This window comes from Chenopodium quinoa, unplaced genomic scaffold (assembly GCF_001683475.1).
Source record: "Chenopodium quinoa cultivar QQ74 unplaced genomic scaffold, ASM168347v1, whole genome shotgun sequence".
Classification (NCBI taxonomy): Eukaryota; Viridiplantae; Streptophyta; class Magnoliopsida; order Caryophyllales; family Amaranthaceae; genus Chenopodium; species Chenopodium quinoa.
In genome coordinates this window covers 21,420-93,508 of record NW_018745448.1, presented here as the reverse complement: position 1 = coordinate 93,508, position 72,089 = coordinate 21,420, and the positions used below count along the sequence as shown (strand labels likewise).

Sequence of the window (72,089 nt, the reverse complement as noted above, 5' to 3'; positions counted from 1 at the left end):
TATCGGTGGATTTTTCTTCAACCATAGAAAACCACCAAATTCCTTTGTCGGCTTTCCTCAAGCATGTAAAGCATTATCGGTGGAGTTCTTCAAGCATAGAAAAACGCCAAAATCATATGTCGACTTTCCTCAGGCATGGAAAGTATCATCCGGTAGGCTTCTTCAAGCTTAGAAAGCTACCAAATTCCTCAGTCGGCTTTCCTCAGGCATGGAAAGCGTTTCAACAAACGTCATCCGGTGGATTCCTTCAAGCATAGGAAGCTACCAAACTCATTTGTCACCGATACACTGGTGTCAGATAAGCATTCCATTCCTTTACTCTTTTATATGTGGAACTAACATTTTTCTGCAGGTATCGGCGTATACAGAGTGATTTAGGATCGCAGAACATCTTAAATCATTCTCCGTCCCTATCGACTACTTTGACTATCGTTTTCGAAACTGACGTTTCTGCAAACTCAGTCAAAGTGGGGGCTTCTGTAGACACCTAAAAATGTCTCCCCAAAACCAAACCCGATGATGAACAACCTTTCACCGCCACTATTGGTCGGATTCAGTATTTAATCCCGAGAGTACTTAAAAAAATCGTATTTAATTAAATTCAATTTCTGAATAGTCCATGGATCAATCTTAATGTTTGGTCAAAACATAGTTTTAATTTAAGCCCAAACTTATTTTACTGTTTTATTATTTAGCCCAAACCTTTTTTATTTTATTGTTTTATTATTTATTTTTGGCCCAAAATTTTTATTTATTTATTTTATTTATTTTAGTCCAAATAATAATAAAAACAGAAAATGGCCCGAAATTATCAATCGGCACGTAAAATGCTGAACGAAATTAGGGTTAAAAAAGAATTTAAACGGAAAAGCGGACTGAAAAATTCCCGCGTCAAGGCACAATCCACCGTGTCACGGGAAACTTTCCCGTCTGAAGGTGGGGTTACCCATGACACGGGACACCTGCTGTGACACGGGGGTTTTCGTGCCCTTTCCGCGTAAACCCTAACACGTTTTCTCTCCCGTTCAACAAATATTTCCCGCGTCACACAAAAGTACACCGTGAAACGTGAATGTTTCCCGTCAGACGGTGGGATTTCCCGTGTCACGGTACACTTTGCCGTGTCGCGGTATACTTTTTTAGGGTTTTTATCATTTTAGGGTTCCGTGTGTTCCCTCAGCACATTTTTTCTATAAATATCCCCTCATTTCTGATGTACGGGGGATGAATTAATTCTCTATTTTTCTCTCTTCTATGCTCTAGCCTAAACACTAGCCTACCTTTATTCTTTCAAAATTCCTTCTTCAAGCACTCCCAGGAGTCCACACTTTACTCGTGGTTCTATCCTTAAGCCAAGGCGTGAAAGGTAGAACTTTTTGAGGATTTGGCCCCAAATCAACTCTAATTTAATTTAATTTAATTCAATTATTGTTTTATTATTATTTCCTTGAAATTACTAACTCGTTTATTATTTTGTAGTTGTAAGCAAACAGAATCAAAGTAAGAATTATGTTTCTTTTATTTATATTACTTTTCTAGCGATTTTATATTGTTGGAATTATGGTTAAATTGCTTCCAATATTAATGTTTATTCTATTATTTATGATCACCATATTGCATGTTTAAAGGGAATATGTAATTAAAAATCACGCCTAATAAGATAATTTGGACAACCGGTTTAGGTTCCTTTTTAATCTTGTTATTAAATCAAGTGATCACTAATATTTTAGAATTATATGTTGCATTAATATTAAACCAATTTAGCTTAATAATAGTTTGGAGCGAATTGAATATTTTATTTGTATGCCTTTGAGATTGCATGAATCACTTTTCACTATAAGAATCGAGTAGAGACCAGTAAGGGCGAATGTGACTCCATGACTCACTTCGTACCATCATCCCCGATCCTCCTTTTGTGGTTTCGAACCATATGGAGTTAGTAATCTCATGGATTATGAATGGGGTGTAACCTTCACGGGTCAATCGTTGTTGCCTTCATTGTCCCTTAATCATGGTTTCCTTTTATGATCCGTGAATGGTTTACAAGTTCCTTAAAAACTTGTTGGCGGCTCCCTACTTTCCTTGTCCCTAATCGTATATGTCAATTCCCACTTCCTATGAGTGCCAAGCATATTCACAACATGCTTTAACGTAGGCGCACTTCGAACGATGCCTATAGTTAGTCAAAGAGGGTCCATGGTTATGAGTCCGAATTCCGCCTTACCTTTGGAAGGGTTGGCGCATGTGGATGGGACCCCGCGAGTTAAACTCGCTTCCATGGTTTGGTGAATTCAACATTCTCGGATGTACCCTTTGTTTCTTAGAGCGTTCAATCAGTTAGATGGAGCATGAATTCCCAGAGGTTTATGTCCATATGTAGAACACATATGGGTTTCAGAAAAGTTAGAAAAAACTCAATCAGGAAGTAGAATCGAGCCAACAGTGCTAGAACTGGTCGAAACAAGAACGCAAATTTCTGGCTCGGTATTGGAAGAACGCAGCGCCAGCCAACAGGGACTGTCGCCGAGATATGAGCCCTGTCGCCTGGCGAAAAAATTGTCGCTCGGTGATTAGACCAAATCTTTGGCGACACGCTCTATTTTCTAGACACCAGTTCCTACATGTCTCAGCAGCTGTCTGTGTTCTTAGGATTTTCTTGTTTTTTCGCAGCATTATTTCAATTCTAGTTGTGAAAGATATTCCTTAAATTTCCTACGTGTAAAATTCCTATGTTTTTGACTCATTACGAATGGTTTTTCCAATGAGAACTTTTTTTATGCATATAACAATAATGTTAATCAAAATTACGCACATGAAATACTTAGAACTTTTCGAGTCTCATCCACTCAATCTAAATCATTGCCAAAATAAATTTCAGGAATTAAAATAGAAATCTACTCCAGTGGAGTCGCCAAAAAACTGTAGGGAATATTCCAAGCATTACCCCAAACTTGAACCCCACTATGATCATACACTTAAGCATGGTGGCGTCCAAAGGGAAAGACGCTAGAGCAAAAGAGTCGCCAACAAGTTTTAGAAACTTGTAAACTGTTCACAGGATGAAGGTTTCACCCCTTAACGATCCATGAGATGGTTAACTCCAATAGGTCTGGAACCAAGACTGAACGTTCGGGGATGAAGGAACAAATTCAATCTAAAAGAGAAAGAACCTAATAATAAGCCTCTACTTTATTCTTCTCGTATTCATGTGCGCTTTTTGACTAACATGCAATCAATAAGTTTACCCTAAACCTTTTAATCTATGTTGGTTGAATATTAATGCACAAACAATACTATTATTGGCGATCACTTGAATTATAATCAAATTAACCCTAAACAAGATTATTAATTATCTTATTAAGCGTGATTACAAGTACAAATTCCTTTTAAACAATGCATAAACGGCGTGATCAAGCAATAACAATAAATATAGCATCAACAACATAATAATCATAACAACAATCATGACAATAATTATAACAATTATGAAAATAACAGTCATAATTAAAATAATCATGACAATCATGTTAAAAATAAAATCATAATAATAACAAGATCCTAGGCATGATACTAATAAGATTAATAAAAATTCCTAGCATGTCACTAAACAATAAAAATCAAAGCTTTAACCCTAACATGATACTAACAAGATATTAGGAAAGAAAATAGGAAGCATCCTTTTAATCATACTTGATATTAGGAATTTTTAGTTGTTACCCTAAACATGATACTAGGAAGCAATAAAGCATCCTAACATGATACTAGGAATAAAATAACAACCTAAGCATGATTTTTATATCATAATATCAATAAACAATTAAAGAACTTACTTGGATGCCTTGTACCTCTTTCTAATAACAAAATACACACGTTAGTAACTTCAAGGAAATCAATAAAACAAAAAAATTAAATTAAATAATTGAAATAGAGATTTGGGACCAAACCCTTAGAAATATCAAACCTTTCACGTCTAGGGCGAAGGCAACTTCAAACTTGGCTAGGTGTGTCTAGTGTTAATGTATGAGGAATTGTGTTTGTAAAAAGTTGGTTTAGAAAGAGAGAGAAAATATCAATAATTTCTTGATGAGAGTTGGTGATTAAAAACATAGGTCTAAGGACGCTATTTATCATGAAAATAGTCCGGATATGATAAAAAAAAAAAGAATCAGAGTTTGCAAAGGAATAAAACCCGCCTTTGTCGCCACAACAGCCCCTGTCGTCCGGCGCTGCAAGACATTTTTACAGATTTTGTTTTTATCAAATCTTTTGATCCAGAAGTCTAAATAAGTCATGTAATATGTCGTTGGAAAGCTATTGAAGTCTACTTTCCAACCCAATTAGAATCTGATTAAAATTTGTATATAAAAAGATATGACCGAAATAGTGGAAGGGTGTCAGTTTTGAATAGAGTTTCATATTCTATTCATATCTTTTTCGTTATAGTTTGGATTTAATATTATAATATATCATTGGAAAAATAATTTCAAGATCTATCCAACCATATAAGATTTGGATAAATATTATTGATCGCGGGTAAAAATAGGTCATTCGGACTACTAACCCTAACCAAATTAGAAATTTATAATACCTAAACTTACACTAAACTAGTTAGTGGCAAGTAAAGTGTCGAACCCAAAAGGACTAAGTGTATTAATTTGTGCCAACTAGACTACTAGGAAAGGTCGTGAGATAGAGAGAGGTTAAACTAAACACGACTAAGAACAAATAACTTAAACTAGGGAAAGTGGAATCCAATTACATCAATGTATTAAACAACATCATACAAATAGATGAAGATGACCTCGATTAGGAACATCAACACATTTAACTCACTCTCGCACAATTAAGCATGTTAATTATTCTACTAAACTAATTCACTCTCGTGCAACTAGCCTATCAAAGGTATGGAAGAATTTAGGGCTCTCAACAAACTCACTCTCGCACAATTGATTGAAAGCACAATTAAGAGCATAGAATCGATTAGCTAGAAAGATTCTAATCCATAAAAGCATCACCCATACACAATAATCAAGAAACAATTTCATACTAATCACAATCAATCATTCAATTCATTAATATAACCTTCATCCAATTCCCTAGAACAAGACCTAAGCTAACATAATGAAGAAAGACATGGAAAACAAGGTAAAATAAGAATAAAAACAAGATTAAACAAACAAACTAATTAATCTACTCAAATCAACAAACAAAAAGCAAAAACTAAGAATAAAGCAAAGAAATAAAGATGAGAGAAAGTTAGAAAATGTTCATTGAATAGATGAGAAGAAGTTCCACAAAGTTGATTCTTCAACCTCTCAAAAACTCCATGGAAATCCAAGCTTTCTCCCTCTACAACTACTCCTAATCTAACCCTAAGAGAGAGAAAATAAAAAATAGGCTAAACAAATCTAATCTAGGTAATAAAAATGTTGCTTGAAAGTTAAGAGAGTATTAACCCAAAAAGGGGTATTTATAATACAAGGAAAATAAAAGACAAATAAAAAGAAAACTAACTAAACTAATTAAATGAAAAAACTAAGAATAAAAAGGAAGGAAAGGAAAAAGAAACTAAAAAGGGGAAAAAACAGACAAATCCCACCAAAAACAATCAGACCCCCAATTCTCCTTTCTTGTGGTTGCTCTGATTTTCATCATCAATTCCATCGCACGCATCTTCACCCTTCATCGACATCAATCAGCAAAATCTTCATCAAGCATAACTAAATCGCGGCCGTCCGATTTTCAATAAGAGTCACGCGCGAAGCTCGTGAAATGGTTCGGTCGAACCATGGGTTGGTGCGGCCGAACTACGGGGTTGGTTCGGTCGAACCATGGGTGTGTTCGACCACACCTCTTCAAATTACAAAACCTCAAAAGTTTCTGACTCGTACTTCAACCGAACTCCTATTCAGTTTGCTCGAACCCAAATGAACTTGAATTGCTCTGAATTTGGGTGATGCTTGTGCGAATTGATGGGGTTGATTTGGGTTTGCGGTGGCCGGGAATCGCAGGGAAGAGGTGCGGTTAATTGCCGTGGTTTTGGTGGACTGATGTGTATGGTACGGTGGTGTTGCAGTGCGCGAAGGAGCAGGGGATTGTGATGGTTGTTGCGGTGGTGATTGGTGATTGATTGGTGTGGGTTTGCAGGTGGTTGCGCGGAGTTGAGTGAGGGAGCAGAGGATTGGTTGGTGATGGTGGTTCAGGTGCGGCTGGGTTGGTAATTGGTGGTGATATGCGTGGTTTTGATGAGGAAGTTGGGTGGTTGTTACGAGGGTGATTGGTGATTGGGTTAATTGGTGGGCTGATTTGGTTGGTGGTTGCGTGGCTGGTGAGAGTGGTTGATGTGAGGGATGTTGCGGGGTGTTGGTGGCTCAGGTGGTTTGGGTGGCTGTTGTGGCTGCGTGGTGGTTGATTGCGCTGAGTTGATGGTGTTGTGTTCGTTGCTGTTGCTGTTGCTGTTGGTGTTGTTGGGGGAAAGCAGGGAGCAGGGCAGTGTGGTGATTGCAGCTAGGACAGCTTGGAGCATGTTGTTTGACTCAATTCTCGGACCTTGAACCCGATCGACCAAGGACCCGAAAACACCTACAATCAAAAAAAACACGAGGGGATTATCAAAAGATAAAATAAAATAAGATAAATAAAGTAAAATAAAATAAGATAAATAAAGTAAAATTAAAATGCTAAAACTAAAGAAATAAAAAAAATTAAATGAAATAAAAAAAATAAAATAAAACAAGCTAGAAACTAAAAGAAAATAAATAAAACGAGAGAAGAGGGAAATTATTAACTAAAACTACGAAAATAAACTAAAACTAATCAAATAAAGATACTAAACACAAAAGCACTAAAAATTACCAAAACACTCAAATAAAAGACAAAAGACAAGAATAAGAAAACAATAGAAATAAAGGATAAAAAGAGTTAAATTATTGGAAAATAAACCGAAAAGCGACTCAATAAACACCCTAAAAGTGACATAAAAGTCACTTATCAATTATGAGACACGAAAATAATATCTGAATATATTCCATTTCGTACAAAACAAGGATTCTCAAAAGGAGTAGTTTTATTCTATTTCAAAATCTTTGAAACATAATTATCAATCCTAACTCTATTAGGATTTAAGAGAACCTTCTAGAGTATTCTTGAAGACTATAATCAATCCTAATAGCTTTAGGAATGATAATTAATAATAGGTCCTCCTCTAGATCATTGGGCCGTATGTAAGAACCAAACCGGACCCAGTTTAGTAGTTTGGCCATAATTTCCTCATTATTCATCCGAATTGGGCTTATAATATATCGTTTGAAAGGTCTTTTCAAGACCCATCCAACTACATCATTATTGGACCCTTAACATGGACCAAAGTAAACTGGAATGCACGTTTTCCATAAATAGGGTAAGAAAAGAAATATTTTCAAAAACAGAAAGAAGACATATTTTAATAAAAACATCCTCATCACTAGACTTTTCATACTTTCATCTCGTTCGATAATCAAATGACATAAAAGGTATTCATCACTGGGTTTGGTTTTGGGGAGACACATTTGGGTGTCTACCGTAAGTAATTTACATATTTTTTTAGCATTACTTTTCTCGATTTCTTCGACCTTTTATCTCTATAAGTTATTAAAAAATCATAAAAAGATTGAACTTTAATGACTATTCTACAAAGTTTGTCCATAAGATTGAATTTAACCCAATGCATCGACCCGAATATGACCCGACCCAAAATTGACCCGAAATTGGACCCGAAGATTAACCCGACCAGAACTGACTCAACCCGAAAATTGACCCGACCCAAACCGACCCAACCCAAACTAAACCCGACCCGAACTCGACCTAAAATGTTGATCCGAAAACCAACCTGACCAGATTACCAGATGACCCGACCCGACCTGAACTTGATCCGATAACTTTTTGACCGGAATTTGACCCGACCCAAAATGACCCTACCCATACCCGACTCGAATGACCTATTTGACAAGTCTACATATTATCAACAATTAATATAAAAAAATCACTTTTTTTTAAACAAAAAAAAACACCCTTATTATATCAAAACAAATATAAAGTTGAAAAATATAAATTTCAAGGAAAACAATTTATTCTTTATTTGATATATGAAAAAGAAAATTTTGCAAACTTTTGTAACGAATCATTTTTTTGGAAAATAATCATTTTAGTTATTATTTCATATAACTAAAATTTCTTGTAAAATTAAGTTTGATATTATGACTTTATATAATCATTTTAGTTATTATTTTATATAATCACATGTCGATTGATTTTATGAAAAATATATTATTATTTTTTCTTATATATATATATAAAAAAAAAAAAAAAAAAACCAAACTAGTTAATACAAAATAGCTACTTTTATAATAAAATGTTGAAACATCATGTGGATGTCTATACACAAGAATTCTTGTTTGAATTTGTATTTTTCTTGTACTAAACTTAATTCATATTTGCTGAACTTAATTAATTTAACTTTATTTAATTAAAGTTAATATTATTAAACTTAAATTTAAGTATTTTCACGGAATATCACTTCCTTGGTAATGAATTATTTTCGTAGAATCTTGTTAAATTTGATTCAATGTATATTTTTAGGACATCAACATTTTACTCCCTTTATTTACTTTTAAATACAGCTGTTCACATTATACACGTGTTAATATTCCAATTAATAATTCTTTCATATGTAAATATTATTGAAAAAATTATATTAATTAAGTACTACCTCCGTTTTTTTTTTTAGTTGGCTCATTTTGACTTTAGCACTATTCACACACTTTCCTTTGACCATGTTTTGTGATTTATATATAATCAAAAAAATATAGTGATGTGGGATCTAATTAGAATTGTCACAATATATATTTTCAAAATATCAAATTTTTATAATTTTTGCGTATTGAAAATTAAAGATATAAATGGTTGAATTTGTGCATTGACAAACATGACGTGTCAACTAAAAAGAACAGAGGAAGTATTAATCAAGGCGAATCTAAAAAATCCACATGACTATATTTTCCGTGACTATAAATCATCAAGACAGGTTAAAGTGAAGTATACAAATACTGTATTTTAAATAGGCAAATGTCATAGCCAATATGTTTTATTTAATTTTTTTTCAAAGCCAATATGTTTTTAGATGAAGAGAACATGGCACACCGAGCTACTCTACTTCACATTCTTTGTCATAAATGTGACCAGAAAAATTAGTCCATCTCATAGTTTAAGTTCTATGGCCAGAAGCCTAAAGTTGGACCAACTAACCAACTTCGAAGACAAGCCCACAAGGATCACACATGGCCATGTAGTCAATAGGGCCGGATCCTATCATCGTTTGTCACGTTTACCTATGTCCCATGTCTTTAGTTTACACTTTTTGGCTAGGGTCAGTTACTTAGAAAATGCTCAAACATGGGTACTAAAATCCCAAATTGTTCCTACGAATTCACCGATTTACGGTTAGGGATGGCAGTGGGTCGGGTTAAATGGGATACCCGCTCCATTAACCCGCCATGGGTGATGGGGCGGGAATGGATTTTAGAGTAGACACGCCCCATATCCGCCCCACCCCGTATCCGTCTTATATCCGCCCATATTTCTTTTAGAAGAGTTGAGAATTTATGAAACTTGATACCCCCTAAAACCCAATAAGCTTGATTAGTGAAAGTCCCAATTTTCTTAACCTAATTTGATATAATCGTTATTAATGTGATACAATAGAGCATCATGGCAAAGGGTTTGGGATGATTTTGGGGCGGGTATGAGGTGGGTATAAATATCCAAGTGGGTGATAGGGTAGGGATGGATCCTATTTTGTACCTGGTGGGGCAGGTATGGATGTGGATATTGTACCCGCCATGGGTGGTGGGGCGGGGATGGGTATAAGTTTTTAGGCGGGTATGGGTATGGAGGTACCATCATCCGCATCCGACCCGCCCATTGCCATCCCTATTTACGGTACATAAATGGAAACTTAATCAGGATCGGATTCAAGGTTACAAAATTGTACAATCCTTCTTAGATAATAATTATGAAGGGAGGATCCTACAATCAATTTCTACATTTAAATAAATTTGAGAAGTTAATCTATTTTAACACTATAGATATATATATATATATATTTTTTTTTTAATTAAGGGTTTGTTCACTTCATCTTAATTTCAGTTCAGTTTAGCTCTAATCGGTTCAGTTTAGCTCCTAATTTCCTTCTCTCTTGAAATATTAATTTCAGTTCTATTAAGTTCAGTTTAGTTCAGTTCAGCTCCAATCAGTTCATTTCATTTCAGCTAAGTTTAGTAAATGTGAACATGCCCTAATTACTCTATTGTTCATATGCAGATTTGTTTAAAATATTCAAATCATAGTTACTAAATAAACACATACAATTCAAAGAGATTTACATAATTTTTCAATCGTTTACTTGACATTAATCATAATTAAAACCTTATTTTGACTACAGTGAACATAATGTATCATTTATTATTGCAGCTAAATGAATATTAAACCTATTGGAGCTTTGTAATTGTTTTTAGTGTTAAAATAAATTGAAATACAATTCTATCATTTCGATCATGCCACCCTCAAAATCCCAGTTAAGACCCCGATTCAAATAACCTTGTACTCAAAGATATCAAAACTTCTTTATTAAGCATCATTTTTCGAAGTTTCTCAATCTACCCGTACACATAAGCAAAAACCATTGACGTTTTTAGGAGTATAGAACTGCTAATTAGCAATTAATAAAGGTAAAATCACTAATTAAATCAAGGGTTTTACCTAGTAGTATAAAATCACTAAATCAATTAATAGTTGTAATGTAAACCAAAATAAAATAAATAAAATAAAATAAAAGACATGTGGGCAATTCATATAAAAATCGTATTCAATAAAAATAATTTTATTTCATTATAAATAAATAACAACAACCATTAAAGTGAATGAAAGTTAGTCCTAAAGAACAGGCATAATAATCACACTATTGCATTTGAAATTGTGAAAAATCCTAATGGGACAAATAAATACTCCCTCTTTTTCTTTATTTTTGCCCAGTGTTATTTTTGGTCAAATTTTGAAAATTTTAACTATAAATTACCATTAATCATTAGAAATAATATAGTTTGTAAGATCTTATTTGTTTCGTTTCATTGTATATTTTATTAATATATTATTTTTTTTATATAATTTTACGTCTATGTAAATAAAATGGGGCAAAAAAATAGAGACATATATAGAAAGTAGTAAAATGCAAGGAGTAGTCCAAAACTAACTTTAGTCACTAAAGACCCATTCTAGGGACATTGTTATTGTTTACTTAACAAGATCATGTCTCTAAGCTTCTTTAGGCTCTGTTTTTTTATACAAAAGTAAGTAAATTGAACTGAAATAAAGCAATAAACAAAACTAAGATGAACGGAAAATAAAGAAAATTTGCAAATTACTGTCATTTAAAGTTCGTATTTTGTAAATTGCATCCATTTAAAAATTATTTTACAAATTACAGCCCAAAAGTTCGTATAAATTGTAAATTGTAGCCTGATTTAACTTTTTTATCGGTTTACATGTCGAAAAATCTTCGATTAAGGTTTTATGGGCTATTTTAGTCCTTAGGGATCCGAATTGAGCTCAGAATTAGCAAAAAAAAAAAACGCAAGTGCCTCGTTTTGCATACCAAAAATGTATAGATTTGTGGAAAACTGTAAAAATGCGACACTTACATTATTTTTTTTGCTAATTTCGAGCTCAATTTGTACCCCAAGGGACCAGAATGACCCCTAAAACCTTAATCGAAAATATTTCGACATGTAAACCGATGAAAAAGTTGAATCGGACTGCAATTTACAATTTATACGAACTTTTGGGCTGCAATTTGCAATTTTTTTTAAAAGGCTGCAATTTGCGAAATATGAACTTTAAATGGCTGCAATTTGCAAATTTTTCGGAAAATAATTCTAAAAGAACAGGACTTAAAGAATGCAATTTCTTGAAACTAATAACAATATTATAGAAAGAAAAGTTAAAAGAGAAAGGGTCGAACATAAAGATTAAAGAACAATATTTTGGTCTATAAGCCACCAATTTTTTTGAATCCTAAAGAGAAAATAAAAAGGAGTGAGAAGTGTTAGAGATATGTGATATAGGAAAATATATGTGTGATATATTTTCCGTAGATAGCATCAAAGGAATAATATACAAGGTTTATTTTTTGTTAATATAAATTTAGACAGTGGCGGGGCTGGCCAGTGCAGGGTGGGCGACAACTCAGGGCCCCCAAAAAACAAGGGTCCCAAAAATTATTATATATACAATTTGTTTCACAAAAAAATACTAGTTGGATCAGTGGTTAGCTTATATTTATGATACGCTCAAGACTAGGTTTCAGAAGCCATAGGAGTCTCTTTTGCTTTTAACCATTATACCTATTATTATGGGCCCAATATATAAAACTTGAAACTTGAACAGGGCCCCAAAATTGTAAGGCATTTCTAGCCCCGCCCCTGTATTTAGAGAATATATCTTTAGGATTTATGATTATGGAAGTATATCTGTTAGGAATATTATTTCCAATCTTATATTCGTAGGTTTTGTATAACTATACCTATCGATGAATAATAAACAAGTCATTCTATTCTATTTCCTCTCTAATTTGTCATGGTATCAAGAGCAGGTTAGATCTTGAGAGGGTTTCACAAAAATTTCCTCCCTGCCGATGGGTTAGAAAATTAAACCACCAGTGGGATAAAACTTTAGCCAAATCTCTAACTTTTTTTTCTCAATACTAAAGAATCATGTGTGAAGGAAGTTTTTTGTTGAGTTTGTTGACGAAGTGAAACCAAGGGTCTGAGCTTTGACCCATGATTTTATTAAAAAAAATGGCTCTCTTGTGTCGTGAGACAAGATATATTGGTTCTTCTTGTGCCCTGAGACAAGTTTCATGTGTTGGTTCTCCTTGTGCCGTGAGACAAGGATTTTAAATGTTTTGAGTGTGGTTTACTTTTAAAAAAACAATAAGAGATTTGAGTGTGGTTTACTTTGAAAAACCAATAAAATATTTGAGTGTGGCTTACTCTGAAAGACCAATAAGAAATTTGAGTGTGGTTACTCTCAAAAACCAGTATTTGATTGGAGCTCGGTTTTGCCCTGGAAAAACCAAAAATTGTTATATTTGCAGGTTCGAAAAGAATGGCGTTTTTGTTTGATTGATGAGTGATGAGTTCGAAAAGATGAACGTTCTCGTCATTGAAGGAAAAAAATTGAAGGCGACATTACAAGAGTGTGCATCTCGGCTTAAACAATTTGAAGAATTTCCAATCACAACGGTTGTGTTACTGCCGTTATGATTGCGGGAGGGTGTTAGAGGTATGTGATATCGGAAAATATATGTGTGATATATTTTCCGTAGATATCATCAAAGGAATAATATATTTAGGTTTATTTTATGTTTAGATATATTTAAAGAATATGTCTTTAGGATTTGTGATTATGGTAGTAAATCTTTTAGGAATATTATTTCTTATCTTATGTTCGTAGGTTTTGTATAAATACTCTACCTATTGATGAATAATGATCAAGCTATTCATTCTCTCTTCACCCCTAATTTGTGAAGAAGAGAAGAGGCAGTTATGATTTTGTTTATAGCTTAAGCAGTCGTCTTTAAGAATGGAAGTTGTAGTAAGTTTCGATTGCCTAAATGTTGTACTCCATCTGTTTAAAATGTTTGTCACTTTTGGTATATCTAAAAGATTTCAATGTGTTAAATTTTGAACTAATATGAAATGGGCCTGGACAACCTGAACAAGGAGGAGGAGAGTTTGGTCCACAAACTAGGCTTTGGAGCTTCCATACTAAAACCAATTGGCAATAGTAGGAGTAACTCTTCTACCTTATAAAGTGGAACTATCTCTCTTATTTCTCCAATGTGGGACACTCACAAGTGGGCTACAATGGATTTCAACACAATGCAATTTATAATTAATATTTCTCAAACTACACATTACACAAAGTTATAAAAATTGCATATTTGAACATTAAAAATCAAGACGGATATAACAAAAATTCATATCACTATGTTTTGAAGCATAAAAAAACTATTAAATTATTAATGGTTTATTAAATTTCCATGAAAACCCTTCATGATTACAATTAAAACAATGATGAATCACATTAATATAGGATTTATAGGCATGTTTATGCTAAGTTTATAGTTGTTTTTTAGGCCTTTTAGTCTCTTTTTAGGTCATAATTGCATAAGTTGTCCTTTTTGTGCACTATTACACTTCATTTGTGTTTTCTTAACTTTTCATGTAGTTTCTATAACTATTTGGACGCTTTCGGAGTAATTTTGGAAAAATTGGACAATGAAAGGATGAAAAGTCGATGAATCGAGGTCACTCAACGAAAGAATTGTGTTTTTGGAAGCTTCGGTTGATATTTATATGCATGAGAGATGATCATAGCATCCACAAGGGTCGTTATGCATCTTTCGGAAATAAATTTGAGTTAGAAACGAGGAAAAACGATGGTTTACAAAGTATCAAAACTGACATTTTTCCACTCTTTTGATCATAACTTGAGTTCTACACATTGGATTGAAGTGATTCAAGTTGCGTTGGAAACTAGACTTGAAGAGATTTCTAATGGTAGGTCATACGCCCCAAGAAGATTTCTAGAACAAAAGTTATGGCCGTTTTAATCCGAGATTTAAAGCCTGTGACCATACCCCGCGCCCAATCGAGGCTATGTAGCTACTGCCAGGGCGCGGGCTGACCTGCGGCCGCAGGATATGGCGAGTACACGACCAGCCCAAGCAGCCCACGAGGATTCATCGCTACACGTCCTTCACTCGTCCCTCGATTCCGTCAATCTTATTCGTGACACATCACCGTCTATCGTCCAATAAAAATACAACTTATGTAATTTATATTGGAAAATTTGTAATTATTAATCCCAACTTTGGGCGATTTACTTTCATTAATCCCAACTATCGATTTTCTTAAATAATCCCAACTTAGGGGGCGTCTTATTTTATCAGGTCAAAAAAATGGTGACCTGTTTAAAAGGTTTTTTTTTTTCCTTAAATGCCACATGCCACAATTTCATTGGTAAAAAAAATTAGAAAAAAAAAACTCAAACCAAAACCCCTCCCAATTCCGGCTACCAGCGAAATCCCAAAAAACCACCCAAAACCACCAGCCGCACCAACCGCAACCCCTAAAACCACCCAAAACCACCAGCCGCACCAACGACAACCCTTAAAACCACCCAAAACCACCAACCGCGACCCATAAAACCACCTAAAACCACCAGCTGCACCAACCGCGACCTCGACCCCCATTACCAACAACAGCGCGAATCCCCCTCCCCCTTTCGCCGCTGATTCCCCATCCCCTTTGCGTCGGTGATTCCCCCTCCCCTTTCGCCGCTGATTCCCCCTCCCCCTCCCTCCGTTTCTCGCGATTTGGGGTTTCGAAAGCTGCAATTTTGGGGTTTCGGTGGCTGGGTTTTGGGGTTTCGGTGGTTTTCGGTGGGGTTCGGCTGGGTTTCGGTGGTTTTCGGCTGGGTTCGATGGTTTTCGGTGGGGAGTTGGTGGTTTTCAGGTGGCTACTAGGGAGGAGGTGGTGGGGCTGCGTGGGATGAAGGGAGGATTTTTTTTTTGATTTTTTTTAAAATTTGTTTTTTTTGGACAAATTAAGTGTTGACACGTGTCTAATAACCTGATATAACAAGTGATTGACTTTCATTGACCGGTTTTGGCCTGATAAAAAAAGACGCCCCCCCCCCCCCCAAAGTTGGGATTATTTAAGAATAATCGATAGTTGGGATTAATGAAAGTAAATCGCCCAAAGTTGGGATTAATAATTATAATTTTCCATTTATATTTTCTTTATTTATTTTTGGATTAGAATTTAGGAAGTTTATAAATACTCAAGGGATTATTATTTTCCCTTAGGACTTTTTATACTTTTTATTTTACGTTCGTTTTCTTAGCCCTAGTTTTCTCATGGGCAACTCCATGGATTCTCCATGGATTGTTCTTGAGTTTATTAGTTTTATTCATTGAGGTAATTTTATTTCTTTATTTTAATTATGCTTTCTTTATTAGATTTAGCTTTAATTATTTATTTCATGTTTGAGTAGTTCAATTTCTAGGGTTTGAGAATCCATGTTTATACTTTAATTCTTGATTGATATTATTTATGATTTGATTATTGATATCTCTAATTGATAGTGTTTTTCTTATTAATCTTGCAACAGGATCAATTGTTTGATTAATTCTTGTTAATAAGAGTTTGAATCGAAAGATCTTACTTCTAGAGGTTTGCCTACAATTAGCAATTCTGGTTATGTTAGCGACCGAACTAGATATGTTGAATTGAGAGCGTTAAGACCCGACCATAGGTTTAGCAATTGCTCTAGTTAATTAATTGATTGAATTGTTATTTATATTTGATAAATTTAGAACTATAAACATGGTGAACCATAACCCTAGGTCTTTTTATTAATTATTTTATCCCTCTTTTAATTTAGACTATATTTTTATCCCAATTTCGTGACATAGTTTAGTTTCTCCATACCTTGAAAGCTAGATTGAATAGTCATCTCTCTGTGGATTCGACCCTACTTGCCTTACTACATTGTTAGTTGATTTTGCTAGGAATTTATTTTTGACAGGTGCACGACAACCTATCAAACAAACAAAAGAGAACGGAGGGAATAACGTACTAAAAAATTTGACAATTTGTTTTTCATAATCTTGATTTTATCTTTTATATAAGACAAATCTTGATTTTATTTTCTATTTTACTAAGCTTGTATCTTGTAAGTGATGGAAACATTGTGAAAGATAATAATGTTGGAATTTTAATAATAGTCATTATCTTATGAATTGCGTAAGTGTTTAACCTTAAAGGTTTTGATCAATGGCGGATCTTGACAATTTTTCTTAGAGGGGCCAAATTACCTTAATATTATTAATTACACAATATACATATACAGATACACATATACATACATACATACATACATACATACATACATACACACATACATACACACACATACACACATATATATATATATATATAAAACTGAGATCATGTGAGAACTAGGAACTCTTATACACCGTTGATTGCGTTTCATCGCACGGTGCAGATTTCACCCGCTTCATTAAGGGTATTTCCGTAAATATGCTTTATGAATGACTTCTGCTCTAATTTTTTTCGCTGCTTCTCTCCTTTGTCTCTCTTCTTATGAATTTCTCTCTCTACCTTCTAATTCTCTGAACGACGAATTTGTTCTTTGATTTTGCCAATCTATTTCTTTGATTTTGCTGACGAATTCTTCAATTTTATTCGTCATGTTGTTGAATTTGGTGTGATTTGATCATTTTTGCAGAGGTAATTCTTCCGACTTGGGTTTTTTCTTTTTATTTTTTTGAGTTAATTATATTATTAGGGTTTTTCGCATATTAAATTCGTTTATTTATTCTTGGATATTCGTTGTTGGCTAATTATGAGCAAGTAAGTTAATTGGTTTAATTTGGGAGGAGTTTAAGATGATTCTAGCCTTGTCTTATACTTTATAGATTGGATCGTTTACTTTAAATAATTTTCTATTTACTTTTAAGTAATATTGATTTACTACAAATGTAATGTTTAATCAACCAATGATGGGAAGATAAGTGTGGGAATGGAGGTTCATAATTGCTTCAAATTATTGAATTGCATAGTCAGTTGTTCGTGGATGTGTTTGGTTCAATTTTTTGTTTCGAGTTTTTGGGTTTTTATTGCTTTAATTTGTTGCACGCTAAGTGTTCGATGAAATGCATGACCTAATGGAATGAGTGTTATCTTTGCTAATGTTGTCTTTGCTCATTTGGTTATTGTCAATTGCCCAGGTGCAACTTTGTCCATAAGATTTCACTAAATACACTGCAGATATTGTCTTGTTGTTGATTCTAGTTTTATATTTCTTCTCCGACTGCAATACAGGTTATTGCTTAGCAAGGTACTTATCTAGCTAGCTGTTTTAATCTTATGGAAGAGAGTGAAACACAAGTTGTTTTGCGACTTCAACACACAGGTTGTTGCTCAGCAAGGCCCTATTAAAATCATATGAGAAGGTCAACATTGGTTCAAATCTTTCAGTTATGAAATTCCTGCACATCTTCTGAGTTTTATTATTTAGTTTTGTGAAATTCATGGAGGAATTTTATTATTTAGTTTTATTTACTTTTGAGTTAATGGTAGTTATTGTTGAGTTAATGGTAGCTACTTTTGAGTTGATGTTAGTGACTGAGTTTGGTATATAATTGTGTGCATGGATTATTTAGTAACAAACTACACTTTTCAATATGAAGCAGGTGACTTCCAACCTACAAAGGCAACAGACCTTTGCCTATTATATGTTGCCTCTTACACTGATAGCGACACACACACACACACACACAACCCAAAATTCAATATGTTAATTGCTTGCACTGCTATTTTTTTTTTTTATCATGGAACAGATTTGAGTAGATAAACTTGTTCTTCTTGGCTAACACCATCTAAATGTTGACCCAGAGCTTACACTATTGTCATGTCACAACGAATTGCACTTGTTAGATATGTGGGGCTTCAAGTGAATATTTCATTCATGCCTTGTTCCAATGTCGGGATGCAAAATTGATTTGGGACATGGGAGCATAGTAATTATGTGGAGATGTTGAATGATACGCCTACAAGCTCCTTTGTTGAGCGTCTATAGTGGCTTGCACATAAGGTGGAGAAAAAAGAACTAAGTTTGATCTGTGTTCTGACTTGGGTTGCTTGGTTTTGCAGGGATGAGAGTATTTTTATAGAGAGTACTCTATGCAAGTAATCAAGTCTGCTGTGACAAATAAGGCTGCCCTGAATGCAAGTTGGTGTGCACCAGCAGCCGGGGGTTATGAAAGTTAACACTGATGCGCATCTCTGTGCTGCTAATCAGGTTGGAATTGGTGTGCACCAGCAAGGCTTGGCATCATGTACTGTATAAATTTTTAAATTTACTTTTAAAAGATTTTTATTTACTTTTGAATTTTTTTTTTACTTTGAATGTTTAATATATATACTAGCCTACTAGCTCAACAGGTAGAGCATTGTGCACATGCACAAAAGATGTGGGTTCGAATCCCACGTAGGTCTATTTATTGATAACCTGGAATATTTGGAATGGTAGTTGCTCACTTTGACTGGGATTTGAGCATATACTCTGTAAATTTTTGTTGTTTATTACTTTTGATGTACTTTGGTTTACTTTTGAATAATATTTATTTACTTTTAATTAATTTTTCCTTATAGTGAATGCTTTAATGTACACTAGCCAGCTCAATAGGAAGAGCATTGTGCAAGTGCACATAAGATGTGGGGTCGAACCCCACGTAGGTTCTACTTGCACTTCGAACAATTAGATTATATATATTATTTTTAATATTTAATTTTGAGTTTTTCTAATTTACTTTGAGTAAATTATTTACTTTAATGTTGATATTATTCACTTGTATTTACTTTTTTGATATTTTGATTTACTTTTTAGCATTTTGTATTTACTTTTGATTAATTATGATTTAATTTTTACATATGTTGCTCTACTTTTGATTTCTTTTCACAGTTATTTTGATTTAGTTTAGAGATAAATTAATGTACTTTTTCAGATTTTCTATTTACTTTTGAGATTTTTTTTAACTTTATCATATTGATCTATCAAACTGAGTGACAGGAATGAGAGCAGGTGTGTCCAATATAGGATCGAGTTAACCTCAAGTTACAAAGATAATACAAAAAACCTCTTTTGCATTGTTTGTATACATTCTAGATAATTTGATACTAACAAGATTAATAACAAACCCTAGCATGTCACTAAGCAATAAAAATCAAATCTCTAACCCTAACATGATACTAACAATCATAAATATTAGGAAGAACATAGGAAGCATCATACTTTTAATCATACTTGATATTAAAGTTACCCTAGACATGATACTAGGAATCAAAATAACAATCTAAGCATGATTTTTACATCATAGCATCAATAAAAACCATTAGAGTACTTACTTGGATGCCTCGTACCTCTTTCTATTAACAAAATACACACGTTAGTAACTTCAAGGAAAATAATAAACAAAACAATTAAATTAAATAATGGAAAGAGAGATTTGGGACCAAACCCTCAGAAATTAAACCTTTCACGTCTAGGGCGAAGGCAACTTCGAATATGGCTAGGTGTTTCTAGGTCTAATGAATGCGGAATTTCGTATGTAAAAGCTAGTTTAGAGAAAGAGAGAGAGAAAGTGAATGATTAAAGAAAATGAAAGAGAATTGAAAACTGGTTGTACGTGAATAAAAACGGAGTTTTTAATAAGTTATTTATAGAGAAAATCAGCCAAAAAGATAAAATATCAAAACAGAGTTCTGGCGCACAGAAAAACAAACCAGCGCCAACGTTGGCTGTTGACGCCAAGCGCCAACGCTGGCGCCAGGCGCCAAGCGTAGCGCCAGGCGCTACAGCTGGCGTTTGGCGCTGATTTCAGAAATTCACGCGTTTTCTAAAATCAGATAAAAATTGCCGTACAGGAGGATAAAATCGTATTTTCCTAAAAAATGCTCTTTGATTTTAATTAAAACTCTGAAACGTCAACAAAATTCAATTTATCAATGCTAATTGAATTGGGAATGAAAAGAACCTTCTAGAAGAATCTAGAAGACTAAAACAATTCTTAATTGCATTAGGAATGATAAATCATATTAGGTCCTCCCCTAGATCATTGGGCCGCATATAAGGCTCAAACCGGACCCAGTTTAGTAAATTAGTCATAACTTCCTCAATATTCATCGGAATTGGGCTTATAATATATCGTTGGAAAGCTCTTGCCAAACCCCATCCAACTACACTATTATTGGACCCATATCATGGACCAACCAAACCGAATTGGCTGTTTTCTTAAAATAAGTTTTCAAAAACAGAGAGAAAAGAAAATAAATTAAAACTATCCGTAACACTAGACTTTCCACACTTTCGCTTCATTCAATTATGATTCGACGTGAAAGGTACTCATCACTGGGTTTGGTTTTGGGGAGACACAAATGGGTGTCTACAGAAGCCCCCACTTTGATTGAGTTTGGAGAAACGCAAGTTTTGAAAACAAAAGTCAAAGTATCGATAGGGACGGAGAATGATTCAGAACGTTCTGCGATCCTAAATCATTCTTGTAACGCCGATACCTGCAAACTAGCGTTAGTTAAACAGATAAAAGAGTTAAGAAACGCGTATCTTGCACCGTCGAGTACACGACTCTGAAAGTAACCGATTTGTTGCCGCTTTACTGTTGTTTTGATGACCTCCTGCAAGCTAGAGAATGCCATCCCGCTTGAAAATCGCTACGCCTGTAACTGCTTCCAAATTAGAAGATTGATTCGCCTGAAACGATCCTCCTTCGCTATCATAATATTCCACGTCCAAGGGAATACCATCGAAGATTGCTTCTCTTGAAACAATCCTCAGTTGTTTGTGACAACTCTCCACAATCTAGGGAACGCCACCTTTCTGTTTCGATGTTCACTCGTCTCTGAACAAAGAGCTTCTTTTTTATATGTTCACGCGTCTTTGACCAAAGAACTTCTTTTTGATATGTTCAATTTCCGCTGTGATAGTCTTCGAAAAGATCACTGCTTTTTAATCTTTAATGATGCCATGCCAGTACGTCGCCGCTTTGCTGCTTGTGAACCAGTATGTCGACAATCCTCTTTTATTTGGGAATATTTGCCAACACAACTCTTGTATGATGTATGACAATCCGATTTAGGGAAAGTTGTCAATGCCACGTAACAATCCATCCTTGGAAATGTTGCCACGATGAAGCGACAATCCGTACCTTGAAAATTTTGCCAAAATCCAATTTTTGGAAAAGTTGCCAATGCTTCGTAACAATCTTTCATAAGAACTTTGCTACGATTGACAATCCACATCTTGGAATATAACTCTTGAAAGCAATCCACCTTGGAAATTTTCCATTGTTATGCGACAATCCTTTTGGGAAAATATTGCCACTATTGACAATCCGCGTCTTGGAACATTTGCAAAAAAGAGTCGACCGACAATCCACTTCGGGAAAATTTGCCACTTACTGAAATGAATGACAATCCACGTTGAGGAACTTTTGCCGAAATTTATGATGAATAGAGACCTACAACAATCCTTTGGGAAATTTTTCCATAGGGAAATGGGTGTATGACAATCAATCTCGGAAAACTTGCCAATGAGTCGATGAATGTATGACAATCCGAACTTGGAAAAACTTGCCAAACAAAGAAGGAGCACGACAATCCACGCTTGGAAACTTTGCTAGAGATGACAATCCAATCTTGGAAAAATTGTCGTTGAAGAAGATGCACGACAATCCATATTTGGAAATATTGTCGTTTAAGTGCTTGCTTTTGAACCGATAGTAATGAGCTAGTGTTTTAGGCGCTTAAGCTAAGTGAGACGATCTTTTGTCAGGTCGATCACTTATTGCAATTGTAATCAAACCAACTACTTAATCATGTCAAATTGCTTATAGGGGCTAACTGGCGTACCAAGAAACCCGAAATTGTTATATGAGGTCAAAATCACCTTACTGAGAGGCTTTGAGCTTTTTCGTTGCTGAAAAGATTTAGCGCCAGGCACTGGAGTAGGGTCTTCCCTGTTCTGTTGCACCTGTATTTATTTTGACTATAGAACTTTGCCAATTTCTTTAATTATCTTAGGGTTGACCTAAGGTTTAGCATTGCTTGACTCATTGACTCGACACGACTCAAGGCATAAACTTGACTCGCTGTGATTGACTCGAGGTTGACTCAAAAATGTAGAAAAGCAAAAATTTTCCGTCATATTTGTGGAGGGTACCAACTTTCTCCCGAAAAAGAAAGACGCAAAAAAATAATCAAAGTGTGAAGATGCATGTTGAATGAGCTTAGTCAAATGTCATTTGATACTATCTCTCAAGGTGCAAGGATTAACCCATCCTAGGCAATCTCAACTGTTGAATCCATGATGAAAGTATTTGGGTAACTTAGGCACGGAGGCTAAGCACTTCATATTTCATGATGCAATGACAATTATGAGTGATGAGCGATGTGACAAGGCATGCTTCATCGTTATGTTAAGATTTCATGACAAAGGGTTCCTAAGGGAAGTATATTTGGTCATGTATCTGTGATGTGTGTGAAAGTGACACTAAAGTTAGGACGCAAGGGCTAAGTGTGTGGAGAAAATATTATTTTTAGAAGAGTCAAATGATGGTGACTCTTAGGTTAGGTAAGCTAATGATATAGGGATCAAGCCCCCAAGTCTAGCTCTACATGAAAAGGGATGAGCATAGTAAATCCCTTGATATGATCATGGTGTAAGTGTGTGAATATGAATATGAATGCATTTTTAATACGGCCGCACCTCGATGGGAGGTTGCCTACGTATCCGATAGGAATCAGGCCGAACGTAGCTCTAGCCGAACCTCGCACAAGTATGTGTATACCTCAAAAAAGGTCTTTTTAAGGGTTGTAACGTGGTTAGGCTAAAGGTTATAGAAGAAAGGGATAAAAGGCTCAAGACCCTCGATAAGCCCCCTAAGGTGTGTAACCTTGCTTTTGAATCTTTGTATTTTCATGCTCGAGTTTCTACTCTTTTTTAGCTCTTTTTTTTTTGCTTTAGCATTTATTTTATTTTTATAAGTGTGGGCAATCCTGATCATGCGGTCTATCGCCCACTTGGCATTCATATTTCTCAGGCACGATACCGAGCACTCAATAAGGGACGCAATCTGAGACGTGTTCATATCAAAGATATTTTCATATCAAAGACATTGGGACACTTACCCTTTTGTACACTTTTATTATTTTTGCTATTTTAATCTTTTGAATTCACTCAAGCCTTTTTTAGAATTGCATAAGTTGCACACTATCCTATCCCAAGGTTAGGTAGATGTAGGTTGAAAAAAGAAGGGTCTATCGTTAGACGAGGCTCAAAGTGGTTTATGAAGAAAGGATTATAAATTTGAAGGGTGAAATGAATATGATGTGGCTACAAGGGATGCCTTAAATCATTGGTATACCTTGTGCTTAGTTCGACATGGATTTTTTTTTAACACAATATAATGAAATGATCATATGCAAGAAAATAAATGCTCATTTTATTAAAAAAGGGAAAAGAAAGAATCTACAAAATTAATCTAAGGGAAAAGAAAAGGTGCATATGCTAGACTTATTGGGGAAAGAGTAAATAAAAAAGAAATAGAAAAAAGAGGTCACGAAATCTTGTCGTTGAAGCTCGCCTCTTGTCTTGTGTCATTCGCTTCATCATCACCCAGTCTTCTCGCTAGCTAGAGGCAATGGGATCTTATTTGCCTCTATGAGATCTTGAATGAGGTTTTGAAACCTATAGCATTCATCAGTGGTATGACCGTTTCCTCGATGGTACTTGCAATAGGAGTTTGGATTCCATCTCGAAGACCGATTTTCTGGTGTTGGATCCTCGGTAGGGCCAATAGGTTTGATTAATCCTCGATCATAGAGACGATCGAAAGCAGCATCGTAGGACATTCCAATGGGTGTGAACTTTCGCCTGGGTTTCCTTTTAGATCCTTGATTGTCCATGGCTACGACACCATTATGGTCAAAGGTACTAACATTATTACTAGAGTGGGCGTTCGGAAGAAGTAGGATTGTCGTTCTTTTTCCTTTCCAGCCACCGTGGTTACTATTGTTAGTAGCTTTTTGCTTTGCGAGGTCGTCTTCGATCTCGATACCTATGTCATAGACGGCTCTGAAAGTATTCAAGTTGTGTTGATATTTTAAGTGCTTTGAATACTTTTCTTGGAGATTCTTGATAAACATCCTCACAGACTCCTTTTCGGTGGGGACCTTAATCATCTTGGCGGAAGTTTCCCTCCATTTATTAAAGAAAGAAGTAAAGCCTTCATTCTCTTTTTGTCTTAGCATCTCAAGTTGTCTATGGTCGGTTTCAACTTGAATATTGCACTTGTACCTATCAACGAAAGCGTTTACTATCGATTCCCAGGTAGAGGTTTTCTCCTTGTCAAGGGAGAAGAACCATTGTTGGCAAACGGTTTCAAGAGATAGTGGGAGCAGAGAGGGGAAAATCTTCTTATCGATACCCTTAATGCTCATTATGGTTTCGAAAGCTCTTAGATGAAAATAAGGATTATCTGTTGCCTTGAATTTAGGGATGTCAATGGCGTTGAACTTATGCGGAAGAAGTTCCTTGTCCAGCGAGACCCCTTGTGAACTAAAGCCCTGAAATTTATAGTCATTAGATTGCTTGCTCAAGCTTTCTTGCATGAGGTTCATTTGTTGTTGCTTCACAGGGTCATCGATCTTGAGTGTGAGTAGCTTCAGTGTCTCAGTCACGGTAACCAATTGGTTCCTAAGCTCATTGACTTCTTCTTGACTTGCCATTATCTTTTTAGCCTTCTTCTTTTGACGAATTGGTTTATAAAAAAGTGAAACTTGAATAAAGAGGTTGTCCTTGATTAATCGCCCTTCTCTCCTCGACCAAGTACTGTGGAAAAGGAATTTGGGGATATTCATTGTTAATTATTTGACTCAAACTTTATTCAACATGCAATGGATGGAGGAGGTGAAGAAATATTGGAATAGAATGTGAAGAAAAATGATGGAGATGGAGGGATATGAAGAATTAGGAATAGAATGTACCCTCCAACTCAAATGACGGAAAAGACCGACTCATGCATGAACCTAAGACATGGTCATGGTGACATATACTCAAAGTGTGCGCTAGGACTAATGACTGTAGGTGACATGTTAAGACTCGTGTCATGACCATGTGGCTAGACTATGTGACTAGACTCAATTAACGATTTGACAAAGTATTATTGACAGCGAAAATTAACCGAATTAATTATCAAACTGGTTAGTTAGACACTAGATGATGACTCGACCAATAATCCGAACTGTCGACCAAACGACAGGACTGGCGCCGCACTGTGTAGTGTAGCGCCAGACGACAGAGCTGTCTCCAGGCGCCACACTCCACAGAGTGGCACTACAGTCCAGACTTTGGCGCCAATACTGGAGCTTCAATCTGGGACTGTTTTCGGTGTTATTAATCAACAGGGGCATGCCTAAAGTCGTACTAGGTCGATTCTGATAAAAATATTACATTATTAACTCAAATTAATTAATTAATTAATTAGGCAAAGTTCTTTAAGTCATTAATTTATTTAATCTCAACACAAGTCAAACAAACGGTTAAGAGAAACATATAATATATGCACAACAAATAATAATGCACAATTAGTCAAGTAGGCACAATATGATGCAATGAGTTTGCAACCTAACCATGGCTCTATTTCTCTAAAGTTCGGGATATGGTTTAGTCAATAGAGGGTCCATGGTTAATTGTCCGGATGCACTGCCCGGAAGCCTAACCGTGAAGGGTTGGCGCGAGTGGATGGGACACCGCGAATTTTAGAAAAAACTCGCTTCCATGGTTTGGTGAATTCAACATTCTCAGATGTACCCTTTGTTGCACAGAGCGTTCAATCAGGTAGATGGAGCATGAATTCCCAGGGGGTTATGTCCATATGTAGAGCACATATGGGTTTCTGAAAAGTGAGAAAAAATTCAATCAGGAAGTAGGATCGAGCAAACAATACGAAAAACCGGTCGAAATTAGACCGCATATTTCTGGCTCGGTATTGGGGGAAGTTGGCGCCAGCAAACAGAGACTGGCACCAGATTTTAGCTGTAGCGCCTGGCGCCAATGCTGGCGTCTGGCGCTACAGTTAAAATCATGGCGCCAACGCTCTGGCCCTGGCGCTACTTCCCACTTGCCTCAGCAGCTTTCTATGCTCGATAAAATTTTCCAGTTTCGCGCGGTGTTATTTCGGTCCTAGTTGTGAAAGATATTTCTCAAATTTCCTACGTGTAAAATCCTATGTTTTTAACTCATTATGGATGGTCTTTCCAATGAGATCTTTTTTATGCATATGACAATAATATTAATCAAAATTACGCACATGAAATACTTAGAACGTTTCGAGTCTCATCCACTCATTCTAAATCATTGCGGAAACAAATTCAGGAATTAAAATAGAAATCCTCCCCAGTGGAGTCGCCAAAAATTGTAGGGAATATTTTCAAGCGTTAATCCTCTTGCTTGAACTCCACTGTGATCATACACTAAAGTACGGTGGCGTCCAAAAGGGAAGAAGATAGAGAAAAAGAGTCGCCAACAAATTTTAGGAACTTGTAAACCGTTCACAGGGTGAAGGTTACACCCCTTAACGATCTAAGAGATCGTCAACTCCATAAGGTCTTGAACCAAATAAGGGTTCGGGGATGAAGGTACAAATCCAACCTAAAAGAGATTGAACCTGCCCTAATAATAGGCCTCTACTTTATTCTAATCGTATTCATGTGCGCTTTCTGACTAACATGCAATCAATAGGTTTAACCCTAAACCTGTTTATCTATGTTGGTTGAATATAATGCACAAATAAAACTATTATTGGCGATCACTTGAATTATAATCATATTAACCCTAACAAGATTATTAATTATCTTATTAAGCGTGATTACAAGTACAAATTCCCTTTAAACATGCATAAAAGGTGTGATCAAGCAATAACAATAAATAAGCATCAAGCAACATAATCATAAAATAATAACAATTATATTCATCAAAACAATAATCATAATAATAATCATCATAATAATCAATAATTATAATAATCATAATAATAATCAAAACAATAATCATCATAATAATAATTATAATAATCATGATAATTAAAATAATCATGTTAAAGCATAAAAAGATCCTAGGCATGATACTAACAAGATTAATAACAAACCCTAGCATGTCACTAAGCAATAAAAATCAAATCTCTAACCCTAACATGATACTAACAATCATAAATATTAGGAAGAACATTGGAAGCATCATATTTTTAATCATACTTGATATTAAAGTTACCCTAGACATGATACTAGGAATCAAAATAACAATCTAAGCATGATTTTTACATCATAGTATCAATAAAAACCATTAGAGTACTTACTTGGATGCCTCGTACCTCTTTCTAATAACAAAATACACACGTTAGTAACTTCAAGGAAAATAATAAACAAAACAATTAAATTAAATAATGGAAAGAGAGATTTGGGACCAAACCCTCAGAAATTAAACCTTTCACGTCTAGGGCGAAGGCAACTTCGAATATGGCTAGGTGTTTCTAGGTCTAATGAATGCGGAATTTCGTATGTAAAAGCTAGTTTAGAGAAAGAGAGAGAGAAAGTGAATGATTAAAGAAAATGAAAGAGAATTGAAAACTGGTTGTACGTGAATAAGTTATTTATAGAGAAAATCAGCCAAAAAGATAAAATATCAAAACAGAGTTCTGGCGCACAGAAAAACAAACCAGCGCCAACGCTGGCTGTTGGCGCCAGGCACACAGCTGGCGTTTGGCGCTAATTTCATAAATTCACACGTTTTCTAAAATCAAATAAAAATTGCCGTACAGGGGGATAAAATCGTTTTTTCCTCAAAAATGCTTTTTGATTTTAATTAAAACTCTAAAAAGTCAACAAAAGTCAATTTATTCAATGCTAATTGAATTAGTAATGAAAAGAACCTTCTAGAAGAATCTAAAAGACTAAAACCATTCATAATGCAATTAGGAATGATAAATCATATTAGGCCCTCCCCTAGATCATTGGGCCGCATATAAGGCTCAAACCAGGCCTAGTTTAGTAAATTGGCCGTAACTTACTCAATATTCATCGGAATTGGGCTTATAATATATCGTTGGAAAGCTCTTGTCAAGCCCCATCCAACTACACTACTATTGGACCCATATCATGGACCAACCAAACTGGATTGTCTGTTTTCTTAAAATAAGTTTTCAAAAATAGAGAGAAAAGAAAAGAAATTAAAACTATCCGCAACACTAGACTTTCCACAATTTCGCTTCATTCGATTATGATTTGACGTGAAAGGTACTCATCACTGGTTTTGGTTTTGGGGAGACACAAATGGGTGTCTACACTAAGAATAGAAAACAAAAAAAAGTTTGTGATGCAACAAAGGATTGTTTTTTACAAAGGTACTTCATGGCCACATTATTAACAGATTACTACACATAGATTGAAGTATTTACTATGAACAAGCAGAGCACTTTGGGAAGATTGTATAGGCTGAACACATTGAAAAGCTAGGTTAGATTTTATCAGGACATATATAGTTGAACTGATAATTAGGCTCATCATACCCACACTGCCCACCAGATTCTAAGCAGGCAGTACAAATATAAGCTTTCTAGTGCAACAAAACTCCCCTTCGAAGCATATCCACAACTTTGGCTTTAGTCAGACCCTCATCAATATAAGGCACTTCTATTACAACTCCATTACACTTTTCCTCCAAATTCTGCAATTTAAAGTCATTCTTATACACTGCCAAACTCCCATATTTCACTCTTTTATCTATGTATTCTTTCAAAACTTTCTTAGGACAATCAGGAAACACATATCCATAACCATGATTCATTGAGAACTTCAACAGATCGCTCTGTATTGACATATTATGAAGCGAATGGAAACAACCCCAGCTACTTGAAGCATCTTCAACAAGAGCTAAGTTTATGACTTGAAAATTTTGATTGCAATATGTATAGATAGTTTTACATTTTTAATTTAATTTAAAAAAGAATTAGTTTACTTCTATTTGGATTTTATCTACCATTGAAATAAATAGTAGGAAACATTAATCTTTCAATTTAAAATTTAAGCACAATATGTAAGCAAGCAACACTAGCTTAGGTTCAACTTCAATTCTAATAACTAAATTATACAGAGCAATTATGGCTAACAAGCAGGTAACTATTTAAAATAATCGCAGTTTTTGCAGTAAAAAATTAAACAACACATAATTCACAATCATATATCGCCATTATACCTATTTTGAACTCAATTTGCATCTCGAGTGAATAATTGTTGGTCGTTGCAGAAGTTATACGAACAAAATTCATCAAATTCAACGAGCATACTTCAAATTTTAGCAAGATCTTGATGAATTTACAACAAATTGCTCTAATTTTGCTATGTAATTTTCAGAATTTGAAGAACCGTAAGTCGACTATACTGGATGTAAAAGAAATGAAATTAAAATCGGTGTTCTACAAAATAAATATCTTATCTTAGAGAGAAACTACTTCAATTGAATATAGAAAGCTAAGAAGCGCTTCAATGGAGTAGTGAAAGCATGAAACTCCCTTTAATGTAGTAGAGAAAGCTCAAAGGTCGTTGTAATAGAGGAGAGAGAAAATGCTAGAGGAGAGAGAAAGGATAGAAAGTGCGCTTATTTTGGGGGATTGAATTAAATGAGTCTGAACACATCTGGGTCGTTAGATCACGCGTTTTTTGTGTTAAATCTGACGGTCCAGATTAGTTCCTAGCTCCTATTATAGGATTGGTTCTCATTATAATCTCGCATATATATATATATATATATATATATATATATATATATATATATATATATATATATGTATATATATATATATATATATATATATATATATATATATATATATAATATGTATACGCGTTTGCCAATGTACAAATTAAACCATTAATATCTTTAATTGACAATAATTTAAAAAAATATAAAAAGTTGATATTTTGAAAATAGACATTGGACGAATCTTATAAGATCCCATTTGACTATATTTTAATTTACATATAAATCACAAAATAGGGTCAAAGGGAGATGTGTGAATAGTGCTAAAGTCAAAACGTGTCAACTAATATAAAACAGAGGTAGTATATATAATAGTTGACAGTTTTCTGTTATCACGCTTGCCAACGCATGTTTTAAATGCTTAATAACTCTAATTATCTAAATTGTAAAACTATAAAAATTGGATATTAATAAAAATATACATCGAGAATATTCAAACAAAATCCTACATGACTATATTTTATCGTATCTAAAGATCACAAAAACGAGTCAAAGTGTAATATGTGAATAGTGTAAAAGCCAAACAGTGTCAACTAAAAATAAATAGAGGAAGTATTACTAATTATTATACAAATACCATAAAAATAAAATAATCATTTATATTATCCTATTTCAATAAGTAATTAACATTTGACATTACTTCCGTAACTCATAATTTCAAAAGGGTGGATGAAGGTACTCCGTATTATTTATTACGAATAATAAATGCAAGTCAGATTATAGCTAAGTTCATTAGCCAAGACTTAATAAAAAAATTGAAGAGGAAATAATAATTCAAGGCATTTGGAATTTTTGATAAAAATAATCCATAGATAGAATCATAGAATAACAAACAGAGAAAACTAAAAGGGTAATATTGTAATTTTGTGTAGTCTAATTTGCAGCTAGCTAGTAGTGATTAGTGATTTCACGTGTGTGTTCATTTGCTTTGGAGTTTGGGATTTGTGCAAAAAAGACAAACTGAATACTCCTAGTAAGCTTGGATGCTTGGTCCAACTTCTTTTGGTAATTTTTGGGCTTTTTACTAGATGTAAAATATAAAAATTTTGGGCCAAAATTTTAAAGGGGGGGGCAGCCCTTGCCCGCCCCTTTAAAAATCCACCCCTGGTTTTGATGATGATGAACACAAAAAGAGCAAACTTCATCTAATATGTATTTTCAAAGTGTTGGAATTAGAATAGGTTAATAGACTTGGAAAGTGGAAAAAAACTTGTCTAATGAAGACTAAGGAAAGTTAAAGTAACTAGAAGAAGAGTTCCACTCTGGAACTAACTGAGTTCCCTATCAGGAACATGAAGACAACAAGTTAAGAAGACTAACTTGGTCTGCGTTGAGGACAGCAAGTTCCACAAGAACTTGGCCTGCGAAGTTTCAGCCAAGAGCTGGAAGAACAAAAGACATCGAGAACTAAGTTCAATTCTGAACTGCGTGAAGCCCAAGCATCCTTACCATACTGCGTTTCACGAAATAATCTAGGTTATGTTAAGTTTATATTATTAAGGATTATTGTATATATGTGGTTAGATTATGCATGAAATTTATTAGAAGCGTGGCAAAGCTTGGCAAGCTTACAAACTAGAAAGTTTATAAAAGATAAGTTTAAGTTTATGAAAAAATTTTCTAAAAGATTTTATTTGATAAAATCCGGTTTAAAAGACCTTATTCTTTTCATGTTTTTATCTTTGTTAAGTTTTCTAAAAAAAAATTCTTCATAAAGGATTTACTTATACTACAACAAAATTAAGCAAAGGAAACACTGAAAAACCATTGCCTAATATAAAAAAAGTGTTTCATTGTAGCTAAGGCAACACATATGAGGTGTAGTTTATGCCCCCGTTGTCTATTCATAAGGAAACACATTTTTATTCAAAGGCAACCGTTTTTAAAGCCAAGGTAAAATGATAGCTAAGGAAACAATTGTACAAAGACAACAAGTAAAAAATGTTGCAACTTTAGGAAACAATTTAAAACTATCTCCTTATGTTATAATATACAACAACCTTTCACTTGTTATATTCGTTAGTAATAATACAAATGCGTTGCCAAATATATTAAAGAGTAACATTGTGAAAATTAAAATGAATCAACATGTGACAGTGGCAGATCCAGGATTTAGAGATTGGGGGTACGGAATTAAGTTAAAAAATTTTTTTACAAAATGTGGAGCGTAATAATTTCGCTTACGTATTAGTATTTGCGTACACTATACAAGAAGGCTTATAATTGAGTAACTAAATATGTTTGGAGTATTCCCTTGAAAAAAAATATATTTTTTTGGAGTAAAAAAAGAGATTATCTAAGAGAACTGTTATTTGTAACAATAGGTCTCTTTGATCAAAAGTATTAATTTGTCACGGAAAAAATAAACAATATCCCCTAAGAGACCTGTTTTTGTAACATTAGGTCTATTTGATCAAAAGTAGTAGTTTGGAGTGAAAAATAATAAAACCCACCTAAGAGCTAGACCACCTTTTCAAATAGGTGGTCTTTTAAAATTTTACACAAATAAGGCGGGCCATTTTTACAGGCGGTCTCTTTTATTCTCAGTTTTTTTTCTTCTGCGGAATGGGGTTACATCTGTAACTCTATGTACCCCTCGGATCCGCCACTGACATGTGAACTCAACAAATTAGTCTAAAGGAAAGTCGAATATCAATATAGATGTGAATTGATTTTATAACATAATGCATGTAAACTCATCAAAATCTCAAAAACAATAATATTTAATGAAAAATCACTACATAATGTATCTATACCCTTAAGATCCTAAATAGATTCACAATTAATACATTATTAATACTACTAATTGTTTATATCTAATTTAGTACAGGAGGACGGGATTGTAACGTCCAAAAATAGAAAATATATATGAAGCTCTAATATAAAGCAACTCTTTGTCTCTTTCTTCAATATATATGTCACTTCCATGTAACTAAAAGAATTCAACATATATTTACCTGAGTTAAGCTAGATTTTAAATTACTCCAATATGCTGCAGCTTTTGGCTAGAGATTGCCATGATGGCTTTTTCATGCTAAGCAATTGCTATAGCAGGCCGGTGGTGCATGTAGGACTTTAGATACTAATAAGCGGAATTGCATGAATCATATTCATAAAGCATTTAAACACCAAGATCAATGCATAACACATAAAGAACAAATAATAATACCTTTAAAGCGTGAATCTACATGCAATCGAGCAAGAATAACGGGAGATATAGAACCCCTAATGTGATTTTTTAACTTAGTTCACATGCATAGATCAAACCTCTACTAATGCTAATTAGTTGTGATTAAACCATTTAATCAACCTTCAACGGAGAAGTGAGACACGAACTAACCACGATCCACCACCACGAACCATTTTAGGGGTTGCCGGCCGTACGGATAGGGAGAGAAAGCGGAGGGCCATGTGAGAGAGAGGGATTAGGGTTTAGGACTTGGTTGCTTGAATTAGAATTAACTAACTTGTGAATTCTTATTTGTAGATCTTATATATAGATCATATCTCTAAATAAGAGTCCATGTCAAGCCCAAACTCCTAGTCCTAATCAAACTACTCTAGCCCAAAACTCCATATGGTATGTCATGATCTCATGAAGTCATGAGGCCTCTTACTTGTTTGACCCAATAACTTTGTTGTGTGACCTTATAGGTACCGTTCTATAGGGATTTGGACTATTTAACTATCCCAAAGATCATTTTCCATATCTAATACAAGACAATGACGACCCTATTGAATGAACTAATTATCTCCATAATAGTGATCCTTGATATATCTACTAATTGCACTTATCAAAGACATAATTCCTTCAATCTCCCACTTGTGTGAGACAAGTGCGCAATATTCAAATTCCTCAAGTCAATGTGCGTCGACTTGATAATATGATTGCATCTCAAGTCGAGATCATATTAATCTACAAATCTTTTCTTGAAATCTGGGTTAGAATTACTAAACAAATTATTACTATGTAATCTATTTGAGCATGGTCTAGCATTTTCTGAATTCTCCCTCTTCAAGGGGAAAAGACACATTCCTAATTAAATAGGTAAATTCAATCCAATCTTGTGAAACCAAAGCTTGTTGCAAAATTACAAAAATGTCATTAGTGAGGGCGGGTGAAACGTAAGCCGTTAGATAGAGTGCGATCAAAGGCTGAGATTGGTTCTTAGTTCTCATTATTCACCTAGGTTCTTATATATTTATATATATGAGTTTTCTGGAATTATTGTGTCGTTTGTTCCACTGTTGCTAACACAACTCTTTTTTAAATTCTTCTTAGCTTTTATTTTGACACTAGTTTTGTGCCCGTTCGATGCCCATGTTGTTTAATAAATTTTAAATAAAATTTTTTATCTAAAATATACTTTATGTGTTTTTATTTGACACTAGTTTTGTGCCCGTTCTACAATATAATCTCTATTGCATGAGATTTGTAGGATTATTGTGTTGTTGTTTGTTCCACTTTTGCTAACACAACTCTTTTTTAACTTCTTCTTAACTTTTATTTGACACTAGTTTTGTGCCCGTTTGATGCCGAGTTGTATTATTCTGACACATATGATACCCAATAAGTAAATTTGGATATTTTTTTTAATTAAGATAAAAATATTGTATAGAGTTTATTATCTATATAATTCTAATATTTATATATACAAAATTAATCATAAATTTTAATAAAAATCCTATAACTCGTAACTATTTCCATCATAAAAAAGTTCTTTAAAATAAGATACATTTATAATATATTTAATTTATTTTAAAACATAGAGAATTTATAAAAATAATCTAAGTTTAATAAAAATAATTTCAATTTATTCAATAATAACATAGATATTTATTAACAAAATAAACCACAAAATTTACATTGTTATTTAATTAAAAAGCGATATGCTAGCGTATGTTTTAATATCCTACGTTATCAAAAGGGATTGTAAGATCGTATTTAACATTCAAGCAAAAAATTTTGTACTAAAATCTTACCAACAATCTAGGCATCGCCCGATCACAAAACTAATTAATAATTAATTGTTGTCAATGTGGCGCGACACATGGTGAAAAATTAGAATGCCAAATATCGCCGTCTCGTGACCGGGCTAAATGTTTAGCTTTATATACTAGTTATATGATGTAATTCATTATTATTAGAATACCAAGATATGGGTTAACCTAAGTATACACTTGGATAATTTATAAACATTAATTATTCATGCTAGATTATATTATTATGAGAAGTTTTATTCATACGAAATATAAAAAAGTTTGCTTACATATAAAGCAAAAATTTACAAATTTTTTAACTAATACTAAAACAAAACATTGATGATGTTATCAATTTCTTAAAGTGCTTACGTGTCAAACTCTCATAAAAAAATTTCCTCCAATTTTTACCTATGATGTCATCATTTATCTTTTTTTTGTGCCTTTTCTAGCTAGAAACTAGGACCAATTAGGTGTGAAATTTGGATTTGACATCAATATTGTTGTATATACTCCACACTACTTTTGGATATATATTCTATTAACTATTACTAAAAAAGAAGTTGTTGACGTCACCATTGCCCACGTGTCGCTTTCTCAGTAAAAATTTACCGCATAAATGCAATGATGTCATTTTTTTGTTTTTTTTTTTGTAGAGCTATTATATTTAACATTTTTGAAATTTAAATATTGGAAGGTTCTATATTACCACTAAAACCTATCAATTTATCGTAGGAAATTGAAATAATTTTAAAAAGTACACTAATAAATGATCTCCTACATTGAAATATGAATTAGACAATGTTGAACATATACTATATCATAATTTTGATGGAAATAAAAAAATTTAAAATTACTAAATATACGTAATTCTTATTTATATTCATGTATAAAAGCGATTTATTTTTCAAATGTACAAATTAAAATTAGATTTTATATAAATCGTGCATCACACGGGTTCTAACCTAGTTTCTTAATAAATGTAAGGTGTATTAAGTCAATAACAAATACTCATTTAAACAAGAAATTAAATCAATAGAATGTGATCACCAATCCTATCATAATTTTTTTTTTTGAAAGAACCAATCCTATCATAATTTAATAAGAATAATAATTATAAAATCTCCGACTAATCAACTAAAGATTCATGACAACAATTCAATGAACAAACAAAAATATTTCTTTACAAAAATCCCTTTGCAACCAACTCAATCAAGGTCCAATCGATCCACTCACACCACCCCCGTGTGCATCTTATGAAATCTCACCTTATATTACAAAATGCAGGGCTTGCAGGAAGCAAATGTGGGACAACCCACTCGTGCACCCATTAATTTATATAAATTAATTATAAAATTAATTACAATTTTCTCAAATAATGTAATTCAATTAATTAATTTGTATGGAAGTTGAAATGTCATAATCTATGCACATAAATTCAAGGCTGTCTTGATAAAGATGTGTCTCGAACCGACTATTTCATCGGTTGTTGTATTGAATCATTTCATATTTGTTAGTACCATTGAAAGGATTTATCAATGGATGCCGTGACCACTATTCATGTTAGGAAGAAGACAAGGTTGATGCACAAAATCTATGCATTTATGTCAACGGGAACCATGTTAGATCACTAGACATCTTAACATGTATGATTTATATATGGTGCATCGTATCAAGAAGGATTATTTGTGTTAGATTAATACTCTCATCCATTCGTTTTATTATAGTGAGGATTATACATACATACATGCATTGTAGATCAGGGTAACGGAATATATTAGGGCAATTTTGCTTTATATGAATAACAAGCTTATCTCAACTTATTTATTTATTTATTTTTTTTGAAAAAAGTCATAAAAGGACATTAAATTTCATTAATGTAAGCCATACGGCATTTACAATTGACAATGAACGATATTGAAAACGAATTTAACAAAATCAAACAAGAATTAATCGGGGAAGGGCTAAGAATCCAAATACATAAATATAACAATTCAACATATTCTCGATTCGTTGTCTCATACAACTTTTTGAGTGGATCCGTCGTCGCTTCGCAATTTTGTGAGAAAGTAAATTCTTGTGTTGATTCCGTAACCCGAATCCGAGCCACAATCAATAGTAGCCCCGCACAACCGGAGACCAAATTAAGCACAAATAAAACCTTGTCTTTCGAAGGAGTACGAAAAACCTTGTCTTTCGAAGGAGATCGAAAAAACCTTGTCTTTCGAAGGAGATAAACCCTTTCTTTCGAGGGAGACATTATTGTAACCTAAAACAAATTAAAAAGCTTAAAAGAAAATAAAGATTGGGGCTTTCCACCGGTGAAATCCGATAGAAGCCCCTTAAAATTAAGAATGGAGACTAGGTTTAGGAGAGAGAAGAGAGAAAAGGAGGCTAGGGGTTTTTTTTTAGAAGTATGATTTGATAATGTTTATCTCAACTTATTATTATTATTATTTGACTAATTCAATTCCCTTCATCTGATTTATTTAATAAAGGATAATACATACATATACATGCATTGTAGATCAGGGTAACGGAGTATATTAGGGCGATTTTACTTTATACGAATAACGAGCTAATCTCAATTTATTATTATTATTTGATTAATACAATTCCCTTCATCTGCTTTATTTAATTAAGGATTAAACATACATAATGCATTGTAGAGTAATGGAGTATGCTAGGGCGATTTTCTTTTACGGAGTATAAGAATAATGAGCTTATCTCTACTTATTTAAAATTAATTATCGTATAAACTTGTTTTGTTGAACCATGAAATAAATTTATTACGGCTATATTCTTGATGTTATAAGTTTTGTATCGAATTCAAGTTGTCATTATTAAACTTATTTGAGCTTTATTGTCGATTTTGTCTAAACTCATCTATTGTTTGTAAAACTTGATTAAGGCCCTTTACACTTCACCTTATTTTTGTTGAATTGAAATTATTTTTACTTAACTGAAATTATTTTGCTAAACTTGAATTATTGATACTGAACTGAAATTATTTTTACCGAACTTAATTTATTTTAATGAACTAAAATTATTTTTACTGATCGTCTATTGATTATTATATTTTTTCTTTGAAATTACTGGTTTTTACTGAATTAAACTTATTTTTACTAAACTAATTTGTTTTTACTAAACTAAAATTATTTATCCTAAAATAAACTTATATTAATGAACTAAACATTATTTTTTTTATGGTGAAGTGAACATGGCCTAATTTGTAAGCCACGAGCTTAATAACCCTTAACATTTTTTTTTACACAAAACAAGGTTAATTACCTTATCTCAACGTTTTACTTTTTTTTAGGTTAAATTACTTCATTAATAAAAAGTCATACCACATGTTTTTAACTTAACGGTCTATATTATTACTAGGTCTATATTATTATTAAAAAAATAATAATAATAAAACGCTAACTTTAAAATTTTACAAACAGATAATTTAAACATATTTTACATATAGAACAGGAGTTATGATATTTGGGAGAAGGGTACGTAAACCAATATACTATGTGGATTCAACCAAAAATTCCAAATTAAATTAATTAAAACATCTCATTTTTTTTAGCGTAACTGGCCCATGAATTATATTTTCAAATATCAAAATTAGTGTTTACAAGCCTAAACACTCACTCGAGCCTGTTCTTTTTAGCTTAATTTTCATTTTAGTTCAGTTCACTTTAGCTCCAGCCAATCAGTTCATTTTAGTTCAATTCAGTTCACTTTAATTCCTAATTTCCTTCTCTTATAAAAAATTTAATTCAACTTATTTCAGTTCAGTTCATTTTAGCTCATTTCATTAAATCAGAATAGGTCCCAAAACCCTTACTCCGTACATAAATCTTAAAAACTTAAGTTAAGAAATAACATCTTAAAGGAATTAATATTAATATAACTTCGTGTACTTCCCTTTTTTTTTTTTAATCCCAATACCCTTACTCCGACCCGACGGAATATTTAAATTAATACATATAAAACAATCGAGTCTAATTCAATTCAATCTGAATTATTTATTTGGTTTCGATCGAATTAGACTTTAACTTTAATTAGAATTAGCATGCACCCTTGGTCAAAGTCAATATATGAATAATGTAAAAATCAAAAAAATAAAATAAAAAAAATCTAGCATAATTTTGTCCTCTCTAAAGGATCATCCAAATGAATCAAGAGTAATTTAACTTTAAGTCGAATTTCATTGTCGAACTTGTATGTATAAAATATTAAAGGTAGGGACTACATGAGATTAAGGCTATATTATTAGTTCAAAAACATGCAAGTATGATAAGATAAACCCCCCATCATTATGGAAGGCCACCCTGGCTTCACATGTTCATTGGTCACCACATTAGACCTCGATTATTTTTGCTAGTCTAACACTCTATTATATTTTTAATTTTATTTTGTTTTGGTAACGGTAGTCTAATTATTAGGCCTTGATGTTTGTATATATACGTGACCACCCCATATCACATTTGTATAATTAACCTTACAACAACAAAAATAAAATTTTTGTGTTTCTTTCTTAAGTAAAATGGCTGGTTTCTTTCTTAAGCCAAGTACTCGAGGCCATGCTAGATCAATTAGCTTACCGGCGAGATCACATCCTACCACCCTCAAAATGGAAGAAGAACTTAACAAGCTTCGAAATCTAGAATTTTCTTCGTCGAATTCATTAGCAACAAATAAACTAGGCCTTGCCATATCTGGCCTTGCGGAGCTCTACAAATCTATAGGAGATCTTCTCAAATTACCTCAAACACAAAATGCCTTAGCCAAACACAACGATTCCTCTTGGGTGGATGAGCTCCTAGAGGAATCGGTATCATTCCTTGATGTATGTGAACACACAAGGGAAAATTTGTTCCTTTTAAGGGAAAGTATAGGGAAGCTTCAATCAAGTTTTAGGAGAAGAAATAACAGTGGAGAAGTAGACATCGATGATGATGTTACTAAATACGTTTCTTTTGTTAAGAATTTAAAGAGAGATATGGGTAAATCCCTTGTTTTTCTAAAACAAATTGACATCAAATTGTCAGAATCTTTGTTGTTTAACAAGGTGAACAATGATCAACACATCGTTGCAGTGGTACGAGTTTTAAGGGAATCGAGCTTGATGTGTAGCACTATTTTTAAGTCGATTTTGGGATACTTTTCGGGTACAGCTTTGCAGCCTAAGGCTAGCAAATGGTCTTTAGTGCTAAAAGTTGTGCACAACAAAGGTCATGTAGGAGATGACCTTAATGATTTGGAGGATGCAGAAATCGCGCTTAATAGCTTGATTGTTCGAAAATTGAGCAAGCAGGGTACGGGTATGATGATTCAACTTGCATGTAAAAAACTTCTATCACTTGATACAAGAACAGAAGAAATCGAGAAGGATCTCGAGTGCTTGTTTAGGCAAATGATACATGCACGAGTTTCTCTCTTAAACATACTCTCGGATCATTGATTTAATCAATTAGGGAGCAATATGTTCTTGATAAAGATTACAATAATTTTTCTCTAGGATGAATTCTATACACAGTATCCAATTTTTGGAGGATCTGTTACACGAGTGTTTTTTTTTTTTTAAAAAAAAAAAAAAAAAGAAAAGTTATTGTTAAGATAATTATGTCAATCATGTACATAATACTCACTAGGAAAAATGCAAAAGGAAAAAAAAGGAAAACTCCTTTGTATTTTTCTAATTGATCGACAAGTTACATGTAAACCTTTAGAGAATTGCATAGATTTATGCGTATTCTATTTCATTGGCTAATCTATATAATATCGTCAAATTTGATTTTAGATGAAATTTTTTTAGCAGGATAATTCGCTCGTTTAATACCAACTTTCTCAATAGGTATCATCAATATTTATAAAATTGATGATTTATATTGAGAAAATACAAATTGGAGTGAACTTGATAAGATCTCAATTGATAATGTTTTCACTAAAGCTATCCTGATTAACAATATGATATGCTTTATGAATAAAAAAACAAATCTCAATGACTGAAAGTAAGAATACACTTATAAATCTCAATCAAGTGTCATAAGCACCCCTAATTCTTTCCCCCAAAGCCTTGTAACTTTGGCGGAGATTGATTTGTGCTAATATAATCCCACTTTGCTTGTTGTAAAAAAAAAGCACCCCTAATTCTTGCTATATTGTTGAAGAATACACCTCATCTCCCAAGTGTCACCACATGTAAGTGTCATCACATATAAGTTGAAGAGAGTGTTAATCACTTTATAAGGCTTAGGGACTACTCCTTCTATTGTCATATGATTTTGAAATGGAATCTCTTTTGGACTTGTGAAGCGGACTCTCTCTCTTGGTTGCGGGTGCGGCCCAGACCCGTATTAAACATGGTATCAAAGCCAACGTGACACAAAGTCATGAGTTCGATCTTATCCACCCCTCCTTTCAAAGTGAAATATTTCTTACATGGTATGCGGGAGGCCTATGTTACATCCACATTTCAAGCCGCTTAGGGACCACTTTGGACTTGTTAAGTGGACTCTCTCTCTCTTGGTTTGCGGGTGCGACCCAGACCCGTATTAAACATAGTATCAGAGCCAAGTTCACGATATGGGACCCTAAATGGCTAAAGTTCACTAGGCCAAGAGTAGGTCCATGTGAAGGGGAGTGAAGAAGTACTTTAGACTGAAAATTCATATGAGACAAAGTAAAAAAGGACCTTACATGTGAGGGTGAGTGTTGAATAATAGACCTTCCAAGCGTCACCACATGTAAGTCTCCCACATTGGTTGAAGAAGAGAGAGTTAATCACTTTATAAGGCTAAGGGAATACGTCTCCTATTGCCATATGGTTTTGGGATAGAACCTCCTTTAGACTTGTGAATTGGACTCTCTCGATCTCTTGGTTGCAACCCATTCCCGTATTTAACATATATTCATCTCAATGTTTGTATTATGAAGATATCAATACTGTTTTATATATAATTTTTGTACAATGATGATTAAATATAAATGTAGAATGATATAAATTATAAATTGACAAGCATAGAAGTATAAATGTAATTAAACATGAGAATTTCCATAATTCCATGAATCCCCTACAAAAGAAATTCTCAAACTACTCCCTTCTTTCTTTTATATTAGAATAAAGTAAAAAAAAAAATGTAAATAATGAGTGGATTTAAGATTAAAGTTAATAGAACTAAAAGGGGAGTGAGTAAGAAGTTATAATAATTGTAGGATTAGATTTTCAAATAAGATAAAATATTAAAAGAGATTGAATGAATATAAAACATAGTAGAATTAAAATGAAACAAGGAAAATAAAAAAGTTATAACAAAAGAAGTACTAGGTAACTTCAAAAAACTCTCACTCTCAAGGTGCTTTCCCGCATAATCAGGTCAAATTGACATGTGAGATCAGTCTTCAATCTTATAAAACGTCTTCTCCTTACGACCTTACTTTAAAAAAAATTAAATAAATACATAAGGTAATAAATAAATAAAATCATTAAGGTACTTCTTTGAAAGAAAAAAAAAATCTTTAAGTTACCAAACTCTCCATTCACGCGTAACAAATGATCTGAACGTAAACATCTCAATGAGTCAATTTCCAGCACAGCAATAACTCCAAAGTTGTTGCTTCTTACAAGTACATCACATGAATGACGAAGGCCCAATAAGCAGGAACCCTAACATGGACTATTATAACACTAAAATAATTACAATCTTCAGAATTCAGTGGTTCAGTGTGTCTTTAACTAGATACACTATTTAACTCCAACTTTACACGAATTCCCTGTAATCTAGCATTTACAATAATGCCATAATGGACAACATAAATTTGTTTTTTTAACATATACATTGGTGTTACAAAATAGATAGTAGAGACTGGTAAAATGGCAATCCTGTACTTAGGGATGACAATTTAATAATCCGTTTAATATTAGTCCGAATCCGATAATATAGATCCGAATTCGAATAGGAGGTGGATCGGACTTGGACCCTACGCAAAGTCCGACGGAGTCCGATCCGAGAACGAATCCAAAAGTATAAGCATATGCTCTATAACTTGGGACAATTATTTGCTTGTTTTGTAGCAAAATTTTGTTATATAACTTAGTTTATAATTTAAATATGTTATGTTTAACTTTAATTGGTATGACAATACAAGCAATTATAGGTATATGACATTACAAAAAATAAAAATAAAAATATTCGGATCATTTCGGAGGTCCGAATAAACAGACCGGAATCGGATCCGAAAATTACGAGTCGGATTGGATTCGGACTCAAATTTTTCGGATTCAGATCCGAGTCCAGGGTCCGTTTACTAAACGGATTGGATTCGGATTTAGCCACATCCGACCCGAATCCGATCCTTTGTCATTCCTTGTACTCTATAACCTTTTATGTGTTGTATACTACAATATATTTTACCAAACAATTCACCAACGTATTACTTCCTCTGTTCTTTTTTATTTGACCTGTTTCTTTTATCACGCTAGCCAATGCAAAACTTTAACAATCAATAACTTAAATTCTCCAAAAAAAAATATTATAAAAGTTATATATTATGATATTATTTATTGAGACGAATCGAAAAAATCATGCATGAATATATTTTTCCTTACATATTATTCACAAAAGACGGTAAAGAAGGGGTGGTGAATAGTGTAAAAGTCAAAGCGGGTCAAGTAATAAAGAACGGAGGAGGAAGTATGTATTACTGTAAACAATTATAAATCATGACAGTGATACGAGTAACAAGTTGTATGTAATTCTTACAGTTAGAATATAGTCCTGTGTCATTATTCACCATATCATAGAGTCTTATTCACTAGCTAGCACATTTTCTTCGGAAAATTGTTATTACCACTGATTACCAGTTTACCACATAGGATATAGTAACGAAAGTTTATAAAGAAAACAAATGTTTGGAATTATTGCAATATCATGGTACTACGTATACGACTAACAAATGACATTTTTCATACAAATTAATTACCACATCGAAATTTTTGTAGGAAAATTTGTAATTATTAATCCCAACTTTGAGCCATTTACTTTTATTAATCCCAAGTATCGATTATTCCTGAATAGTCCCAACTTTAAGGGGTGTTTTCTTTTATTAGGTCCAAATTACCGGTGACCTGAAGAAAGGTAAACTCTTTTTTTTTGTTTTTTCATATTGCCACATGTCAGCTTTTAAATGGTCGAAATAATAAAAAAATCTTTTAACAAAAAAAATCTGAAAACTCCTCCCTCCCTCCTAGCCCGCAGACACCGCCACCGGCACCACCTCTCTTAACCAGCGACCTACCTCATCCCAATGAACCACCCAACCCAAACCCTTGCCCAAGAACCTGAAACTCCTCCCAACTAGCAACCACCAAGTTAACCCCTCCCAACCACCAACCCGCATACTTTCGCAAGTTCGCAACCGCCATTGTTGAACCTTCTTCTTCTTCTTCAGCTTAATTTTTCAGTAGTTCTGATTTTCTAGGGTTAGAAATGATTAAATTGAAATGGGGTTGAATTGAATTGAATTGAATTGGGTTGGTTTAAATAATTTGGGGGAGAATTGAAATAGGGTTGAACTGGTGGTTGGTGTTTGGTGATTGGTGCGGGTTGGTGGTGATTGGAGATGAAATTCGGGAACAGGGGAATTAATTGGTGGGCTGCAGTTTGTTGTGGATTGGAGTTGGTTGGTTTGAGGTGTTGGCAGCAGTGCTGCAAATGGTGTTATCGGTGGTGATGGCTGCGGGTTTTGTGGGGTGAAGATATGCGTGTTGTGAGGTGGAGTGGTGGCAGGGAGTAGGGGAGTTGTTGTTTTGGTGTGGGCTGCTTTGGGTGAGTTGGTGGTGGGAAATCGGTGAACGGGGCACTAGTGGAAAAAAGTCTATTTGTAAGCCGTTACGGGCATGTTGTTGCCCATTACAATAACATCATTCGTAACGGGCGATATTAAAGTCCGTTACAAAAAAATTCAATCCGGGTAAAAAATGAGTATTTGTAATGGGCGGTAAGGTGTCCGTTACAAATAAATACTTATTCGTAACGGGCACCTTTCTGTTCGTTACGAATAAATTTTTATTTGTAACGGGAAATTACTGACAGTTACAAATACTAAGTTATTCGTAACGGACATTTTCTGTCCGTTACAAAAAGTAAAGTCAACACGAGATTGACCAACTTATCTGTAACTGACTTAAAGCGTCCGTTACGATTAAATGTTCAAAATTAACCCTAAAAATTTTGCAATCCCCTTTTTTCATTTTCCCTCACTCATACTGTACTTGCTATACTAGCTCGATCTGTTCCCCATTGAAGACGCAATCTCATCTTCTCCGTCGCCGGTCCTCTGTTTCTCCGTCACCGGGCCTCACGCCCAGCCTTTTCAAAATAGTCATTCCCTCCAACATTCTCTCTCTCCTCGATAGATATTCCCAAATTCTTAGTTGTTAAATTGATGTTCTTAATTTGAGCTTCATTTCTGGGAATTTTCCACTTGTTGAAAAAATTATTGGGTTTTTAGTTTGATAATCAACACTCAATTGGGTTCTCAATGTCTTGAGAATTTGCAATATACGCAACAATTTTGTAGGGATTTCCGAAAATTTTCAAGGTTAGCTTTCTTTTAACTATTTCAATTTTACGGAGAAATTTCGTGAAATAAATTATCAATCGCTTGAATTCAGCACTTCATCTCAATTTCTTCTTTTCGATCATTTTTGCCTATTTGTGATGGTTGTTTTTATGTTAGGGTTTCTAATTTGCTCAATTGTTTACCAGCAATATTACAGTAGTCTAAATTACCATATGCTTTGTCGAGTTCTCAATTTCCAAACACATTTCTACTTTCGTTTATTCCTAGGTTAGTTGTAGAATTGGGTTATATTGTTCAATTATATGCTGAAATTTTCTAATAATATCATTCAATTTTGTGTAGAAAGACTAGAAACGGTGGTGTTTGCGGCTAATTAGTGTATCACGGTATGTATTCTCCTTCTAATTTCTTATTGTGGGTTTTCCAATATTAATTTAGGGATTTTTCTGATCTATATTATTATTGTGATGTTGCTGGAAATTAATTTGCAGGTAAAAATGAACTAGCCTATTTCATTTAGTATATGCTTAGATGATTAATTGGTTAGAGAAAACTACTGCATTTGAATTCGCAATGGCGGAACAAAAGGGGTACACTAAGTTACATGCTTGTATGATTAATTTATTAGAGAGAACTACTGGATTTGCTTTTGAAACATTGATTTTTTTTACTTTTCAAGTATTCAATGTTTCATTCCTTTTTTAATTTCTTCAATTTTTTAATTTTTATTATCTAGTTTGTTAGACTAATAAATTATATAGTTAATATCTGGTTGAATTAGTTTAGTTTTTTCAAGTGAGTAGTTGAATTAGCTGTTAGATTAATAGATTATTGTCTCCTGATCATTTTATAACTCTTTATCCGAAGAAAATCAGTTCAGTTTCAATTAAATGTTTAATCAAGAAGAAATAAGTTCTCCCTTTCTCCTTGCAAGCTCAGGTGGTCGCTTAGGCAATCTTGAGTGAAAAGCTTAAAAATCGGTCTCTTTATTGGATTTTGGCCTGTCAAACTCGTAATGCAGATGGATCGTGGGCTATAGACCCGAAGAATGCCAAAACCCAGCAAATAGCCAATGCTATTGTAAGTGTTGTTCTAAGTAACCAAGTATAGTTTTTTTTCAATTACTTGTTTATACTTTTGAGCTGATCAGTTCTGATCAGGCCTTTTCTGTTTATTGCTCATTTCCTGCGTTGTTTAATGGGAGGCCTTTTCTGATCAGTCTGATCAGGTCTTTTCTGTTTATTGCTCATTTCCTGCTTCCTGCATTGTTTAATGGGCTTTGCTAAATTTGAGGCCTTTTCCGATAAGTTCTGATCAGTTACGATCAGTTCTGATCCGTTCTGAAATTTCAGTTCTGATCAGTTCTGATCCGTTCTGAAATTTCAGTTCCGATCATTTCTGAAATTTCAGTTCTGATCAGTTATGAAATTTCAGTTCTGATCAGTTCCGATCAGTTCTGATCAGTTCTAAAATTTCAGTTCTGATCAGTTCTGAACAGTTCCGATCAGTTCTGAAATTTCAGTTCTGATCGGTTCCGATCAGTTCTGAAATTTCAGTTCTAATCAGTTCCGAACAGTTCCGATCAGTTCTGAAATTTCAGTTCTGATCAGTTCCGATCAGTTCTGCAGTTCTGATCAGTTCTGAAATTTCAGTTCTGATCATGGTCAAAATGGAGAAGACATTTTGGGTGTCAAAATTACTAAATTGATTGAGGAGATCATAGCGTAATGGTAATGGTGGTGTGATTATTGTGGATTGAGATTAAATTGTGAAAGTACCTTGGTGTTGAACAAGTTTGGGAAAAACATTTTCCTTGGAGATTTCCCTGGATGTACATATGGACATTTTGTCTGTTGATTAATGAACTAGCTCGTATTTCCTATCAAAAAAAAATTCTTAACAAGACAAGAATTGAAGGTATGGAGACAAGTTTTTCATTTGATAGGATGGATGCAAATGATGGGTTACTCCCTAGAAAATTAGCTCAGTGTAGGATTTGCCATGATGAAGATGAATCATCAAACATGGAAGCACCATGTGCTTGTTGTGCTAGCTTGAAGGTCGGTATAATGTCATGTTATAGTTGATTGTTGGTGTGTTCAATTGAATTTTGATTTGATTATGTGTCTTGTTACTTGTGTATGACTGAAGCTGTGAAGGTGTTTGCATTGCCTTGTTTACCAGAATGTTCTGATTTGGAAAGAAGTTCTTTTGTGTGTGTGTGATCATGGTCAATAATTTTAGGGGTGAGCATGGGACGGGTACCCGTACCGTTAGTACTAACGGTTCGGGTACTCGATAACCAATATCACTAAAATGATATCTATAACCCGAACCGATAAGTTTGGGTACCCGGACTTCGGGTACCCGAATTTTCGGAACGGTTATCGGGTACCCTATAAAGTATCCAATAGTGATAATTAAACTTAAAAAATTAGTTATTATGATATTTTTTTAACACTAACTAAAAACAATACTACATGATCTTGACCAAATTATTAATAACATTACTAATTATTGATATTTATAGTGATGATGAAGTAATGTAAGAGTTTAAATATTGAAAAGATAGATTTAAGTAGGAAAAAAAACAAAATAATTGCTTATCGGAACGGAACGGGTACCCGTTAATTTTAAAATGATACCCAAAAACCATACCCGATAACAAATTATCGGAACGGGTACCCGAACCGTTATGGTTATCGGATCGGGTACCCTAATTTTCGGAACGGTAACGGAACGGGTTTTCATGTTTTCGGTTTTTCGGGTAGTTTTGCTCAGCCCTAGTCAATATATGGTGTTCTTGTGTTTTGATTTTTATAAAATGCTTTATATGCTTGTGTAATTTATGTGCTTAGCAATCAATGCCTCATTGAATTCGAGTTTTTGATTAATACCAAAGCCATCTAGATAAATTGAAGAATGAAAGTATAGTTCCGATTTGTTCCAATCAGTTCTGATCAGTTCCGATCAGTTCTGAAATTTCAGTTGTGATTAGTTCCGATCGGTTCTGATCAATTCCGATCATTTAATTTTTGAATTTCATTTCCGATCAGTTCTGAAATTTCAGTTCTGATCAGGTCTGAAATTTCAGTTCCAATCATTTCTGAAATTTCAGTTCTGATCAGTTTTGATCAGTTCTGATTAGTTCTGAAATTTCAATTCTGACCAGTTCTGAAATTTCAGTTCAGATCAGTTCTGAAATTTTACTTCCGATCAGTTCTGAAATTTCAGTTCCGATCAGTTCAGATCAGTTCTAATTAGTTCATTTCAAGTCTTTTCTATTTATTGCTCGAGTCCTCGCCAGTTATCATGTTCACTGCCATCATTGTTCTATGCTGTATATGCTGATCAGATCTGATTAGTTCTATGCATATTGCTTTATGTGCTGATCAATGGTCAATATTCATTAATTTCAATTCATAAAAACCAAAATATAAGTTAATTAAGGATGTTATGTGTTATAGTGTGTTAATTTAAACAAATACATGAAAGGTGGGAAAGATAGAAGTCCCTTAGGCAATTTTGAAGTCTTTTTGGCTCTATACGCTCCCAAAAGTGAGTAAATAGTCACTTTTCATTTGAACAAATACGTGAAAGATGGGAAAGGTAGAAGTCCCTTGGGCAATTTAGAAGCCTTTTTAGCTATATACGCTCCCAAAAGTGAGATAATGGTCAATTTTCATTGATTTCAATTCATAAAAACCAAAATATAAGGTAATTAAGGATGTTATGTGTTATATTGTGTTAATTTGAGCAAATACTTGAAACATGGGAAAGGTAGAAGTCCCTAGGCAATTTTAAAGCCTTTTGGCTCTATACGCTCCCAAAAGTGAGTAAATAGTCACTTTTCATTGATTTCCATTCATAAAAACCAAAATATAAGGTAATTAAGGATTTTATGTGTTATATTGTGTTAATTTGAACAAATACACGAAAGATGGGAAAGGTAGAAGTCCCTTAGGCAATTTTGAAGCCTTTTTGGCTCTATACGCTCCCGAAAGTGAGATAATGGTTAATAATCATTGATTTCAATTCATAAAAACCAAAATATAAGGTAATTAAGGATGTTATGTGTTATGTTGTGTCAATTTGAACAAATACTTGAAAGATGGGAAAGGTAGAAGTCCCTTAGGCAATTTTGAAGCCTTTTTAGCTATATACGCTCCCAGAAGTGAGATAATGGTCAATAATCATTGATTTCAATTCATAAAACCAAAATATAAGGTACTTAAGGATGTTATGTGTTAATTTGAACAAATACTTGAAAGATGGGAAAGGTAGAAGTCCCCTAGGCAATTTTGAAGCCTTTTTGACTCTATACACTCCCAAAAGTGAGATAATGGTCAATTTTCATTGATTTCAATTCATAAAACCAAAATATAAGGTAATTAAGGATGTTATGTGTTATATTGTGTTAATTTGAACAAATACATGAAAGATGGGAAAGGTAGAAGTCCCTTAGGCAATTTTGAAGCATTTTTGGCTCTATACGCTCCCTAAAGTGAGATAATGGTCAATAATCATTGATTTCAATTCATAAAAATCAAAATATAAGGTAATTAAGGATGTTATGTGTTATATTGTGTTAATTTCAACAAATACTTGAAAGATGGGAAAGGTAGAAGTCCCCTAGGCAATTTTGAAGCCTTTTTGGCTCTATACGCTCCCAAAAGTGAGATAATGGTTAATTTTCATTGATTTCAATTCATAAAAACCAAAATATAAGGAAATTAAGGATGTTATGTGTTATATTGTGTTAATTTGAACAAATACATGAAAGATGGGAAAGATAGAAGTCCCTTAGGCAATTTTGAAGCCTTTTGGGCTCTATACGCTCCCAAAAGTGAGTAAATAGTCACTTTTCATTGATTTCAATTCATAAAAACCAAAGTATAAGGAAATTAAGGATGTTATGTGTTCTATTGTGTTAATTTGAACAAATACATGAAAGATGGGAAAGATAGAAGTCCCTTAGGCAATTTCGAAGCCTTTTGGGCTCTATACGCTCTCCCAAAAGTGAGTTAATAGTCACTTTTCATTGATTTCAATTCATAAAAACCAAAATATAAGGTAATTAAGGATTTTATGTGTTATATTGTGTTAATTTGAACAAATACATGAAAGATGGGAAAGATAGAAGTCCCTTAGGCAATTTTGAAGCCTTTTGGGCTCTATACGCTCCCAAAAGTGAGATAATGGTCAATAATCATTGATTTCAATTCATAAAAAGCAAAATATAAGGTAATAAAGGATGTTATGTGTTATATTGTGTTAATTTGAACAAATACTTGAAAGATGGGAAAGGTAGAAGTCCCTTAGGCAATTTTGAAGTCTTTTTGGCTTTATACGCTCCCAAAAGTGAGATAATGGTCAATAATCGTTGATTTCAATTCATAAAAATCAAAATATATGGTAATTAAGGATGTTATGTGTTATATTGTGTTCATTTGAACAAATACTTGAAAGATGGGAAAGGTAGAAGTCCCCTAGGAAATTTTGAAGCCTTTTTGGCTCTATACGCTCCCAAAAGTGAGATAATGGTCAATTTCCATTGATTTCAATTCATAAAAACCAAAATATAAGGAAATTAAAGATGTTATGTGTTATATTGTGTTAATTTGAACAAATACATGAAAGATGGGAAAGATAGAAGTCCCTTAGGCAATTTTGAAGCCTTTTGGGCTCTATACGCTCCCAAAAGTGAGTAAATAGTCACTTTTCATTGATTTCAATTCATAAAAACCAAAATATAAGGAAATTAAGGATGTTATGTGTTATACTGTATTAATTTGAACAAATACATGAAAGATGGGAAAGATAGAAGTCCCTTAGGCGATTTTGAAGCCTTTTGGGCTCTATACGCTCCCAAAAGTGAGTAAATAGTCACTTTTCATTGATTTCAATTCATAAAAACCAAAATATAAGGAAATTAAGGATGTTATGTGTTATATTGTGTTAATTTGAACAAATACATGAAAGATGGGAAAGATAGAAGTCCCTTAGGCAATTTTGAAGCCTTTTGGGCTCTATACGCTCCCAAAAGTGAGTAAATAGTCACTTTTCATTGGTTTCAATTCATAAAAACTAAAATATAAGGAAATTAAGGATGTTATGTGTTATATTGTGTTAATTTGAACAAATACATGAAAGATGGGAAAGATAGAAGTCCCTTAGGCAATTTTGAAGCCTTTTGGGCTCTATACGCTCCCAAAAGTGAGTAAATAGTCACTTTTCATTGATTTCAATTCATAAAAACCAAAATATATGGTAATTAAGGATTTTATGTGTTATATTGTGTTAATTTGAACAAATACATGAAAGATGGGAAAGGTAGAAGTCCCTTAGGCAATTTTGAAGTCTTTTTGGCTTTATACGCTCCCAAAACTGAGATAATGGTTAATAATCATTGATTTCAATTCATAAAAACCAAAATATAAGGTAATTAAGGATGTTATGTGTTATATTGTGTCAATTTGAACAAATAATTGAAAGATGGGAAAGGTAGAAGTCCCTTAGGCAATCTTGAAGCCTTTTTGGCTCTAAACGCTCCTAAAATGGAGTTAATAGTCACTTTTCATTGATTTCAATTCATAGAAACCAAAATATAAGGTAGTTAAGGTTGTTATGTTGTAATATTGTGTTAATTTGAACCAATACTTGAAACATGGGAAAGATAAAAGTCCCTTAGCGCAATTTTGAAGCCTTTTTGGCTCTATACGCTCCCAAAAGTTAGTAAATGTTCACTTTCATTGATTTCAACTCATAAAAATCAAAATATAAGTTTATTAAGGATGTTATGCGTTTTATTTCTATATTATGAGTTTTATTTCTATAATTTGGTCCATCACATTTATTCTAATGATTGTTTTATTATGGATTGTTTTTATTTTGTAACCTCTTTCATATGTTTTTTTTCCAATAGGATTTTTGTCCAAGGATAGCCCCGTATTATGTTGACGAATTGAATGTGGTTCGAGAACAGTGGGCGCAATACTTTAGAAGTAAATATTTATTGTATGCATAACTATTAGCTTAGGTAGAACAAAGTTATATTTTTAGTGTTGTTGTATATGTTGGATAAAGTTATACAAGTTTTTATTTGTAATGTGTTACTACTTCAATTTTTATATTACGTCGTATTAATTCGAAATCGGTATAATTGCTTATTTACAGGAACAGGTTTATTATAACAGGTTTTAATTAATATATATTAATTATATATAAATACATCCTGTCAAAATTTAATAAATAAAAATTCAATTTAATGATTATTTGTAACGGGCAGTAGAGTTGTTAGTTACAAATAACCACTTATTCGTAACAGGCATTTTTGTTGCCCGTTAAAAATAAGTGTTAAATTATATATTATAAAACTTTATTCGTAACGGACATTTAAAATGACCGTTACAAATAATCACTTATTCGTAACGGGCGTTTTATATGCCCGTTACGAATAAGGACTTATTATAATACAAAAAAGGATTTATTCGTAACTGACATTTCAAATGTCCGTTACGAATAACCCCTTATTCGTAACTAACATTTCAAATGTCAGTTACGAATAACCCATTATTCGTAACGGACATTTCAAATGTCCGTTACGAATAACTTCAAATGTCCGTTACGAATAATGGGTTATTCGTAACGGACATTGCCCGTTACGAATAACAATGGCCATCCGTAACGGCCGCATACGTAACGGACGCTGCCCGTTACAGATGGGCCCTTTTTGCCCGTTACGGATGGCCTTTTTTCCACTAGTGGGGAGGGGGGGGGGAGGCAGTCTTCCAGCGTCAAAGCTTGGGTGGCACCGTGACAGTCTGGTAGATCGGTGGTTGGGGGGGGTTTCTTAATTTTTTTTAACCTGTAGAATGTTGACACGTGGCAAATGACTTGCTGCTATAGGTTTGGTAACCTGTAAGGCCTGATAAAAGTCAATACCCCCTAAAGTTGGGATTATTCATGAATAATCGATAGTTGGAATTAATGAAAGTAAATGGCGTAAAGTTGGGATTAATAATTACAATTTTTTCAATTTTGATATTCTAAATTTATATTATAAATCTTGTAAATTAAATTAGATAAAGATAAAAAAACGTTAACCAAATATAAAATCGATTCAAACAAAATCGAATTAGATTTCGATTAGTTTGGACATGATAATTTAGCATGATTCAAATTTTAAGTAAATCTACTTCGACTTGATTTTGGTAAATCCAGCCTAATCATATGAAATAACACCTCTATAAAAATCCACAAAATTAAGAACTTAAATACCACTTGTTACGTCAATTGTTCACTTATTGTTTACAATCCGACCGCATAAAATATTACGAGTATAATATTATGAATTCTATGCACCGTGGCCTTTGTTGGACAATCACACGAGGCCCAGTGTAGTTGATTGTTTTGGACGTACGTCTTAAATCCACTGGGTCCTCTATTAAAAGGCCTTTCTTGTATGTCTGACATTTGTGTTCGTTGCAGACACTAAAAAAATCATTTTCGAAATTGAGGCCAAATTTGAGGGCCAAATCCCTCAACGTTTCTCGATGATCAAATCGTGTAAACTGTATTACAGCTTTTACAGATAATGAATTAGTGTTTAACTCTTTTAGAATATAAGATCATACTTCCTCCAATTCTTGTTAGTTAACAAAGCTTCACACAATTTGATTTGACAATATAGAAATAGGATTATGAGCTAATAAGTTTCCAAACTCCTTGCTAACAAAGTGGTTCAAAATTAAACTCATCATGTGTATGGTAGATAAACAAGCTTGAGGAATAATCGTAAGCTCGTCAAATTAATGTGAAAAACTTGAACTCGAAAATGTTTGTGAACAATTGGTTTAAGCTAGTTTGTGAGCAACTAGTTTAAGTTTGTTCATAAGTTTTTCATGTCCGATTATAACTCGATCAAACCTCATTCAATCACAAAAAAATTATTCTATTTATTTTAAAACATCTTTTAATTTTGGTGTCTCTGTATTTCTTTTAGTCTTTAATATTTTAAAATTACATAGGAAAATTGGCTTAATATAATATCAAATGTTAACGGTGTGTGCAAAATAATACAACCTCAACTATTTGTTATCATCTGTACAACCTTTTGTACTATATGTGCAAAGTGGTACGCTAGCCATTGAAGAAGGCATCTTAAGAAATATTCCGTTCATATTCACTATTATATTATTTTTATTATAATTTTTTAGTAATAAATTTATTTTTTTCAAAATACATTTTATGTTAATAATTTTCTCCTACCCAAATTTATAAAGCCCCGTCCTTTTGTTAAGCTAGTAAATTATTTTTCTCTAAAGGAAAAAAACATTATTATATTGATATAATTAGTTTCAGAGAAGATATTGCATGCACATGGATGTACAAATTGTTTGGTGCGGGAGGCTTAGCTGATATATTTTAATTCATTGTGTTTGATTTTGCAGGTGGTGGAAGGACGGAGACCGTCGCTACCGCTACATTCTCCAGCCGCACAAAATGTGTTAGTTTCAATGCATTATTATACTACCTCCGTTAACGGTTATTTGCAACAAAGGGGGTCTGCGCGGACTTCTAGGCAAAAGTTTTTAAATATGATTATTGAAATATAAGGGTATATATGCTTAAGGCCTTAACTATTAATCCTACTACTACTACCAAAAAAAACAAAAATAAACACAATTACCCAAACACCCAAAACCACCAACCACCAACCACCAACCACCAAAGCCATCGAAACCCAGAACCCAAAACTACCATTGAAACCACCGGATTCCAACCACGAACCTAGAAAACCACCAATGAACCCCTTAAACTCTTCGACGATCCATCAAAACTACCCCCACCGAAACCCTTTAACGACCCACCAAAAACCACCCCTAACTGCTTCCCTTTGACGAACCACCAAAACCACCCGGTCCCCACGAACCACCAAAATCAATTCGATCGACTACCACTAAAACCAACCCCACGAACTCAGGGAACCCACCTGCGAACCCAACCACGAAAATCAGCCCCACAAACCACCAAAATCATCAGCACCCTTGCACCAAGACCCAGACGCACTAACTACAACCCACAAACCCAGATCCCAAACCCGCAAAACCAAGACCGTTTTTCTAGATATTATTTGAGTGTGTTTTTTCTTCAATTCATGAAAAGTGGGTGAAGGAAGATAGATAAAGTTAATGTTGAAGAGGATAAAAACGGAGACATTAGATTATGGAGAGGAAGAGGAAGAAGATGATGAAGGAGGAGAGAGAAAGATAATGGGGAAGATGATGAAGAGATGAACATGGATTGATGATTATTGAAAGATAAAATAAACTTAATTAGATTAGATTAGTTTTTAATCAATTATGTTTTAAGTATGTAATTGATGTTATAAAGTATTAAGTAAGGGTGTTTTTTTAATTTCATTTAAAAAAAGTTTCTAAAAATGGAAAGATTTGGGAATGTTGCAAATAAAAGTTAGCACTCTTTTTTAGTAAATATTGCAAATAATTGTTAACGAAGGTAGTATATTGATATAATTGGTTTCAAACAATATATTAAAAGCCAAAATTAACATAATATTTCCTTTATTTCATTAAACTTACAATACACCCTTAGACATACTAATCTATTTAAAAATGATTAGACTATGTGATCGAATAAATATAACACTTTCTTCTTATCGGTGGTAAAATTTTGTTAATTAATTTGTCCATTTATCTAGTCTAATATCTCTTTTAAAGGAGAAAGCCCCAGTTTATCTCCTTGATAAACAAAATTCATTTATCAAATGGAAAAATTGTATATAAATCAATAATTATTTATTTATTTATTTATTATTTTTAGGAAAATCAATAATTTTGCTTAGTCATCATGGCCAATAAGTCAACTATTGTGAGGTCCATTTTCTAGTCATCATGACATGATTGTAAATAAATTAACTATTGTGGGTTTTTTTTTCTCCTTTTAAAGTGTGTGTCAAGTCAAAATAATGTGTTATTGTAAATAAAAATGTAGGAATCATATATTTTGGATAAAAAGTTAATAATTACTCTATAATTGTGAAATAATCTATCTATATCTATAACTAATCTATTAACTATTACTAAAAAAAACATTGATGATGTCATCAATTTCTTAAAGTGCTTACGTGTCAAACTCTCATAAAAAAATTTTCCTCCAATTTTTACCTATGATGTTTTCATTTTTTTTTGTGCCTTTCCTAGCTAGAAACTAGGACCAATTAGGTGTGAAATTTGAATTTGACATCAATATTGTTGTATATACTCCACACTACTTTTGGATATTCATAATACAACAATATTAAATAGACATAGATGTTGGTAGCTAATTATACACATTTTTTTGAACAAATTAATACACATTTTTTTTAATAGTAAATACAAATTTATTTAGCTTCTACTCTAAACGTATAAGATTAATGAATTATACATTTATACAACATTAATATATTTAATCTAACCATCATTTTAGTATATTTTTTAATAACATAGTAAATATTACATTATGATGCAGCATTTTATAACTAATTTTTTTTAAGTACATGTTTTTTTTAATATATTTATATAACAATTTTTTTTTAAAAAATAACGAGCCAAATCATATTAGAAAGTTATCAACAACAAAAGATAAAGAATTATAGAAAAATTACTAATCAACCACCGTGCAACACACGGGTACTAATCTAGTACAGTACTAATGTAGCAACTACTGATTTCATCTTTATTCAAAGTTGTACATGTGGCACTATTTCATGAAAAAATTACCCGCTCAAATGTTTTTATTTTTTTGGAAACAAAATGTGATAAGTCGTGTATAATACGTGTTTTTAGAGTCTAGTTAGGTAGTTTTCGAGTCTAAATTAGTTGTTTATAGCTTATTTTGGCTTGATTTGGTTTAGTTGTGATCATACGATGTTAGTGTGTTTTGAGAAGGCATAAAATTGGAAGTTGAAGTTTCATATGAGGCACGCCCATGTTCATTAGAGGCACGCCCATGTCGAGTCGAGTGTTTTGAGCTAGCAGCTACGTGCTAAGGGAAGCATGCCCATGTTGAATGTGGGCATGCCCATGCTCGTCGAGTGAAGTTGGCCCAGCGAGACACGCCCATGTCAGAATTTGACATGTCCATGTCTCGCTGGAGATTGAAGAAAAATTGAATCTGACTTTTGACATGGGCATGTCATGTGTGACTCGCCCATGCCTAGACGAATTTAGTCGGTTTTAATCCGATTTCTTTCCTTATTCCATCCTATCTTTTAGACTTCTTATAAATACTCTTTAGCATTATAATTTCATTATCTATCATCTTAGAACCCTAATTTTCTCTCTAAACTTTATTTTCATTGTAATTCAAGATTATGCACTCAAGTTTCTTCATTTATCTCTCATAATTCAAGATTTGGTATTTTCTTATTCTTTTTAATTCCTTTTATTATTAATTATGTTTTCTTTAATTCTTGTTATTGTTTTCATTAATATGTGCGAGTAGTTTCACTATTCCAAGATCTAGTGGAACCCAAATATAATTGATGCATGAATTAATGCTTTAAATTCTCTAATGATAATTGCAATTGATTTGCTTAATTGATTGTGCTCATGCCAATACTAGATTAGGGATAATTGGTATTGTTATTAATCCATTGTTTTAATCGCAAAGGGAGTTGGGTTTTGACGGATTTGAATAAATCAATTAAGGGTTTAAAGTTCATCACAGGAGTAGTTGAATGGATGATTAGGAAGTTAGAGTAATGTGCTTAAGGTCTTTAATTTACATGATTCTATGAAAGTAGGCTTGATTGTGATTAAAGAAGCCATTGATAACTCGGGAGAGACCATTGGTACTATTTAGGGATTACTTTTCCTCTTTAATCAATTGAATTATGTGTTAGGGGTAGAACGACTATTGCATTAGTTGTATTCATGGTGATGCTTAATCTTGGATGTTTTTAGCATTGATTTGTCATACTGTTTAGATTTAATCGTTTTAATTAGTTCTTTAGATATTGATTCTTACTTATTTGAATTGGTTATTACTTGCTTAGTAATTGCTTGAGTCGATTTAATTAGTTGAACCATAGTCTCTTGGGATCCGACCCTTGCTTGTCTGGCCTGTCTACATAGTAGTGGTATAGTTAGGTTTATTTTTGTTAGGTACGCGACACACCTATCAAAATGCTAATTAATTATAAACAGATTGTAGCTCTTTTTTAGGTAATTAATTTAAAATAAGTACCTATTACTTTGATGATTTATGTTAATATTAGGTTGTTGGAGTCTTTATAGGAGTTGTTAGCATAGTTGAGGTCAATTAATTGAACTTATGAACATTTTAAACTCAAATTTTTTTTTTTACTAAAATTCAAAGATAAATTACAGGTAAACCCGTGCATCACACGGGTGCTAACCAGTATTATACTAAAAGATAAGCAAATTAATGTGAGGATGACAAATGTCTCTCTCTCAATTGGCTTATCTTAAATTAAGTATAAAATATATCTATATAATTACTGTTACATATTCAAGCATAGTTATTTTTGTTCAACTTTGAACAATAATGCATGTTTCTATACATGCATAAGATTTTCATGATTTCCTAACATAAATATTGATTTAATTTTTCATAATAAAAGATGTATACTTTTCATACTACTAATAATACATAACGTCTTTCCAACCTTTATTTTTTGTTAAGTTAAAGAATAATAACTAATTTGAAGCAATATGATTAAAGTGGCATAATTAAGGAAACAAATATTTTGTATTTCGTATTTTGAAAATGCTAATATTGTTTTTTTTATGAAAATTAAAAAATATCGATAGAATTTAGTTTGACATCAATTATGAAATCAAGACAAACTTAAAAAAAAAAAAACAAATTTACAGTATAATATTGTGCACCTATTATAAAAGCTAATCTATAATGAATGAGAGTTACTTATGCATTAATGATAAAAGTTACCCAAAATATTCTACAAGTTATCCTAAATTCAATACAAGTTATCGGATGAATACAAAGTGTTTAATAAAGATACAAAATAGTGTAAAAATTACTTTTGACGGTTGTTCTACTCCTTGACAAATCCTGAATGCTGAGCCAAAATGTTGTCTTGGAAAAAAATATATAATCTTGAACATATATTTAATTTGAATTGGTCTTTCATTTTCTATACAATGCCTTTTACAATGACCTTTTGTTTTTCTTTCATAAGAAAAATTGAACCAAAAACCAATCTAAACAAGAAGAATAAAAGTTAAATTGAATTAGACATTTGACGGGAAAGGATAGATATAAAATGTATTATAAGTATAACTCGTGTTTAAAATTGTAATATTCATATTAACAATGCTATTACTTATGAATCTTTTTAGAAAAACTAACATTTTGATTTTGATTTAAAATCATGCATTGCTCATGTACTATATTAGATATACGACAATCATTTGCAATAATTTATGATGGTGTAGTGTTGATTGGGACTACACTTGGTAGGGAGGACCCATATTCGATCTCCTGCAATAACAACCGGGAGGGGAGTGGAACCTAACAATCCAGAACTTATCCTCAAATTTGAATTAGCTCAAATCAAAGGGTGAACCGGATAGAACACCCAAAAAAAAAAAAAGATCGAGCGACTCAATGATATATGAGGGGAATTAACTTATCCTTTATCTATCTTATACAAAACTCCAAAGTCTATATTTTTTTCAAAATATAATGATAACATTTGTAAATTTTTGCTAATATGAAAGATATAAATCTATCAAAATTTATATATAGTGAAATTGTTTTATAACTTATATCAAATGCGTAATAATATATTAAAATTATTTGCATGTAGTCATTATATATGTCGGATGTTGTGTAGCTATGTAATGTTTTGAGCTACTTTGATTTAGTGATTGTACGGTATAAGATATTGACTTCGATCTTGAAATATTACCTCCGTCAGCTATTATGTGTAACAAATTAAGGGGTATTATTTGTGAGACATAAAATATTCTTTTGTTGAACATAATAATTAGCGGAGGTAGTATAATAGTCTTATAAATTCTAAATAGAAAAATTAAAACAAAAGAAAATGGAAATAGTAAATGGCTTTAAATATTGAAATAAACATAACCTTTTAAATCAATTTAGCGAATTCAAGCTAAGAGAAAATTTTAAGGCTTTTATAATTGAATGGGGGAAAATATATTTAAAAGAACATTTTAGAGATATAAATGTCCATGCACTATTATAAGAGTTTTGTTTAACTTTTTATAATTAAGGGTAGGGATAAATTTTAATATTTGCTCCGTACATTTTATTTATATAAAATTATCAGTATCCATACCTATATGCGAAGTATTTGTGTTGTATAGTATATTTAATTAGCTGTTGGTTAGTTATATGACAATTATATAATATATAGTTTTTTCCACAATGCTTAGCTTAGGAAAATATATGTACTGGTAGGTCAGATATAAGGTTATTATTGTATCTATAGATTTGGTGAACGCGACAGTTAAAACATGTATTAGATTGCTTGTAGCTACTGATGCGGATGGTATGATAAGAAAATTTAAGTTTTTTTTATCAACTGGAGATATAAATGAATTAGTCTACTTCTCTTATATAGTTATATGAAGTATTATTCAATTATTTTTCAATTAATAATATAACATTATAAAAAATTAAAAGCAATTCAAATAACATAAAATACTATTCACATTATGTTCCTAATTTTTTTTATTTTTTTTTTATTATTGACCATTAGTAACCAAGTCCTTTATTAGTGATTTTCTTTGAAACCCCTTTATTAGTAATTGAATTAACTTTATTTTATTTTTATTTACCTACGGGTTTAATAATTTGATTTATAAATCATGCATCGCATGATAACTATACTAGTATAAATGAATATGGACGAACCATTTTGCACATACTACCTCTATTTTTTTAGTTGCAACTTTGAGGTATTAATAGAGAGATATAAAATATTCCAAAGTTGCAACTAAAAAAAATCGGAGGTAGTATATACCTTCTTCGATGGCTGGTGTACCATTTTGCACATATATTACAAAAGATGGTACTGTTAAAATTAAAGCAAATAACTGAGGTCGTATTATTTTGCACCAATCGCTGATAGTTGAGATTATTTTAAGCCAATTTTCCAATTACGTATCAAAAAAGGTATGTTTCAAATCAAAATAATGTTTTTTTTAAGGAAAAAAAAACTTAAAAGTTATTTCACAATAAACATTTCTTTTTGCTATAGAAAGATTAAAAAAGTAAATTATAAAATTTAATTGATGTGATGAAGAAATAATTTTTAAAGGGAAAACAAAGTTCGTTTATTGAATCAACCTCAGATTTAAGGTCAATTAATCTCGAGCTTAAACTTGAAATGCTAACACATTTACGATTAAACAAGCCAAACTCTTAAGTCTTAACAGGCTAATACAAGCTCAAACAAGATTTTTAAAAGCGTGGACACGACTTGGGGAAAATTAAAAAAGACATACTTCCTCTGTACTTTTTTACTTGACCTGTTTCTTTTATCACGCTTGTCAATGCAGAACTTTAACGATCAATAATTTAAATTCTCCATAAGTAAAAATTATAAAAGTCATATATAATGATATTACTTATTGAGAAGAATCCAAAAATATTATACATGAATATATTTTTCCTTACATATTATTCACAAAAGACAGTCAAAGAAAAGGTGGTGAATAGTGTAAAAGTCAAAGCGGGTCAAATAATAAAAAACGGAGGAAGTATATGGTACGCACAACTAAAAGCTCATATACCACTTGTTATATGTTAAGTACGGAGTACATTATAGCTTATTTTATACAATCCGACCGCATACAGAATAATAATATTATTTTAATGCACCGTGTCATCTGTGGGAAACCACACGAGGCCCGGTGACATTGATTGTTTTGAATGCACGTCGTAAAACAACTAGGTCCTCTGCTAAAAGGCCTTTGTTGTTTGTCTGACATCTGTGTTTTACTGACATATATGTTACACAGATACTTGAAAATCATTTTCGATGCTGCAGCTAAATATGAGGGCCAAATTCTACGGTGTTTTGTGATCAAGTATGTTTACGCTCGCGGCTTATTACGACCCACACAATTTATTTGTTTTTGGTTGATTAATAAACACAATTATTCATGTTTCAATTGTGATATATGGGACATAGGATTATAAAATGTTATCAAACAACTTTGAAATAGGAGTTGGAGGCTGGACTACTTCAGAAATTGAAAAGGTGGTTTTTGGTCTATGGGAAATTGGGAAGAAGTTCGTTTTTAAATGATTTAATTTAGTTGTAATAGATTAGATAGGATTGATAATTGAGACTGTGGATAGAAGTGAGAGAAAAACTAAGATACTGTATTTGTATAATTGGATTTATTTTTTATTCATCTAATAATAAATTAGATCAATAATGATACTCTACTCCCATAATGGTGGGAACTAACTTATATTATAAAATACCTTCTTAATTGGGAAAAGGCCAGGTCTTTTGCCTCATGTAAATTAACCCTTCGTGCATGTGATGTATGTTTAAATTTTAGACCGCAGGTTAACTAATAAATTTATTTAATCTGTGCAAAATTTCGTACACATTTTTTTTTTTTCACTTGCATCACAATAGAATGTAAAAGCATGAATTCTCATTATAGCTTTTGTATTGTTCTGAAAGAATTTAAAAGAGAAATTAATTGCTCATCAATCAATGTTCACAGGCAAAGATGAGTGATGGAGTTAGAGAAAGCTATATTGGATGGGTGCTCGATCTTAATTGAATGAAGTTCCTTTTTCTATTTAGAATAAGTTAAATAGAATAAGGGGCCGTTTGGTTGGGGGTAATCAGGAAAAGGAATGGAAATCAACTAGCCCCATTCCCTTTGTTGATGTTTGTTTAGGACTTTAAATCATTGCCATTACCCTCCCCATTACCCCAAATCCTTCCAACTCCATTCCCCACCCCCTAGACTTTCCCATTCCCTTTCCCTACCCACCTTCACACCACCACATCACCACCTTCACACCTACCAACACCACCGGAAAACCAGCCCGACCACCGCCGCCCCTACCCCGACCACCGCCACCCCTTCCCTTAGCCTCGCCACCCTCCCCTCCCACGCAAAAACACCCATAGCCCCGCAAAACTCTAGCCCCGATCTCTCTCCCACCACCCGCGAAACCCTAGCCACCCCTTCCCCTCCCCTTCTGCCCACCGATAAACGCGCGCCGCTCAAAACCCCCTCCCCTCGCCGCCCAAAAACCCCTCCCCTACCTCAAAAAACCTCCGAAAACCCTAAGGGAGGTTTTTCGAGGGTGAGATTCGTCGTTTTGGGCCCAGCGAGTGGTGGGGGAGAGTTTGCGAAGGGCGGCGAGGGGAGGGGGAGGGCCGGCGAGGGGTTTCGTGGTTGGGAATGAAGAAAACCATATGAATTGTGTGGTGGTTGTGGTGGTGGTGGTGTGGTGGTGAGATTGATTCCCTTGTTTTAAAAACAAACAACAAAGCAAAAAAAGGGTATTTTCATTCCATTCTTCTCCTTTCCCTTTGTTCATTCCATTCTGATTCCCTCGTGCGAACCAAACGACCCCTAAGTCTTAAGGAGATCAAGAAAGTGGAAAGAAGACAACCTATATAGGAAAAATGCATGTCCGATGCATGGTTGTGCTCACTTTGTTATGAGCCCGGCCGTTCATCATTATGAGAGGAAACCTGGAGCTGACTTGGCAAGACAAGTTTACGATCGTGGATGATTGAGGATCAACCACATTTCTTTTAATGTTTGAAGCTCTAGATCTTGTAGCATAATTGTGCTACTATTCCTCCTATACCGTGCAAATATGATGTTTAACCCTACTTTTCTAGAAATTATTCCCCTTAAGCTTGTGTAAAATAGCATGATACTAGCTCTTTTCTTGGGTTAATTTTGAAGACTCCAAAATTACTAACTAGTTATTCAACTATCACTTCATCTTCATATTACTTCGCATTTGTTAACACTTTCGTTTTGGTTATACTTGAACAATTAAGCGTTGAACTTAGTTTAACGACATTTGCTTGTAGCCTGGCCTTTCCCTCTATTTTAAGTGTTGTAGTTCCTTTACCTTACTCTAGCATGCATTGCTTTCTTTACATATTTTTCTTTACATACTTTAGTTTCTTTGCCTTATTTGATATATGTACTTAAATACCATATTCATGGCTTGTTTTCTTGCTTATTAGTAGTAGACTAGCAGATCTTCTAGGTGTAGTTTGCCATCCATGGTAAATCCAGTACAGTTTAGGGCTTGCGCACTTTTGCCAAGACGACATAGAGTTCTTATATATGTATTTGTTAAGACTTGTTGTGACCATGATAAGATTGACCTAGTTTGATTAGTTTGTGTTCCTTACCTATAACCTTGTCTTAAAACAGAGGTGCAAACTTATTCAAAGATGTTTGTTTTCTACTTTTTTTTTTAGAATTAAATAATTCAAATGCCACGTAAGCAAAATTGGCGAATGAGATTTTTAAGTTTAAATTAATTAAATATTAAATATTATCTTTTAATATTAAGAATTTTATCTAAATATATAACAAATTTTAGCTCATAAATACAAAAAAAAAAAAATAATAAAAAAAACCCAAATAAACCGTGCATCGCACGGGCTTCATCTATTAAATAAATAAAGGAGAAGTATTATTTTCTCAAGCAAATAAATTCTTTTAAGAAGTCAACTGAAAACGATTCTCATTAATTTCATTGATATAAATTAGCACATTGACTAGGATGAAATGGGACAACTTATTACTATGCCTAATATTCCAAAGTAATTGTTTCACAAAATTAAAATAGTCAAATTGAAACTCGGAAAAGACTTTTAGAGACAATTTAAAGAAGATAGTAAATACACAATAGTACTCAAATAATGATATAATCCATCTAATTATTAATTCCATTTGTTAAATCAGCTAAAATTAATATGTTTGTACAATTAAGACGAACCTATATCATCCAATAAATAATGAAAAAAAATACCTAAGACTATACTAAAATCTAAATGTAACTATTAAACACAAACTATTTTTATTAAAGAAGCTCTAGTCCTAGCTAATTGCTTCAAAATATTGTTTAAACCATCTTCAATTCCTCTCAAAGAAACCTCCAAAACCTCTAATTTCTTGTTAACAATATCACAATCAAAACTCTCTTCTCCATCAAATGTATGTAACACAACATCAACATTGCTCAACTCATTCCCATTTTTTAACAACTTTACTGCTTTACTCTTCTTAACGACCAACCTCGAAATCAAACCAAACGAAATCGATTTCGACTTTGACATCAATGGCATCGACAAGAATCGTAGAAGTGACTCGAGTACTGAAATACTTATAATACTAACACATCTCAATACTCGAATCACCTCGAAATAACCTGACTCATTGAACTCCTCATTTCTCGATACTAGACTCCCTTCGACCTGCCTAAGTTGTAAGGCAAGTCCTTTCGAAGCCTTCACAATCTCTTTTCTCAAACAAAAATACTCTGATACACTACTCATCTCGCTGTTTGAGCATCGAACAGCTTCTAATAACCTCAACAATAACTCTTTCGAAGCACCGCATATTTCAAGGAGTCTCGATGATCCTTCTATCAACGGTGTTTCGTGTTTAGCGAGCGAAAGGGAGAGTGTACGATGCGCAAGAAGTGGTAAACTAAGCACATTATCAACACATCTGTACAATCTAGCTAACCCTGTTAAGCCAATACAGATTGTTTCGGTTACAGAGGTTGATTCTACCTCGGCTTTCCTTAGCTTGGTTAACTCGTCCTCGACCTTTAGAAGGATCGGGTTCGATTGGGGTGGGTAGCTAGCTGATCGAGTATGGTTCGAGGTAGCCATTTTTATGAGTTTGTTCAAAGAGAGTATTTAGAAAGTTTGATATTAGAAATGTTGATGTTTTAGAATTATATGAAAGTAAAGTTGTTATTTATAGAAAGAGGAAATAATATAAGGACAAAAAAGGGGATCATCACAGCTAAGTGTGGGTTTAACCAGTGAGTATGATATTTCGATTTGTTTTGTTGGCAAATTTTATACCATAGATTTATAAACAAATCACAAATGGTTGTTTACAGCTGTACATGAAGCTTCGTGTGGGTTGGCTGAGAAATGATAATTTAAGAGTTGAGTTTATATACAAGTAATTATGAATTTAAGCTGCGATTAGTAGTCACGAGGCTACAAATTTCTAGGAAAGATTTTGACACAAAGACACGGTTCATCGACATTCTCACACATACCCATACTCATACCTGTAGACGTCTAAAAATGTCTCACCAAAACCAAACTCGATGATAAACAACATTTCACTGACATTGTTGGTTAGGTTGAGTATTTAATCTTGGAGTGCTTAAATTCATATTTTCATTTCATAAACCTACCCAATTCCTAGCCCATTTCTCCAAACCATAACTTATTTTCCTCTTTTCGTGGCTTTAAACCCAAATTCGTGTCCTTAAAATCATTCATTTCGTGTCCTTTTATAAAACGTTTAGTCCAATTTATTTTGGTCCATAATCTTGGTCCAATGATTTAATAATTAGATGAGGCTTGAAAAGAGCTTTCCAACGATATATTATAAGCCCAAATCCAAGTCACTACAAAAATAAAAGCTTTTTAGCAACTAAGTTTGACAACATATTTTTAAAACGTTGCTAAATAGCAACGAATATAGTTTTTTTCATTGCCTAATTTAAAGCGACATTTTATGCTTTATTTTTTTAATAATTAATGGCTACATATTTTTTATTTTTGGTTGTTTAAAACAAATTTTCTTACAAGTTGTTACTAGATGACATCATATTTTTCTCTTGTTGCCATATAGTTACAAAATATGACAACAATATTTTATTTGTATTAATTTAGAAACAAACAAAGGCAATGAATTTTTGAATTATTGCCATTAGAAACAAGTCGTCTAAACAATTGTTGCTAGATGATAATGTATTTTTTTATTTGTTGCCATTGAAAACAAGTTGTGTTACATTTTGTTGTTAATTTATATGTAGGTCATTTTTGCTATTATGTATAAAAGTATTTGAAGACACTCTTCTTATTATTTGTTGCTATAATGACATCAAATAGAGACGGATTTCAATTTCATCTCTAATTTAGAGACTGATTTTTTATTTTGTCCCTAATTTAGAGACAAAATTTTCAGTTTCGTCTCTAATATTTCGTTCGCTTATTATGAATTATATGCAAAGAAGTAAACAAATAGTACTTGGTATAGTTGGTAAGAGATTCACCATGTGACTTTGAGGTCACAAGTTCGACTCCTACCAACTGTGATTCTTGAGGCTGGGGATTCAAAGAGCCTTACATGCAAATTCAAGCCATCATGGAAACTATATTTAAATGGATGTAATATTGCAACAAAATTGCTTTGCAACTGGTAGCCAAAATCCCATGGCAATAAGACTTTTAACAACAACAAATTTTCGTTTCCAACCCATTGCTAAATAGAGTTGGCAACAAATTTTTGGTAAATAGCAACAAATTTTAGTTGATGCTATATTAACTTAATTTTGTAGTGAGTTATAACGAATAAGTTATGGTCAAAATACTAAGCTGAGCCCAAACCGAACCTAAGCTCACCTTACCTACAACCCAATGATTATGTGGAGGGTCCAAAGAATTTTATCTCATTCCTAAACCAATTAGGATTAATTGGAAGCTTATATAAGTTTCTAAAAGATCTTAATTATCCTTTATGAAAAGATAATACTACCTCCGGTTCATTTTAGTTGCAACAAAGGACCATTTTACGCAAGCCTAGGCAAAACTTTTAAGGGGCTTTAAGCATGTGAAGATTAAGTAATTAAGGGACTAAAATAGGAGGGAAACCATGTGGGGTCTTTTTTTTAATCAAGTAAAAGTAGTGGGAAAAAATGGTGAGGTGGACTTTTCCCACCCAAATTTCCCTGACTTTGCACATGGGTGGGGATTCCCTCCCTTTTTTCATCCAAATTGAGGAGGGAGTCCCCCTTTTTTTTTTGATTACTCACGAAATTCCCTCCCAAAATTTCAAGGCAAATTCAAAAAATTTGCCAAATACCCCAAAATCTAAACTTGTTAACATTCAAATCATATTCCCTTATAAAAAGAGGACTTTCCAAACCACATTTCAGTTTGTTTTTCATTTAAAAGAGACAGCAGGGAGGGGTTGGGGGGGTTAAGGGTGAGTAGTTAATTGTTTACAAAACACCATCCTACAAATTACATAAGCCTAAAATTAGTTCATAATTAGCCTAAATTTATAGTGCTAAAAAGACAAAAGCAGCATCCATGTTCAATTCTTCTAGGCTCTGTTGAAGACCATCCAAAAAATTCCAGCCACCACTTCATCACCTACAGTCAGCCTGAAAAAAAAGGATAGGGACTCATGGCAGAGTTCTTGGAAGAACTCTTTTTTTAATGAAAATCAAGTGTACAATGAGGAGCAGACAATGGAAGCATGGCATCATTTCATAGATGAAGAAACTCAAGAAAAAGACAGCAACTCAGAAGAAGAAGCTGGTTATGATGGAGATGATGATGGTGAACTACATGGTCCACTACATATGTATGACAGACAAAGTAGAGAAATGACAGTAGAAGAAAAGCGCCAACTAGTTGATTAGATCATGCTCAATATGGAGGGGGACTCATTGCCAAGAGGATTTTTATCCAGTTTGGCAAGAAAGCATCATGTGCATAGATCAACAACAACAAGATGGTTTAAGGTAATTAAGCAACACATGTTAGAAGGCAATGCTGTAGATGTAAGGACCAAAAAAATAGGCACTGTGGGCAGAAAACAAAAGGAGTACAGTGATGAATTCTTAACATCAGTGCCTTTGTACAAAAGACAAACTGAAAGAGGATATGCTGCAGCACTTCATGTGTCTAAGTCAGCTATTCACAGATTAAGGAAAAGGGGTAGATTGAGAACACACACAAGCACAAACACTCACTAACCAGCATAAAATAGCAAGACTGAAATGGGTTCTAAGTCACATTACCCCATTCCAGCAGAAGGGGACCCTTCATTTGAAGACATGTAACAATGGATACACATTGATGAAAAGTGGTTTTTTTATAAACCCAGAAACAAGGACATTCTACCTCTTCCCAGCTGAAGACAATCCATACAGAGCCCAACAGTCCAAAAGGTTCAAGATAAAGGGTATGTTTATGGGCATGATTGGGAAACCATTGTATGATGCAAACAAACAATTATTACATGATGGGAAGTATGGTCTTTTCCCTTTTGTGAAGTATGAGGAAGCAAAGAAAAAGAGTAAAAACAGAGACAAGGTAACCATTGAGGCTAAGGCAGTCCATAGTATTAACAAGGAAGCAATAAGGGACATGCTACTTAATCATGTGTTGCCAACAATACATGAACAATGGCCACCCCAACTTCCCAAAGACATAACTATTCAATGGTATAATGCTAGGCCTCACCAAATACCACAAGATGCAGAATTTCAAGAAGCATGTCAAGCATATGGATTCAACATACAATTTGTTTTTCAACCAGCACAATCACCAGACATGAATGTTCTAGACTTAGGACTTTTCAATGTCATTCAATCACTGCAGTATCAGTCATTTCCTCAAAATTTAGATGATCTCATCAAAGAAGTTGAAATAGCATTCAAAGGATTTGATCCAGAGTTGAACAAATACAGTTGGATTACACTTCAGTCATGCATGGTTGAGGTCTTAAGAAGAAAAGGAGGAAACAACTACAAAATACCACACATGAAAAAAAGAAGTCTAGACAGGCAAGGTGTTCTACCAGAATTGCTTCAAGTAGACAAGGAATTAATTGCAGAGGTTGTTTCCTATTGATTCAATCAAAATTCCAAGTACAAATGCAACTGAATTTCAAATGGAAATAGATGTTGATTGAAGACTATAAGGAAGCACAATCAAACCATCTGAGCCAAAGACTGCCACACATAACCAATACAATCTGAACATGGTTTTAGTAGTTTTTGTTGGTATTGGTTAGGTGTATTTTGGTACATACTTAGTGTAAACATTCTTAGGCAGTCTTGTATGCTACTTTACTTTGGTTTAAGACAAATCACAACCTTTTGTTATTAATGGAAACTCAATCTATTTTGGTCACTAATAATCCATCAGATAGGGTTACATTTCTCTTTCAAGGCATCAATGAGTTATGGTACCTCAATAGATACCTCAATCAGAGGTAACTAGAGCAGCCATGACACTCAAGTAGCTATGAGATGAGTCCCTTCATCATTTGGATGGGATTCAATTTGATGCAATCTATTGGGGGAGGGGACTCAATGCATCATACACAGGGGACTCAAGGAACAAAATCATCCTACCAGTCAACCAACACACAATCACAACTCCACAACTCCACCAACAACCCATTTCATAATCCAACCACAGTTACAGAAGCACACAACCAACATCTCAAATCCAAAAATAACAGGGGACTCATCAATTTATATCCATAACAATTCATATCCAAACAACTATCAACTCATACCCCAACAACATATCCAAACATATCAGGGGAGTCAAGAATTCGTTTATAAAACAACAATACAAACCCAAACAACCAACAACTCATACATAAACAACATATGCAATAATAAAAGGAAACACATCAAATCAAACCTAACCAACCAACAATATCAGACTAGGCATAACAACGAACAGGGGACTCATGAATAGCATAATCAAGCATAAATTGGAACTGAAGAAGAAGATTAGGGTTTTAGAAATTACGCTGCCCAATTAGTATGGGGGAAGGGACTACTGGGGGTAGTAGATCTGGAGGTAAGCCTCCAGTACGTCATCTGGCTCCTGCTCCCCTGGAGGTAAGCCCCTCAAGCGC

General features: G+C 33.4%; 3 protein-coding genes and 1 long non-coding RNA gene across 4 annotated transcripts; 3 read left to right on the top strand and 1 right to left on the bottom strand.

Moving 5' to 3' along the window:
• Window positions 1–39,336: 39,336 nt before the first annotated feature.
• LOC110713653 lies at window positions 39,337–41,334 on the top strand. The gene has a single exon (XM_021892113.1). It carries the CDS (start codon window positions 40,097–40,099, stop codon window positions 41,012–41,014), a length of 918 nt encoding a protein of 305 aa, XP_021747805.1. The 5' UTR covers window positions 39,337–40,096; the 3' UTR covers window positions 41,015–41,334.
• Window positions 41,335–45,717: 4,383 nt separating this feature from the next.
• Window positions 45,718–53,321, top strand: LOC110713827. The gene is made up of 4 exons (XR_002510071.1): window positions 45,718–46,155; window positions 46,480–46,523; window positions 47,077–47,217; window positions 53,063–53,321. It is a non-coding gene; the product is annotated as an uncharacterized LOC110713827 (long non-coding RNA).
• Window positions 53,322–66,229: 12,908 nt separating this feature from the next.
• On the bottom strand, window positions 66,230–67,066 carry LOC110713561. The gene has a single exon (XM_021892009.1). It carries the CDS (start codon window positions 67,064–67,066, stop codon window positions 66,230–66,232), a length of 837 nt encoding a protein of 278 aa, XP_021747701.1.
• Window positions 67,067–69,861: 2,795 nt separating this feature from the next.
• LOC110713560 lies at window positions 69,862–71,065 on the top strand. Its single transcript, XM_021892008.1, has 2 exons — window positions 69,862–70,147; window positions 70,317–71,065. Exons 1-2 carry the CDS (start codon window positions 69,862–69,864, stop codon window positions 71,063–71,065), a joined length of 1,035 nt encoding a protein of 344 aa, XP_021747700.1.
• Window positions 71,066–72,089: the final 1,024 nt, after the last annotated feature.

Excerpts from the sequence above, each read along its gene's own strand:
- LOC110713653 (XM_021892113.1), top strand. The coding sequence starts at position 40,097 with ATGGCTGGTTTCTTTCTTAAGCCAAGTACTCGAGGCCATGCTAGATCA.
- LOC110713560 (XM_021892008.1), top strand. The coding sequence starts at position 69,862 with ATGGAGGGGGACTCATTGCCAAGAGGATTTTTATCCAGTTTGGCAAGA. Across the intron at positions 70,148-70,316 it reads TCACAGATTAAGGAAAAGGG|AAACAAGGACATTCTACCTC; the intron begins GTAGATTGAGAA and ends TTATAAACCCAG.
- LOC110713561 (XM_021892009.1), bottom strand. The coding sequence starts at position 67,066 with ATGGCTACCTCGAACCATACTCGATCAGCTAGCTACCCACCCCAATCG.